At 51.7% G+C, this 69,824-nt stretch overlaps 2 protein-coding genes across 2 annotated transcripts in view; one reads left to right on the top strand and one right to left on the bottom strand.

Annotated features, from left to right (window-relative positions):
• Nucleotides 1–5,775, bottom strand: part of PIF1 (PIF1 5'-to-3' DNA helicase) — a 7,217-nt gene extending 1,442 nt beyond the window's left edge. The window contains exons 1-10 of the mRNA XM_087814456.1: nucleotides 5,126–5,775; nucleotides 4,099–4,231; nucleotides 3,893–4,018; nucleotides 3,617–3,770; nucleotides 3,411–3,525; nucleotides 3,220–3,326; nucleotides 1,886–2,025; nucleotides 1,463–1,569; nucleotides 372–459; nucleotides 72–217 (exon numbers count right to left, since the gene is read on the bottom strand). Of these exons, the coding sequence (XP_087670582.1) occupies nucleotides 72–217; nucleotides 372–459; nucleotides 1,463–1,569; nucleotides 1,886–2,025; nucleotides 3,220–3,326; nucleotides 3,411–3,525; nucleotides 3,617–3,770; nucleotides 3,893–4,018; nucleotides 4,099–4,231; nucleotides 5,126–5,746 (1,737 nt within the window). The 5' untranslated portion in view covers nucleotides 5,747–5,775. The remainder of the gene's footprint in view (nucleotides 1–71; nucleotides 218–371; nucleotides 460–1,462; nucleotides 1,570–1,885; nucleotides 2,026–3,219; nucleotides 3,327–3,410; nucleotides 3,526–3,616; nucleotides 3,771–3,892; nucleotides 4,019–4,098; nucleotides 4,232–5,125) is intronic.
• A 10,477-nt stretch (nucleotides 5,776–16,252) lies between these two features.
• On the top strand, nucleotides 16,253–39,830 carry PLEKHO2 (pleckstrin homology domain containing O2). The gene is made up of 6 exons (XM_016208603.2): nucleotides 16,253–16,280; nucleotides 22,319–22,465; nucleotides 27,239–27,355; nucleotides 31,724–31,828; nucleotides 33,825–33,923; nucleotides 36,205–39,830. Exons 1-6 carry the CDS (start codon nucleotides 16,272–16,274, stop codon nucleotides 37,216–37,218), a joined length of 1,491 nt encoding a protein of 496 aa, XP_016064089.1. The 5' UTR covers nucleotides 16,253–16,271; the 3' UTR covers nucleotides 37,219–39,830.
• Nucleotides 39,831–69,824: the final 29,994 nt, after the last annotated feature.

Here is a 69,824-nt window from a genome sequence, read left to right as displayed (position 1 = left end):
TCAACAGTCCCCAGGCCTATTTTGTACCCCCCTGCCCTGTCCTGTCCCCATCCCCCACACTGGCTGCTCACCTGGCTCTTGTGGATGGATATGGCCCAGGCCAGCTGGAGGGGCAGCTGCTGCCGGCTGAGGAGCTGGCCCCCAGTGGTCTGCACCGTCCAGCGGTCAGCACGGATGACATCAGTGACTCCACACAGGAACCGTACCTGGGGCAGCCCTGAGGGAGGCACGGAGAAGTCCAATTTTTCAGCCCTGTTTCAAGGCTCAGAGGTGAGAAGCAGACCTCACCTTTCCATCCTAGATTCCTCCTCCTCACACTTACCCTGGGGCCCTATTGCCCCAAGCAGTAGGTCTGCACCCCCATCACTTACCTCTCCCCTCAGTTTCGAACCCGACTACCACCCCTCGGGCGCCGTTCACCAGGCCCCGGGACACCGCTAGGTTCTTCACCAGCATCACCTGCAAGGGAAAGACAGCTGTTGATTTGGAGAGCTGCCCCTTTCTATGCCTGGCTCAGGCCCAGCAGTCCCTGCTGTGGTTCTAGGAGGCTGGGGCCTGTCATGGAGGGGCACTGAGTCCTAACCCTTAGCTTAGCCACTGGCTGTGTCCCCTGCAGCGAGACGCTTTATTTTCCCAGGTCTCAGTTTCCCTTGTGTCAAGGGGAATGACATTGCTCGGGAGGGGAGATGTAGATAAACATCAGTAAGTTAACAGATGTCACAGGGCTTTGAAAACTTCCTCGTGTATTGTGAGGTGTGTGTAAGGGCCACAATCTTTTTTCTTTCCTTTTTTAATTCTCACCTGAGGATATTTTTTCTATTGCTTTTCATAGAGAGTGGAAGGGGGGGAGAGAGAGAGAGAAAGAGGAGACAGAGAAACATTGATGTGAGAAAGAGACATCAATTGGTTGCCTCCTGCACATGCCCCCAACAGACCAAGCCTGCAACTGAGGTACATGCCCTTGGCCAGAATCGAACCCAGGACCCTTTAGTTTGTGGGCTGATGCTCTAAGCACTGAGCCAAACCGGCTAGGGCAAGGGCCACAATCTTGAGGGATAGCCCCAGGTCCTGCCATCCCTCTTCTAACCACATGGTGCCTGCATTTTCCCCTTGGGTGCCCCTTGGAACCTGAGAAAAGGCTCCCATTTGGCCCACTGCCAACATAGTGGAAGAAAGGAGGACTTTCACAGTACAGGGTACACTATGAAGGCAACTGTGTGAGGTAGATATTTCACTCTCTGATTTAGAGATGAGGAAAACAAGCAGCAGAAAGGGCAAGGGACTTATCCAAAGCAACACTGCTTGGAGCTGGCAGGCAGTGGAAAGCTGAAGACAGGAAGGTGGGTAGGAATAGGAGGAAGGGAGTTCTCTGTGGTCCCTTTGGCTATGGAGCAGCTTGGGCAGAGGGGCAAAGGTTGCAGAGGTCCAAGCTTCCAGGATCTAGGCCCTGCTTCCCACTTACCTGGGCCCCCAGCTTTAGCTGAAGGAGCTTGCTAACAGGACACTGGGCATCCAGAGTCCGGGCTTGCTCAGGGTCACTGTCCATGGCCTCAAAGCTGTGTACCTCACCTGGGGAAAGAGGGGAGCAAACAGATTACTGGTTACTTATGGCACAGTTTCTAAAAACACATCTCAGACCAGGGCATGGTGGGAGATAGTAGGGAGTATCGGGGACAGCTCAGGCCTACCTGGGGCTTTAGAATTAGAGACCTGGATGTAAGACTCACTTAAATCCTCTCAAAATCAAGTTACCTCTGCAAATGTAAGGGCCTTATGGCCACAGAGGTTGGGGCCTAGATATTTATCCCAAGGGCCCAGGGTGGGGGGCATACCTGCCTGATAGCCCCTCCCAGCTGCTATTTCCTAACATTGGCTCCCTGCTCACCTGGCAGGTCCCGCAGCCGCCTCTCGTTGGTAAGGGCCACATCATCCTGGTGGGTGCAGAGCCTCGTGGCCACAATCCCATCTCGACCCACCTTGTGGGTGGCCGTAGCCTGGAGCTGGCGGGTCACCTCATCTGAGCACCTGTGGGGGCTGGGCTATGAGGGCAGAGCTCATCTGAACATCAGGGAAGGTGGGGCACGTGGGTGGTATGGCCCAAGCAGCAGGCCATGGATTAGGCCTGGGACTGGAAAGGGGCACCAGAGCAAGACTTGCTGGCCCCAGGCTGGCCAACTTGTCCTTTCTCCACTTGGACCCTGTACATGGGGACTGAGCATGGTGTATGTGTTTTGTGTGTGTGTGTGAGTATGTGTAGAGTAGGGGGGTTGGGTGCTTGGCTGTGATCATGGGTGGGTACCCTTTCCTTTGCCTGCCTCCAGGAAGGAGCTAGCCACCCTCCCATCCCCAGTACTCCCCAGGAAGTTTGATATGCTGAGTGAGCGCAGTCCAGAGGTATAGAGGACCTAGACCAGGCACTGATGGTGATATCTGTAATACTCGTAGCCTATAATCTAGAGGATAATCTTCTAGCCTCTGGCCTCCTTCCACCTGGGGAGGCCTGAGTGCAGCAGCAACTACCATGGGAGGAGGGGGGACAGCTTGGGTCCCTCTCCCTGCTCTGCCACTGAGCATTCCTCTTGTGCCCCATGCATGCTGGTGCATGCTGTGTACCTTCCTACCTGCCTCCTGGCCCCAGGCATATAGAGCGGCTCACCACCACCACCCTCCCCCACCATGCTCCCCTAAGTCCATCCCAATCTGACCTGGCTTTCAAGGCCCAGCTCTGGCCCATGTCACCTGCCCTCCTGGCCTGTCCACTCCCATGTTAGAGTAGTTGTAGCATTTCAACCTTTTGTCCTGGGTGGGCAGGATCATATCTGCAACCTCCCTCCCCTACCAAGTGACTCCATAGACTTTAAGAGTGGAAGGAACTTAGGTTTTAGTCACACCTAGGTTTAAATCCCAGCCATGACTTTGGGCCAAGTCATTTCATCTCTTTGAGCTCCAGTTTCTCTATCTGTGAAATGGGAGTGTTGACATCTCTGAATTCCTCTTGTGTGTCCATCTGATCATAGTTCCCTGACACCTACTCTGTGCCAGGCCTTGTGCTGGGTGATGGGGACCCAACCCTGGGGGAGGCAGGATCTCAGCATTCACAAAGTGACCATCTCCTATGGGCCCAGAAAGCATTTCTTCCCCTTCTCTGGGTCCCTGTGCTCCTCTGTGGCCCACACTTGGATCTTTATCCGTGGTTCCTTCTCTTTTCATAGAGCCCACCTGCCCAGTCTCACAGCCTGCAGCAGAGAGATGAAGGTCTGGTCTGCCTGCCTCCACACCTTGGTCAGCTCCAGGGTCACTGGGACACACCTTCTCCAGCTCTTGGCCTGGTGGGGGAAGGTGGGGGTGTCAGAGAGCAGAGCAGACCCCTGGGTGGGGTGGGGGGGACAAGACAGGAGGATGAGTGGTACCTGAAAGCAGAACTGTGGGGGCTGGAGGCCCTTGGTTACAGGTGGCAGCTGCAGGAAGTCCCCACAGATGATGAGCTGGATCCCTCCGAATGGCTTATTCTGCTGCCGGACAGCTCTGGAGAGGAGTGAGCAGTGCTTTAGCAGTGAGGGTGGCCAGGTTCCTCACGGAAAACCACCAGAACCCAGACCTCACTGCATATACTGACCTGGCCACAGCCTCTAGCTTGTCAAATAAGTCCGCCTCCACCATGGAGATCTCATCAATGATCAGCCGCTGGCAGTTCAGCCAGCCCTGCCGCACACCTGGCCGCTGGGCCAGGGCCACACATTGGGCCAGGGGAGCCTGACCCGAGCCAATGCCTGTGAGTGATATTATTCAGCCTGGGCTGAGACCCCAGCCCTGTCTCAACCCTGACTTCCCCTTCCTCCCTTCCCACAGGCCTGGCTTGCTCCCAGCTCTAGCCCCAGAGGCTCTCATTTACCTGCAAAGGCATGGAGGGTGGTACCCCCAATGTGGCAGGCTGCCACCCCAGTGCTAGCAGTGGCCACCGTGCCTGTGGGAGGCAGTGAGCCCAGGATCCGCTTCAGCAGATAAGACTTCCCAGTCCCTGGGCAGAGGGCAAAGTTAAGACCACGTCTCTTCCATCCCACCCTACCACCTTCTTCCCCTGACTCTGCCCCCCATTACCTGCACTCCCAGTGAAGAAAATGCTCTGGCCTTTCAGGACAACCCTCAGCACCTCAGCCTGTTCCTCAGAAAGCTGTGGTTTGCTGGGGGGCAAGCTCAGCCTCTTCACAGGCAGGGGCCACCTTGGGGCTTCCTGAGGGAACAGTGTTGTCTCAGAGCCTCCCTCCATACTCTAGGCATTGCCACCACACCCTTCTTGGCCCAGGTGAAATGCTAGGCCTGGTAGCCCTTGTATCTCTGCTGGCTTCATCCCTTGGAGCCTTTGGGCAGCCTTGTTTCACCCAGAGATGTTGCCAGTAACTACTGGGGTACAGGTCTCTCCTTGAGGAAGGGCCCAAGGCTGGGTCTTCACTGACTCCTGGTGCCCTGAAGACCCCATTGTGTGGATCTGGGTCCTCAGCTTCTTCTCCTGGGTTCCCTAACTCTCCTGGTGCTCTCACCCATCATTCCTTCTCACTTCTCTTCCTGCCACAAACCTGTTTCTCACCTCAAAACCCCCAGGCAAAATCCTGCCTAGCCAGGGCACCTCCTCGCCCCATCTCCATCTCCTCACCCTCCTGGTCTCACATCCCTGTGGTCTGAGATCCATCTGCCTGAGTTTAAAAACTGTCAAAACCACCAGACTTTGTCCCTACCCCCACCTGATCGGACCTGTTGGCTGTCCCTGCTGCTGCTGACTACTTCGTTTTCTCCAAAAGCTCCTCTTTTTCTCCAGGGCGACTACATTGTTACTTTTTCTTTTGAAATCTCCTTTCCAGGCCTCCGTCTCTCCTTTCTCTTTTAATGTGACCTGGGGCACCTTTTCTTCTTCTTGCTTACCCAGTCTCAGGGATTGCACTGTGAGAAACACACGCACAACTCCCGCATCTGTTATACTCAGATGTCCGATGGGCATTCCCTCTGAGATAACCAGCAACCCCCTCAAATACCAGCACCATCTTTCCCCCAAACTTGGGTCTCCTTGGTCTCTTCCAACTCAGTGGCACACCCAGTCCCCAAGGCACCCCCCCCCCTTTCCTGTTCTCACGGTGTTGGGCTCGGCCCCCACTCGGGACTCCGTGGGCCGCTTCACCAGCGTCGTGTCGGGGATCCTGGTGGCCGCTGCGCGCCTCCTCTCTTCGGGCTGCACCGGGCTGATGGTGAAGAAGTCGCGGGGCCGCGGGCCAAGCAGCTGCGTGCGGGCGGAGGACGGCCCGGGACCCGGGGCCGCCGCCAGTTTGAGGCTCAGCATGCGCAGGAAGCGGCGCAGGCGGTCCGGGGCGCAGTCCGAGAGCAGCAGCTGCACCGCGCCCGCCCCGGGAGGGCCGTGGGCCGGGAGCCGCAGGGCGCTGCGCCCCGAGGCGGCGAAGCGCGTGAAGAGACGCGCCGCGCGCAGCGGGAAGCAGCGCGGCCGTTCCGCTGGCCCCGGCGCCTGCAGCCGCAGCATCAGCTCGCGGCGCTCGTTCCGGCCCAGGCTCAGCTCCGCCGCGCGGAGGACCTTGCGCCTTCGTGGCTGCCCGCCCGGGCTCAGCTCCTCCACAGCCACGCGGCACCGCAGCTCCGCGTCCTCGCGTTCCGCTGCCGCTGCCAGGGTACCCGGCTGCATCGCCACCGCCTCTGCAGGTCTGCAAAGGGATCGGAGCACAGGGGTCACAGGACTCAAGGACATAACAGGTGGTATAGAGGCGGTGACGGGGAGCCCGGTCAAGGCCACATAGGATCACGGAGGCTGTCACTGGAAACACAAGGAGGCCACAGTGATGGTAAAAGGACCCTGGGGCCAATTTAGGAAATTCACTTAGAAATTACTTTCCCACACAATAATTTCCAGAGCGGCGGGTGGGCAGCGTCAAATGTCCTGGATCTGGGGAGCCTCGGCTGTCCAGCAAGTGCCGCAGAAGAAGGGAGACAGAAAAAAAGACAGCTTCAAAGAGACCCAGGGACGGTTGGGGAATCCTCCGAGTCCTCTCCGCAGGAAGCAGAGGAATCTCACGTGGGGAGATGAGAAAGGGGGCGGACATGTAATCATCGCCTTCCAGGTGCGTTCACTGGTTTCTACGCAGCAAGTCAGGTCTCGCTATTCCCCGTGTACAAAAGTGGAAACAGGCTGGGAGCGGCCACACGCCTGGTAGAAGTCCAGGCTAGTGTGATTCCGAAGCCCTGGCACTACCCATCTCCAAGGTGCGGAAGGGGTAGAGTATTTGGCTAGGGGAATCTCAGGGGCCCCTGGAATGTGTCTTCCCTCCGTCTGACCCTCTCGTTTGCACCCTACCTGCAGGGACCCCTTTAAAGAAGCAGGTTCTCTTCCTCCCAACTCTGAGATCGGGTGGACGCTCACTTGCGCCGGAGCTCGGACGAACATGCAGAACTGAGCCGACCTGCCATGGAAACTCGGGCTCCAGGCACTTTCAAATACTAGCAGCAGAGAATCACCCTATCACTGGCCGGATCTTTAAATTCTGCAGCCAGTCAGAGACAGGGGCGTGTCTCTCGTCCCCGCCCCCTTCCTTAGCTGGAGCTGAACCAATCGCCCGCTGGAGGGAGGAGGCTCATTGCGGCGGCGGAGCGCGCGCGAGTGGGCGTGGCGGGGGACGGCGCGCGGCCGCCACTGCGCCGTCCGTCGTGTGGTGTCACCCAAGCCTGCCCGGAAGATTTATTTTCAGAACCGTCCCTTTGTCACACTCCTCCTCCTTTCTAGCTCTTACATAGCGGCTGAACTTGGCTTTGGGAAGAGCTGCCACTGATCCCTCCCGCCTCTGCTTCCACTCGCAGGATCATTGTCCACTCCCGGGCACGCCGCTCCAAGGCCTGCCCCGCCTCTCACCTCTTCGCACCCCTCTCTGCCTTTGTAAAGGTCCTTTTACGCATGTCTTTCCCACCCAGCGGAGGCCCATCAGTGAGGAACTCTTGAGACCTGTGCCATGAAAGCGTGTGGGTTCGTCTTCAGGGAATACTTATCCCTCTCGTTGCTCTGGATGCTTGCGGAATTTATTTTTAATTACCTTCTCCCCACCTCATTGAAGTTTGGAATTACATCGCTGGAAGGGATCTTACAGGCGAGTCCCAATCCCCCTCCCCCATTATTTTTATTGTCCTTATTTTGCAAATAAGGAAACCAAGGCTTACCAAAGATCACATAGCTTGTAGATAGCAGAAACAAAGACTTGAACGCAAACCTAACCTGGCCTAAGCATCTGCGTGTCTCACTACTACACCACGCTGCTCCCAGGTGATTGGTCTTCATGAAGGGAGTCAGTTCTGAACTAGAGTCTCAGCTCCTGACAGCCACTGCAATGCCCCAGCCCTGCCGTTAGATGTTACCCTAAGCAAGTTTCCTAATGTCTTAAGCCTTTATTTCCACAAATGTAAAAATGGGAGAAAGATGAAAATGTGATGATTGCACAACTCTGTGACTACTAAAAACAATTTGAATTATTTGCTTTAAATGGGAAAATTGTATGGTATGTGGATTATATCTCAATAAAACTATTAGGAAAAAATCATAAGAAATATGTTTCCTCTTCAGTTTAGTCTTTTTTTTTTTTTTAATATATCTTTATCGATTTCAGAGAGAGGAAGGGAGAGGGAGAGAGAGAGAAATACCAATGATGAGAGTCATTGGTTGGCTGCCTCCTGCACGCCCCCTACTGAGGATTGAGCCTGAAACCCAGGCATGTGCCTTGACCGGGAATTGAACTGTGCTCTCCTAGTTCATGGGTTGACATTCAACCACTGAACCATGCCGGCAGCGCCAGTGTAGTCTTTTTTTTAATAGTTCATTGATTTTTAGAGAGAATGGAAGGGAGAGGAATAGAGAGAGAAACATCAGTGTGGGAGAGCAACATCCATCAGTTGCCTCCTGCAAAGCCATTAATGGGGAATCAAACCAGCGACCTCCTGGTGCACAAGAGGACACCCAACGAACTGAGCCACACCCACCAGGGCTTCAGTGTAGCCTTGATATATGAATAGGAGTAGCATAAAATTTCAAAGTCACAGTAGTAGGCAGAAAAATGCCCCCTCCCACCCCTGTGTCCACGTCTTAATCCCCAGAATTTGTGAATATGTTACCTTACATGGCAAAAGGGACACTGCAGATGTAATAAATTAAGGATCTTGAGCTGGGGAGATTATCTTGAATTGTCTGGGTGGGCCCAATGGAATCACAAGGGTTTTTATAAGGAAAAGAGGGAGATGGGAGAGTCAGAAAAGGAGATGTGATGAAGGAAGCAGGGGGAGGGGGACATGAAAGAAAGATTGGAAAATGTTACTGCTGGCTTTGAAGATGGAGGAAAAGGTCATGAGCTAAGCCAAATAATACAGGAGGTTTCTAGAAGCTGGAAAAGACAAGGAATTGGGCCCTCCCCCACCCTGCAGAATTTCCAGAAGGATGAATGCAGTTCTTAATGTTAGCCCAGTAAGACATTTCAAATTTCCAGAACTATCAGATAATAAGTCTGTGTTGTTCTAAGCTACTAAATTTGTTGTAATTTGTTACAGTAGCGATAGCAATAAGAAACAGATATATATTTTTAAATAGTAAACATTTAATTGATTCCATCAGCAACTCCAGCACAAGTTTTCCTGAAAGGAAGGCAGAATCAAGCTACCCAGAGGTTTATGAGGTGTGGGTGGGGCGAAGGGGGGTCAAAACAAATACATTCAACTAGAAAGCAAAAGATCTGGGATTATGAACTCAGGTCTGTCTGTTTCCAAAGACTGTGTTCTCTTTCCACTACCTTCTACTCCAAACAGGACTAGCACACTCACACAGCCTGCTCCTTTCACCCTTCTCTGTGCAGTACCCCAGGCTGCCTCTAGAGGAGGCACAGAAATTTTCACATGGATTTTCCCCCAACATATATATATGTTTTTATTGATTTCAGAGAGGAAGGGAGAGGGAGAAATAGAAACATCAATAATGAGAGAGAGCCATTGACCAGCTGCCTCCTGCACACCCGCTATTGGGGATCAAGCCTGCAACCCAGGCATGTGCCCTGACTGGAAATTGAACCATGATCTCCTGGTTCATGGGTCAACACTCAACCACTGCACCACGCCAGCTGGGCCCCCAACATATTTTTTCTTTTGGCTTTCAAACTTTTTAAAAAATTTTAAAAGATATATGACATAATATTTACCATTTTGACTATTTTAAGTGTACAATTAATTGCCATTAAATAACCACCACCATCTATTTCCAGAAAATTTTCATCATTTCAAACAGAAACTTTGTATCAAATTAGACAATAACTTTCCAATCCTTTCTCCTCTCAGCCCTGATACCCCCAACATTTTATTCTGAAAATATTCCAACATACACAGAAAGATTGGAAGACCTTTACAGTGAACACCCATTAACCTACCACCAAGATTCTACAATTAATATTTTGCTGTATTTGTTCTATCATATGTCTAACAATTTATCCATCCCTCCAGTTATCAATACATTTTTTGTTATGCATTTCAAAGGTGTAAACAACAGTACATTTCACATATAAACACTTCAACACACAGCATTAATTAGAGTTTATGCTTATCTTTTAATGTAAGCTTTACATACAGTGAAATGCATAAATCTTAGGCGAATTGTGAGAGGGGTTTTGGCAGATGAATATATCTGAGTCCCAAACCCTTATCAGGATATAGAACTGTGCTGTTCAATAGGGTAGCCACATGCGGCTAATTTTAAATTTAAGGTAATTAAGATTGAATGAAGTTAAAAATGCAGTTTTTATTTACATTGGCCGCACTTCAAGAGCTCGACAGCCGCACGTGGCTAGTGGCTACCCTGTTGAACAGCACAGACACAGGACGTTTCCTCCACTGCACAAAGTTGTAAGAACATTACCATCATCTAGAAAGTTCCTTCATGCCCCTTTGCAGTCAATTTCTACCCTCAGTCCTCAGGCAAACCCTGCTCTGATTTTGTTTTAGATTATTTTAGCTTTTCTAGATCTTCTTATAAATGGAATGAATACAATATCTATTCTTGTGTGTATAGTTTTCTTTCACTCAGCATAATAACTTTGAGATCCACGCATGTTGCTGCGCGGGTCACTTGGTGGTTCCTTTTTGATGCTGCATAGTATTCCATTGTGTGGATATAGTAGTTTACCCAATTTCCCGTTGATGGATATTTGGGTTTTCTGTGGATTTGTGCTTTCTTTTGAATAAATACCTAGGTAAGAAATTGCTGGGTCATAGAATAGTTTATACTTAGTTTCATATGAAACTGCCAGAGCTTTTCAAAAGTGGTTACATGCCCACTCAGGTTTTTTTTTTTAGGAGCAGCGGCAGTGAGTCCTTGTAGGGGAAGGAATCGAACGAGTAACTGGAAGCTGACTCGCGGTGAAGTAACGGTCCTCGGGCTCCGAGCTCCTCCCCGCCCCGCGCGCAGCCGGTGGAGTCCTGATTGGCCGGCGGAGGAGGGGGCGGGGCCAGAGGGACTGCTCAGGCCGGGGCCGGACTTCCTCCTGGGCTTCGGCAGCCTCGGCATCCGCGCGGTTCTCCGCTCGCCGCTGCCTTTGTAGGGTCAGCGGCGAGCGAGGCGCGGCGCTGTCCCCGGATCCCCTCGCCGGGCCGGAAACCTGGCTGTGACGCAAGCTTTCAGGAGCAACGGGGTTTTCTTCGTGACGACATTTCCTTTTCTAGAACTCTTTCCTGATGTCTCTTTTGCGCTCTTTCACCTGGAGTCTCAGTCCAACCTCCAGGTCGTTAATAAAAACAATTTATTTACAAAATGCATTTTCGGAGTTACCTCATTTGATACTTAAAAGAGCCCTTCCCCGCCATCGTATGGTCCTTTCCAGGCTTTTGCCCTCCCGGCTTTACAGCCCTAAGCTCACAAGGACAGCCTGCAGGGTAGAGAAGCTGGAAGGGCGGTGTTCCCCCTTCCAGAGCACGCATCATTGGGCAGCAGATACTTATTTTTCTTAAAGACATGCTTTTTATTTTTAATTGATTTTTAGAGAGAGAGAGGAAGGGAGGGGTGGAATATCGATATGAGAGAGAAACATGAATCAATTGCCTGCCTCTGTATGCACCCCTATCGGGAGGAACCCGCAACCTGGGTATGCGCCCTGACGCGGAATCGAACCCGCGACCTTTCCGTGTACAGGATGACTCTCCAACCAACTGAGCCACACTGGCCAGGGCTGCTGACACTTATTTTATGGAAACTCTGGTACAGTTGATCTTCCTTCCTTAAAATCTCCTCTCCTGGCAGGTGTGGCTCAGTGGTTAAGCACTGACCTAGGATCCAGGAGATTGAGGTTCGATTCCCCGTCAGGGCACACGCCCAGGTTTTGGGCTCAGTCCCCAATGAGGGGCGTGAAGGAGGCAGCCGATCGATGACTCATCATTGATGTTTCTACCCCTCTCCCTCTCCCTCTCCCTTCCTCTCTCTGAAATCAATAAAGATATATTTGAAAAAAATAAAAATAAAAAAATAAAATCTTAACTTCCACAACACACTCCCCTTGTTTCTCCCTACATATTGGCTGCTTCCTTTAGGTCTCCTTTGCTAACTAACCCTTTCCTCAACCAGACCTCTCAATGTAGGAGGACTTTTTTTTCTTCTATCTGTCCAATCTCATTGTTTAATTATCAGCTACATGATGATTCCCAATGTTATGTCTCCAGCCTGCTCCTCTCCCCTGAACTCCAGATTATACCTCCATTTGTCCTTGTGATATCTCCACAAGGATGCCTAATAGGCATGTTAAACTTTCTCCAGAACAGAGCTCTTAATCTTTCTCCAATACCAAATAAACCTGATTTTCTCCTGTCTTCATTATCTCAGTAAATGGTATCACCGATTTTGGTTCAAGTTAAAAATCTGCATCATATCTTTGATTTCTCCTTCATCTACCACATCCAATCCACAATCAAAACCTGTTTCTGCCTCCAAAATGTATTTTGAACCTATTCACTTTCCTCCATCCCCACCTCACTCCTTAGAGGTAGCAGCCTCTCATCTCTCCCCTGGATTAGAGCAGTAGCCTCCTAATCTCACTGGATTAGGGGCTTCCACTCTGGCCCCATTACAATCCTTTTTCCAAACAGCAGCAGGTGGAATCTTTTCAAATATATAAATCAGATTTTGCTACTGCTCTCATTAAAAGCCCTCTATGCCTCCCTAGGCTATTCCTCTTAGAATAAAATCCAGTCCTTACCATAGCCTGAGGCCAACCCCCTCCCTTCCTTTCACTGTGACCTTAAGTTTACCACTCTCTCCATTACCATGCTTCTGTCACATTGGCTTTCTTGATGTTCCTTAAACACCAAAGCCCTTTCCTATGCCAGGATTTTGCACTTGCTCTCCCCTCGGCATGAACTACCTCTCCCTTTCACCCTACCTCTTTTTGTGACTCTCATCTTTTAGGTCTCAGCTGAAATATCTACTCTGCCGAAAGGCTTCCCCCTACTACACATGTTGTAGCTAAAATGGGCTCCCCAGTTGCTATTTTATTGCCTTGTGTATTTCCCTTAGAGAACTTACCACATTCTGTTGCTGTCATGTTCACTTGTTTACTGGCCTATATCATCTCTCTCTTCCAGTTCCATGAGGGCAGAGACCACGCCTGTCAGGTTTACGACTTTGTGCTGTGTGTTTAGAACAACACCTGAGACACCATAGACTCAACAGAGATTGAATGGATGAATCAGTGAATAATGAAACCATTTTCTCTGAGTCCTGGTCCCTCTGTCTCTTTACTCTCGAATCTGTCCCTACCACCCTCATAACCCATGGCCTGGTTCAGGCTCCCTGACTTCCAACCTGGATTTCTGTAACAATTTCCTACCCAGTGGGCCTGTCTTGCCCTGTCGCCATTCTTCACAGAGTCATGAAAACAGTGTCATACCCTGCTTCAGTGCTTCGGTGGCCCCTGCTACTTGCAGGAGGAATTTTTCCTTTTTTTTTAAAATATGTCTTTATTGACTTCAGAGAGAGGAAGGGAAAGCAAGTGAGAGAGATAGAAACATCAATGATGAGAAAGTCATCATTGGAGACCCCCAGCTGGGGATCGAGCCTGCAACCTGGGCATGTGCCTTGACCGAGAATAGAACTGCAATCTCCTGGATCCTAGGTCAATGCTCAACCGCTGAGCCACGCCTGGCCAGGCTGCAGGAGGAATTTCAAATCCCTTCAGTGAGCACTCAAAGCCCTAAGTGCTCTAGCTCCTGCTGCCTCCTTGATGGCATCTTTCCAAACTCACTCCCACCACCACCACACGCACGTGAGTACACAAATCTGCCTGTATTTCCCCTGACAAATCGAGATGTTTTACAAGTTCTCATTTTTGTGAGATGTTCCCCCTTCCTGAACTCTGTTTCCCCTCCGTCTGTCTAACTAACCCCAGTAGAATACAAGTCAGTCACTCCAGCCCCTCCCCCTGAGAACCAGCTCTCAGCACACACTGTGTGTGTACTCTGTTCATCAGAGCTCTTCTCAGGACTCTCCTACTGGTTCATCAGCTCTCCAAGACTGGGCCCAGATGTTGTGTGGCCTGGTCACACAATGCTGCCCAAACAGGTCATTTAGTAGAAAGCACAGACTCTGGAGTCAGGAAAGGTTTGAATCCTTGCACCACCACTTACCAGTTAAGTGACTTTAAACGGGTCCAAGCCTTGGATTCTTGTTCTATAAAGTGAGGTTAACAGTTGTATTTATTTCATGGATGGGTACCTACCTACCTGTGTGAGGATTAAAGGAGATACACGTGAAAAGTTTAGTACAGTGAGCAGATAAGAGGCTCCCTTAATTCTTTTGAGTTAATAGATAAATTCCAGGATGAAGTATTGGAAAGCACCCCACTTAGAGCACTCAATAAACTTTGTTGATTACATGGTGCACATGCAAAGCAGACTCCATCACTTTCACAGCCCAAAGCTTTCAATGACTTCCCATTGCCCTGATGTTAAAAGGTAGTCTCCTCAACACAGCTTTCAAGGTCTTCTCTGCACTGAGCTTTGTCTGCTTCTCCAGCCTGGCCTCCCTACACACTCACTCTCTCTCTCTCTCTCTCTCTCTCTCCTTACTATTTCAAACCTCTGTGCCATTGCTCACACTGTCTCCTCTGCCTAGAATACCTGTCCTGCCCCTCTGTGCTGGTTTTGGTGTTCCTCTCCTCATTTACCCTCACATTTAACACATAGTTTTCTTATCTGTTTACATGCCTTTCTCTCCTGATGGAGGACAGGGACCTTGGGTCCTGCCATTATAATCCAGTTATTAGTGTAGGGCCTGACAAGCAATCAAGGCAAATAAAATATTTGTGTTGAATGAGTGCCTGTGGTGTAGAGGCAACAACTGGAGGGCCAGCCTGGGAAGGATGGGGAAACTGAGGCTAAAGTGGTTATCAGTGGCTTATTCCTCATAGTGGCAGAGCTGGAGGGATATCAAAACCCACCTCATGCCCTGGCCGGTGTGGCTCAGTTGGCCGAGTGTTGTCTTATGCATTGAGAGGTCGGCAGTTCGATGCTCTGTCAGGGCACATGCCAGGGTTGCCGCTGGATCCCCAGTAGGGGGCATGTAGGAAGCAGCCGATCTCCATGTTTCTCTCTCCCTTTCTCTCTCTCTAAAAAAATCAATAGAAACATATTAAAAAGAAAAAAAATCCACCTCACCCCACCCCCACCATGAGCTGCTTCTGTGCAGCAACATGAATTCCCCAGGGTATCTGTTTTCCTGTAGGTGGAATCTGAGTTTCCAGACACAGGATCTTCTGAGCCCTCGAGCATGGGATGCAACAGCTGCACAACTCTGCAGATTGAGGGAATATAACCGTGTGGTGGCTGCAAGAGATTGCCACATACACTGATTTTCTCAGATCTCTGAGCTGAAGCTTCTTCATCTCTTTAGATAAAGAGACCCAGACCCAGGCATGAGGGTCTTCTCCCTTGGCCCTGGGTGCCCAGGCTGCCCTTTTCCATGTGGGGTTGGAAATGGTTGGGAGCCTGAGGGCCAGCAGAAGGCAGTGAAAGAAGAGCTCAATCAACTGGTGCAGCTGCTCCTATGGCAGCCAGAGCCAAAGGAGGTCACCATTGATCTCACAGGCACTTAATTCTTCCTGCTGAGACATGGGGGCAGGGTTGACCTGAGAGCTAAGGGGAAAGAGGTGGGGTGGGAGTGGGGGTGGGGCTGGGGGGAGGTGGGGCTGGACGATAGGATGTAGCCAGTCCCTTTCTCTCCCTGGGTCTCTGTTTCTCTCTAAGTGTAAAATGAGGGTGCAAGGTATAACTAACACCATTCTCTGCTGATCCCTACATTTCACTCCCCTAGCAAGGTTGTTAACGATGCAAGATTACCGCTGAATGGGGGCGGGGGATGGGCGCGGCCCTCAGGTATTGGAACCAGAGAGGGGTACAGTTCTGAGCAATGCCTAACGAAGGCTGGGGAACCCTGAGAGCCAGGGGCAGAACCCCTCCCCCCCCAAAGGGACCCTGGAGCGCAGCTCCCCAGCCCAGGTCTTCCGGTTATATTACTCTCCGGATGGGACTCAAGTTCCAGGCCCTGACCTGCCAGGAGGTTCCAGGGAGAAGAGAACCAGGTCGTCGCCACGGCCCTGGCGTCGGGGAGGAAAGAAGAGGAGCCTCCTGTGGCCTCCCCTCTGGGCCGCCCAGGGCGGCTGGGCCCAGCCTGGCAACCCCGGCCCACTCCGTCAGGAGACCTCACGGGCACGAACCGCCGGCGCGCCCGGAGCCCGCGGGGTCCCGCCCCGCGCGGCCCCGCCCTCGGCCCCGCCCGCGCCCCTCTCCCCCGCCTCTAGCCGGAAGCCCCCTCCCCCGCTCCTCGGGTCCCCCGCACCCTAGAAACCCACCCAGTCCCTCTCCCTCCGCGGGTCGCCGAGCCTCCCCCCGCCCGGTCCCTCCCTCTTCCTCCCGCTCGGGTTCCCGGTCCCCAGACCCCGGCCCCGCCCAGGCTCCTCCCTCGGCCCCGCCCCGCGGCTTCCAGCCCCAGCCCGGGCCTCCGGGCCCCGCGAGTCCGCTCGTCAGGCCCCGCCCCCAGGCCCCCGGAAGCCTCTCCCCGCCCCCGGCCCCGGCCCCGCCCCCCCGAAGTTTCTTGGGCCCGGGGCGGCGGGCGGGACAGAGCGCCGAGAACCGCCGCCCGGCCGGCCGCGGATGGAGGGGCCGGAGCCCGCGCGGCGCCGGGGGTGAGCGGCGGAGCGGCCGGACCTCCGCGACTCGCCATGGAGGAGGTGAGGGCGGCCGCGCGGGGCCTGCGCTGGGGTCTTCGAGCCGCTGACGGCGGTTGGGGTCCCGGGCTCGGGCCCTTGTTCCAGCCAGCCCCTCTCCCGGGGGTCTCGGGACACCGGCCCACCTCCCCCATCCCCCACCGGGCAGACCCTCGGCTGGGGGGCGGGGGCGGGGATCGCGTCCGGCACTTCGGCGACCCATCCGTCTTCATTCTCTCTCTGGTTTTTCTCACCCACTGTGGGCATGTTATTGTTCCCATTGGATTGACGCGGAGACTGAGGCTCTGCTGACAGTGGCCTGGGGTGCCGGGCTCGAGCGCGGGGTACCGCGGACTCTCCTTGCCCGCCGGGTCGGACCGTACACTAGTGTTGGGTCTCTGCGTGTGGTGGGGCGGGGTCTGTGGGTCCCCGAGTGCCTGTCTGAAGGAACCTGCAGGCTGTGACCCCGTCTGGTCGCCGGAGAACTGGAGAAGTTGCTTTTCTCCTCCCCTGTATAAGTCCCTGTGAGTCCCCTTTACCCTGCCCTCTCGCCTCCCCTGGAGTTGGCCCAGGAGGGGCTGATGCGGCCCCTGCCTTCCCCACTCCCCTGGGAGGCTAGCCCTGGGGAGGAGATGGGCGCTGGACCAGCAGTGCCCTCGGAGCTTCTCTCTTCCCCCTCAGGACCCTCTTGGTCTGGGGTGGGGTCAGGCACTCTGCGACTCTTGCCCTTTACTTGTAAACACAGTTCTCCCAGCAGCCCCATCATCGAAGCGCACTGCAAGCACTTAATGTGTGCCTGTGGAATGAATAAATTAGAGGGGGGCCTGCTGAGTCTAGAGGACTTTGCTGCCTGTCCTCTGAGGGGGGTCAGCTTCTGTCCCTCCCAGCCAAAGGGAAGGGTATATATGTCTGTGCCTGGGTGGGTGGGGAGGAAAGATGAAGCCTTCACTCGTGGGGCCACTCTGGCCACCTGGGGTCCCAGGCTGCCTGGGTCCCCATCAGTGCCCATTTCCTTACTGTCACTGCCCAGGGGCAACTGGGGTATCAGGGTTCCCTCCAGGCCAGCGCTGCATTTCTGTGGGATGGTAGATAAGTCACTTCCCCTCTCAGCTTGTGTTTCCTCTTCTATAAAATACAGGGCCTGAGGGCCTCCTCCCCAGACCCTGACAGTATGATTATGGCCCCTTCTCTCAGAGTGGGTGGAAGTAGGGGGCAAAGTTAGTCCACTGTGATTTTGCTTTGGTTTCTTGCTTACAGAGGTGGGGCTGCCCTCTCCTGCCCCAGGTCCCTGTTGTGAGGGCTGGGCTGTCTGGCGGTGGCCCCTCCCCTTCTCCCAGAGGATGTGGGACAGGATTACTCCATCTTCTGATCTGCTCTGGCCCCCAATTAAGGGAAGTTCTCCTGGGGCCTCCTGGGCCCATGGTTTGTCTCGTGGCCAGCCCAGCCCAGCCCTGCACTCCCTCTGGTTCTGAGTTTCTAACTTTGCCATTTACTGACTGTGCCAAAAAACTACTGGCGTAGTCGGGCTATCTAAGGTCTTGCTTACCTCTTCCCCACACAATCAGGGGCTCCCTCTCCCCCAACTCTTTAGCATCCCTAACTCTTTTCCTCCCATTTCTTCTCTGTCACTTACCCTTGTTTCTTTAGGCCTCAGTGCCCCATCTTTGTTTCTCTGAAACCCCTCTTAGGTCATTGTCACCTGCTCTCCTTCATGACCCAGGCTGGCCTCATCATCTCACTCCCACATGGTTGCTTTCAGACCTCCCCCTAGTTTTGAGCTTCCTCCCCATTCCCCATGCCAAGCCCCTCAGCTTCAGTGACCCCCTCTGTGCAATGGGTTGGTAAACCCTGTCAGGCTGAGGCTTGGTGAAGTGCAGGTCTGGGCACTGGGCATCTGTCCACTTGTGTTCTCAGGACATCATTCCCCCATCTATAAAACAAGGGAGGTGGGTGATCCAGAAATGCAATGATATGTACAGAAGCTTTGAAAACTGCAAATATCAATGTGAGGCATTCTTGACCCTGGAATAAGTTGAAAACCCTGGACTCAGGCTTTCCCGTCTCTGCCTTGGGGTTCTACGCCTTGTCCTCTTAGTCATGCCTTTTCCTGGTCTGGCCTCCAGGCTGCTCAGTTGCCCTTTCCTATCTAGAGAGAGGCAGGGCAGTGTCCAGTCCCAGGACTGGTTTTGTTACCTCGAGCTAATCTCTGGTCTTCTCTGGCCTGTACTTTCTCATTCTATAGTGAAGGAGTTAAGAGTGTAGGGTCTTTGATACCCTTTGTATCTCTCCTTTTCCTTCAGGCCAAGGTGTGTGTCTCTTTCCCTCTTCACAGTCCTATCAAAACCCTGCCTTCTGCAAGGGCTTCCCAAACTAACCCCAAGCCCTTCCTTATTCCATTAGAGATCTAGGACTGAGGTATCCCTCCAGATAGGTGCCATGTCCCTCACAACAGGCTGGGGCCCCTCAAGCAGCATCTGTGTTGCCTCCATCAGACTGGAAGTTCCTCGCAGGACTCTGACATGGTGGTTCTTAGCAGAGCTTAGTCAGAGCATCACTGGGTTTAGTCCAAGGGCAAAGATCATCATCACAAGTTCTCTGTGATGTGAGGTGCCAACAGGTTTTCTTCTGCTGGTCTCTGTCTCTCTGTCATGGCCTGTGTTGTGGCTTTTCACCTGCTCCCTTCTGTGCATAGGGTCAGGGTGACCTGGCATTGTTTTCTTTTTCTTTTTAATGAATGACCCAGAGACCTTCCCACCTCAGGCAAAGGGGAGCCAGGCTTGTGCCTACGGGTGGCCTCAGAAGCTGCCCACAGTAGGCAGGGGAGGGCCTGAGTGAGGATAGTTGGGAGAGGAGAGGACGAAACATGTAAGAACAGTGGTCAGCTGGTCAATAAGAGGAGAGGAGGCTGAGAAACTGGGCTGAGCAGGACAAAACCTCCCCTGTGAGCCCTGCCAAGGGGTGGGGCCACTTATTAAAATGTATTGGGGCATAGCCAGGCCCCCTGATGGGAGAATGTCTGAGGGGCAGGGAGAGGAGCTGGGTGAAGGGTGGCAGGCAAGTAGGACCTCCAGCCAGACCTTCCTTTGGGTAGTTGTTGCTGTTGCTGATTCATGATAAGGAGACCCTTCTCTGGGCTTTGGTTCATGCCTCCAGCCCCTCACTTGTCACTCCCCCATCCCAAAGTGCCTTCATGCCTCAGTCCCATCCTGGCCCCACCCATCTCTAAGGCCCTGGACTGGCTTCTCTACTTAACCCAGCCATAGTATTCATTGGGCACTGCTCTGCTACAACCAGAGAAGACAGTGGTCAAGGCACAAGTTCCTAGCTTTGCACCCTGGGAGCTTCCAGCTGGCAGGAAGTTTTTACGTATTAGTGGGTGAGGCAGGCAGGGGAGGTCACAAGGGGAGGGGGTTTAGAAAGAGGTGTGAGATTCCATGGGGTGGTAGTGGGCCCCTGAAAAGCAGGAGGGGAGCTTGGAGCTCAGAGATGGGACACCCAGGCAGCAGCTTCATGCCCCACCATCCCTATTGCCTTGTTTAAGAGAGACCTATAGCCTGCCGGAGTGTCTTAGTTGGATGAGCATCATCTTGTGCATTGAAAGGTTGCCAGTTCGATTGCCTGTCAGGTAGGTGCCTAGGTTGCAGGTTTGATCCCCAGTAGGGGTACGTGCGGGAGGTGACTGATCCCTATTTCTCTCTCACACATGGGTGTTTCTCTCTCCCTCTCCCTTCCTCTCTCTGTAAAATGAGTAAAAATACATTAAAAAGAAAGAAAAAAGAAAAACTTGTAGCTGCAGGCCTAGGAAGTAGCCAACAGTGCTGCAGTTGATGATGGAGAGGTGTGATGTTTGAAATGTGGGGGTGGGGTTTCCCATTCCCCCCCCCTTCATCCCTTCTAGCCCTGGGGGGATGAGGCCTCTGTGGGTCACACAGCCCAATGGGGCTGAACACAGCATCTCTGGTGATGGGGGGAGAGGGAGGAGGAGTTGAGTGGATGATAGGATACAAGAGCCTCCCTCTCTTGTAAAGGGCCTGAAGTCCCCTCTTCTCCAGGTCAGGGTGGCTCATACTGGCCTGTAGGCAAGCCTTCCGCTTCCTCATTCCTCTATGGTGGAAAACCATTCGGGACCATCTCACTTCCCCATTTTCCTTGTCATTTACAAGTTAGAGAGAGACCCTGGGGGGCTCCTTACATTCCAAGGAGCTGCAGGGGCATTAATGCCCAGGAGCTAAGGCCAGAAAGGGCCTTGTTCTAAATTCTGAACCAGGCCCAGGGATAGGAGTCCCTGAGAGTCAGAGGGAGTGGCAGTGACAATAATAATAATAGCAGCTACCATTTACTAACTTTAGGTATCCTAGGCACTGCTTTATATGCCGTATCTTTATTCAGCAACAAACATTTATTGAGCACCTACTGTGTATCAGACATTGTCTTGTCACCAAGGATACAGCAGTAAACAAAACAAAAATCCCTGCTCTTGTGGAGTTACAATCTTTGCCACTGTTGTTTATATCTCCATTTCACAGATGAAGAAACTGAGGCTTAGAGAGATCAAGTGACTTGTTTCTGGTCTGTGTGACTTGGGTTTCAAAGCTCAGATCCCCAACTCCCAGAGTATATAGTTCAGAAGGGTAAGGGGCACAGTGAGAACCAGGTTGGGGCTCCCCTGCCATGATAGAAAGCAGGGAGGCCCTGCCCTGCCCAGCCCCTGGCAACTCACCACACTTCCATTTGCCTGGGCTTGTCCTTCCAAAGGCAGCTGTGGCCACAGGGTATCCCCTGGGGAGAGGTGTGCTTCTTTTAACTGGGGCCACTTTTTTGAGCTTTATGTAAATTACAAAGTAGTCAAAATTAGTGCTAATTTCCTTCTAGCATCCTCTAGATTCTGACAAGCTCTTGGCCCCCTCTCCTCCACCCTCCCCTTCACACTTACTACTGTGTGTAGCAGTCACTGAAGCAAAGTGGTTAGCAAATTGGATGTATTTTTACTTTCATTTTACAGATATTTCTTGAGCACCCGTTATGTGTAAAGGAACAGTGCTGGGTGCTGGGGACCAGAGGTGAATCTGACCTCATCTGGTAGCATACACCTGGCACCCAGCTACCCAAGCAGGTAGTCGAGGGGCACAGTAGCTGGCCTGGAGGCCCCAGGGTGGCTGCCATGTCTTAGAGAAGGACTCTGGTCGAAGGCAAGTCCCTTGGGACCCTCACCAGATGGGGTGGTTGCCCCAAAGTCCTGGACTTGGGTGGGGAGGAGGGCAGAGGAGCCTCCTGTTTTGGGGCAGAAGCAGGGGCTTCCAGGGGTGCTCTTTAGAAGAGCAGGGGTTGACAGGGAGATTACCACTCTGCCTACTTCCCTCCTCTCGTCCTTCTGATTCTGCTTGAATGTCCTCTCCTTTGGGAGGCCTTCCTGGGCCACCTTACCTGAAGCAGGTCCCGCACTGTCCTCTCACCCTCCAACCCCACCCTTCATTATTTCCTTTGTAGTGTTTCACACTTGTTAATGTGTTTCTGTCTAGTGTTTATCTGCTCAGCTCCTCCTTCCCCAGCTCCATGAGGGCAGAGATCCATTATTTTTATCCCTCTCTGCCTGCTCCAGCATGCGGGAGGTTGTAGGTGCTTGTACAGCATTTGTTGGCTGGTTGAATGAACACATGGGGGGCAGTGTGATAGGGGAAGAACTAGAGTCAGAGCCCCAGTTTGAATCCTGGCTCTGTCCTTCCAGCTGTGCTACTCTGGCAAGTTACCCTCTCTGAGGTTGCTGTGACATGTAGATAATGGTGCCACCACCTCAGAGGGTAGTTGTATGGGCCAAATGAGACAGTGTGTGAAAGTGGAACATGGTGGCTCAATGCAAGGTGGCTGCTGCTAATGTTGTTGCTGCTGGAATTACTGTTATTTCTAATACTGGATTAATAATATTTGCCTTGGGGGTTGTGGGGAAGCTCACATGGGAAGATATCAGTAGGTACCCAGCACAGGGACATGCCCCTAGCTTGGCCTGTGGACTGTGTGGCCCCATGGCGGCAACCCTCAAGGTATGTTCTGGTACTATCTTACAGGGTGTGAAGGAGGGCGAGAAGCCTCAGCGAGCACGGACGGTGGACAAGGCTGGCTGGATCAAGAAGAGCAGCGGGGGCTTCTTAGGGCTCTGGAAAGACCGCTATCTGCTCCTCTGCCAGGCCCAGCTGCTGGTGTACGAGAATGAGGTGAGGACCTTCCTGACCCTGAGGTTAGGGGTGCTGGGGCGGGGGGCAAAGTGGGGGCAGCCCAGGCCAGCAGGGGGATTTCAGAACTGGGACTGGAAGATCTGTTTCATTTTTGCCATGCTGTGCAACCTTGGACGAGCACCTGATCTTCTCTGGGTCTCTGCGGCATGGGACCATACCTCTATATGCTAGTCTAGGGCTCCTGGATGAGGGGCCCTTTGAAGCATATGTGCATAAGGTTGTGTGTGTCTTCTCAGTTGCACACCAACACTGCAACTCCCTGGCCCTGCGCTAGGTTCCACATATGTGAGTGTGCCAGAAAACTAAAGCTTGCTCCACTTATCAATGATAGTAGAAATAATACTTATCGCTCATGCATGTTTGGAGCTCTCATATAATGCTCACGACAGTCCCAAGAGCATGGTGATCATGTCACATTCTGCAGAGATGGATCCTGAGGCCAAGATGGCCAAATGACTGTTCAGCGTCTCAGTGAATGAAGGAGCCAGGTCTAGAACCAAACCTAGTGCTATTTCCACTCACTAATGCCAGCAAGTAAACTCTACAACTTATTTTTGGTGCAAGTTCTCTAAAATGTATTGAATATTCTCTGCCTTCTTCAAAGGAAGGCACCAGCCTAAACTAAGTCTTTCCTCGGTGGCTCAGAGGCACTGACAGTTGGACTGTTCTGTACTGGCAGACTGTACCTTTCAGCTTTTCTCTCTCCTTTAACATCAAGCTACCAGTTGCCACTGCTGCTGTCCTTGTGCCTCTCACAGTCCTCACATCTTCCCACTTCAGGCTTGTGTCCCTTCTCATTTCAGCAGGCTTTGGAACCTGGACAACCAAGGATGCTAAAATTGTGTGTTAAGAGTTGACAAAGCTCTGGGTGAAGACCTGAGGAGGAAAGGTGGCTTTTACTTATAAATGATGTTTGTGTTCTGGGGTTGAGGCTCTCAGAGGGCCCACCCACTGCAAATGGGCTACCACTGCATGCCTTCGACAGATGGAGTACATGGGGAAGAACTGGCCTGGTGGCAGAAAGAGCATCCTGCCTGTTCCTCACCAGCCTCTCTCAGCATGCCTCAGGGTATCTTGGCAAGTTCATAATTGTCCCAGGCCAAGAAAGACTGGGCACTCAGGTCTCCGTGATTAAAGGAGCTACCCCTGAGAAGCACTTTGCCTTTCCTGCCCGAGGCTCAGGCATGGAGTTGGGGTGTCAAAGAAGCAGCTGGGTGTGCAGACAGCCCCCCAGATGTTCTATACTGTTGCTCTCACCAAATGAGGATGTGCTGTGGTGGCAGCAGGGGATGTTTTTATAAATAAAGGGCGTTGTCAAAGCTTCCTCCAGTCCCAGCTGCCGGGGTTGAGTGACAGGCCCCCAGCTGTTAGCCTGTCTGGCGCTGCCAGACTTGTCTTGAGCTGCCTCTTCACATCTGGCCACAGCTGGGAAGCAGGAAGGATTTCACAGCCCCTAAACATGAAAAACCTAAATCACGCATTAAAAAATCACTATTGAAAACCTCAATGAAGCTTCAAGGACTTAGCCCTCTCATGGGTGGGGAGCTTGACCCAGGAGTAGGAATTGAGAAATGCTTATTAGTTCAATTCCTCTTTCTTGATGTAAGGAACTAGGCTAGTGTGAATGGCTCTTGGCTGTCTCTTTGCTGTCAGTGAGGCTGACATTCCAGAAATGCTGCCCCCGCCCAGCACCCGCTGGGTTATCTGTTTTTTCTGAGCTGCAGAAGGGCCGGATGATTCAGCGTTTTGGGTGGAGAGACCCAGGTCAGGCAGCTGTGGGGAGCTGGGTGGTGGAGGTGAACTGACTTTTTGTTTGGGTTAGTAGTTGTCCAGTTGGGGGAAGCATGTCCACATGGGGCCATTGAGCTGCACTCTCTGCAACTGGGGGTCCTTTTCCAAACATCTCCCTTCCTCTAGGTGCCCAGTAGGTGAGGACTTCCTGGGGTCTCACTATGGGTCAGGTATTTGGTCCAGCAAACTGTCCCTGTATATGTCGCCCTTGAGGGCTGTCCCTTTGCAGGGCACTGTAGGGGGAACAGAAAGGAGAGCAGACATAGGCAGCATAAGGTAGAGAGATGGCCCAGCAGGGAGCTAGGATTGTTCTTCCTCACAGCAGGGTGTTCCTAGCACCTAGTCTAGTGCTTGCACCTGGCAGGTGCTTTGTGGATGGGGGGCCTCAAAGGAGGGAGAGAGCACCAAGGCTTGGGCTCATGGGGGAGGGGGGCAGTGGAGCTTCCTGGACCAGGTAGATTTTACTCTCTCTTGTCTTGATGGAGAAATGTGGAAGGGATTGGAGACTAGGGGTTGGAAAGAGATATATAGAGGCAAAAATAGGAGAGATACCTGATTGACCCTGCATAGGAGAAACCAGGCTGCCCTGGCCATATGTTCCTCTTTTCCTGAGGGCTGAAGAGATGGCAGATCAGTGGTTATCCACCTTAGCTGTACAGTCATCTGCTTTGAAAAATACTTTTATGTCTGGGCTCCACCCCCCAGGGATCCTGATGTAGTTTATCAGGATTTTGGGGAGGATTTTAAAAAATTTTTAATCCTTACCCAAAGATATATTCCCATTAACTTTAGAGAGAGAGGAAGGGGGTGGGGCGAGAGAGAGAAACATAAATGTGGATGTGAGAGAGAAACATTGATCAGTCGCCTCCTGTATGTGCCCTGACTGGGAATTGAACCCACAGCCCAGGCATGTGCCCTGACCAGAAATAGAACCCACAGCCTTTTTTTGGTTTACGAGATGATGCTCCAACCAACCAAGCCACCTGGCCAGGGTGGACACTGGGATTTTTAAAGGTCTCAGTGCCACCAAGTTTGAGAACCTCTGGTGTAGAACAGAGGTTCTCAGACTTTTGTATACATCAGTATCAGCTGGAGGGCTGTTAAAACTCAGATTTCCAGCCCCATTCCACTAAGATTATGATTCAGTAGGTATAGAGCCAGAGAATTTGCATTTCTAACAAGTTCTCAGGTTATGCTGCTGCTTCTGGACCAGGTACCACACTTGGAGGATCACTGGTGCAGAGCAGCCTGTTGCTAAGGCACTGACCAAGCCTTTGCCCCTGGCTGGGAGGAGTGTGCCATGCCTGGAGGAGCTCTGGCCTGGAGTCAGAGGATGTGGGGTTGAGTTTGGCTCTGCCCCTTATATTTGGGTCTGTGCTACCAGGGCAAATCAGTTGGCCTCTAAGCCTCAGTCTCTTCCTCTATAAAATGAGGCAAACACTGGGACTCTAGGCTTTCCGGGTGATTGAGAGGCTCGGGAGAATCAGGGATGCAAAAATGATCACTAAGTGTCAGGGTTTCATAGTATAGCTGTCCCTTGGTATTCACAGGGGATTGGTTCTAGGACCCACTAAAATCTATGGATGCTCAAGTTCTTTATATAAGATGGCATAGTATTTGCATATAACCTATATACATCCTCTCATATACTTTAAATTATCTCTAGTTTACTTCTAATAACTAATACAATGTAAATGCTACATAAATAGTTGTTTAGGAAGTAATGGCAAGAAAGAAATGTCTGTGCATGTTGAGTAAAGAAGTAATCATGGTAGGCCCAATATGTCAGCAACAACGTAATGTTTTTCCCCCAAATATTTTTGATTTGAGGTTGATGAAATCTGTGGATGTGGAACCCTCGGATAGAGGGCCAACTGCATATGCAGATTCATGGAGGGAAGTTAGGGCATTTCCACTGCAAATAAATTTGAGTCACTGCTTCCCAGATATTACACCCCAACTGCAGAGCACTGAGGGGGTCCCTGATGGGTGCTCTTGCTGGCTGACTGTGTGACATCCAATAGTAGCTTCACTTGTTGGCCAGTTTCCAGGGCAGTGCCTCTCCTGCCCGTGCCAACCTAGGACCTATTTCTATTTCCCTGGAGTGTCCAGGGTGAGACTGTGCCACATCCAGGAAGTTGTCCCAGCTAGGTCTTCCTAGAATAGGAACCAATGGATCACCATTGAGGGGGGAGCTTATCTCAGGCAGCTTGCTAGAGAGGCTCCTGGTGGAGAAAACACTCAGGTGCCAGGGCTGGTGGGCAAGAAGGGAGTCTAGCCAGTGCCCAGGGGTGGCCTAGGAGAGGCTGAACACTGTCCTGGCCACTGGCCCTTCTATTGATGAGGCCTTAGGATGACAACCTGGGAGTGGGGTGCTTTTAAAGGAACCATTGCTCAGGCCATGGAGAGTGCCCTCTCCCCAAGCCAAGGGTCAGCGGAGGAAGATGCCAGTGGAGAAGGCAACTCAGGGTCACTGTGGTGAAGGTGGGACATGTAGCCCCAAGCATGCCTTGTTTACACTTCTCTCTATGGCTCTGCCTGGAAGCGTGTTTTTTTTCTCATTTTGTGACAATTTGCTGCCTTTTCCAGGCTTCCTTTTTCAAACATCTCTGCCTGGTCTCTGGGCCTGCATGGACCCCCAGGCACCTTTTCTAAGCCTCTCCAGCTCCCCTGGTTTCTTCCTACTGCCTTAGGCGCACTTGAGTCAGCCCTGCTCCCCACTTGGGACTGTGAGCCCCATATCTCATGTGCACAGTTAGCCTTGAGGGTGTCCCTTCAGCCAGCACGGACTTGCCAGGGTCTGAATACCTCATCTTGGTGATTGATTGGCAGCCTGGGGTCCCCCTGACCAAGTGATGCCCTCACTAAGTGGGACCAGGGTCTGAGGCGGGTCCTGGGTGTCTGAGGGTCTGGGTGTGTCCAGCTCTCACTATTTCATGTCCCCTCTGTTTCTCTCCCCAGGACGAGCAGAAGTGTGTGGAGACAGTGGAGCTGGGCAGCTATGAGAAGTGCCAGGACCTCCGTGCCCTCCTCAAACGGAAGCACCGATTTATCCTACTGCGATCCCCAGGGAACAAGGTAGGGCTGTGTCTGCTGTGGCCTGACCTTCCTCTAGGCTGGGATCTGCTTGGGAGATCATCCCTGGAGGCCCTAAGACAGGCTGGGCCCCTGGATGCAGCCTGTACACTCTCTAAGGCTCTAAGGCTCAGCTCTGGCGCCGCCACAGGCTAGACCTTTTGCTCATTTTGCCTTGGAGTCTTCCCAGCCCCTGGTTGATAGGAGATGCTTTTAGGGCTCTGCTGAGAGCTCTGATCCTCTCTCCCCTCTCCCCTTCCAGGCTCTGGGGCCTTCTTCCCAGGCTGGAGTTGGAAAGTAGCCTTTGGGAGGTGGGGCACTTGGCCTTCTCCCACACCCTGGACACAGGAGGCCCAGAGCTGAGGCAGGAAAGCTGGGGATGAGGTCTTCATCCCACCAGGCCTCTGACACCATAACATAGTCTGGGCCAGTGGGGAAGGAGTGGCCTCCCCTTACCCCAGGCCTTCCTGGGTGGGCTCTCTATCCTGCGCTCAGTGCTTGAGACATGCAGCCTCCCAGCTTTCCTCCTCTTGCACTTTCCTTTCTTGGCTAATAATGCTGGAGAAAGTCTCCTGCCTAAGAGGTTATTTCCCTGGGACATGCTGTGTGTGCAGATGAGGTTTTCTGTTTGTACCGCATATCTCTGGCAGGGAGTCTGGGTGAGTGTTGATGCATGGCGTAGTTTCACAGATGTCAGGAGGGAGTCAGATTTGAGGCTGGCGTGTACAGCACCTCGAGCCAGATCTCGCCCATCTGCAGCTGGGTCACGCCTCTCCCCGGACCTCTGCACGTCATGTGGAGCCTCCCAGAGTGGGGCTGAGTCACAGAGGCTGGGGGTTGGAGTGGGTCTGGTCTGGGCCTGCTAGAGGCCATTGTGTTTCTTCCTCAGTTTTCAGAGCCAGGAGCCTAGTCCTTGGTGGCTCTAGGCCTTGGAGGAGACCATGCTGTTTTACTTACTAACCCTTTGTCCTGCTCTGCCCGTAGTGGGTGCAAAGAAGCAACTGCAGGGCTCTGACCCTGGGATTGGGGGTGTGCCCTTGGGCGGGTTTATAGTGTCATGACGGTTCATGGGGCTGGGCATAGGTTTCACGTGACATCTGCTGCTTAGGGCTCTTTGAGGAAGAGGAGAGCCGTATTTTGGTCTGTTAGGCCAGAAGCCCCTACCGTGTCGTGGAGGCCTGCTTTCTCTCTAGTGGGAGATATATTTGTGTATGTGTGTTTGAGAGACATGCAGAGTTCTTTATGTGTGAAGATCTGCACACTTGTGGCCAGTGCATATGTGTGTACCTTTATGTGCAGGTGTGTGTTCACCTGGCCACGGTCTGTCTGGGTCTTTGTGTGTCTCTTAGTGAGCTTATGTGGACATGGAGTGGAGAGGGCCTTGCCTCTGTCCTTTGCCAGTGCTGTTCTGTGGCCCACCTCCTTTGTCCGGTTGTGAGGATCAGCTGGTGGTAGGACAGGTGGGTCAGGCCCAGTGCAGGGTGGGTCATCACCTTTGGAAAGGCCTGTTTGTGCAGCTACATTCTCACCTGCTTTGGCCAGCACCCTCCCTTCCATTCCCCAATTCTTCAGAGTTCTGGTGGGCTCAGGGTGACTCTGGGAACAGGATGATCAGTCGGGAGTGGTCTATAGAACAATTGGTGGGGGCTGCAGAGCAGTGGGAGGACAGTCTACCCTGATTCCAACTCAAGAGCCCCCTAACCCTCGCCACCCCAGGAGCTCACACAGAGTGGAAGCTCTCCGGAGGGCACACGGGGGACTGCCTAGAGTACTTATCCCCCGCATCCTCTCACCCTCCTTTCCTATCGCCCTGGGTGTTCCCTATCCTCAGTGAGACTGCCCGCTGGCTGGGAGGTCACATGACCCCGGCTGTCTGGTCCTGGGGCCGCCTGTTTTTTCCTTCTAATCAAATAAACAAAGACTCCAGTGTCTTGCATGCCCCTCTCCCCCTTGTCTCCCCATCCCCACACCCCTGCCATGAGGTCACAGGCAGCCGCTGCCAGGAAGCAGGGTGGCCTCTGCTGGGCCTTGCTGCCTGCTGGTCGCAGCCAGCTTGGCCTTGCCTTTTTCCTGCCTCCTCTCCCCCTCCCACTTTTTTCCTCTCTGCCATTTTGTTCTCCCCCTTTCCCAGACCGCGTTGGCCTATTTGGTGGCCAGACCTGTTAGCTCCTAAAATCCTCAGGTTCTTTGATCCTGGGGCTCCTTGGAAGGACTTGGGCAGAGACCTGTGTAGCCTGTGGCTCTTCAAGACATGGGAGTGGGGGTGGGGCAGGAGGAGCAACTTCTTGGTATTCTGCTTATCCCTGTTCTGATCACCCTGTGGGATGCCTGGCTCAGTCGGCCAGAATCACAAGGTTCCTGAGGGTGGGGCTGGGTCTCATTTCACCTTGTATTCCTTCTCCTAGGGGAGCCCTTTGGCTAACACCCCCCTCCCCTACAGCCTGCCTCGGGTGGGCTGGCCAATGGGAAGGCCGCAGTTTGGGTTGGGTTCAGTGGTTCTGTACTTGTCCCATCGAGGCCCCGAGAGAAAAGACCTGAGCAGGGTGCCGCCATTGCAGGTTGGTGAGACTAGAACTCTGATCTTGACTTCCAGGCCAGTGCTCTTTTTCTGCCCCACTCTTGCTGCATCTATTGCTGAGTTCAAGTACATGCCTCCCAAGCTCTCTGGGATGCTAAGTTCTGCATCAGGCAGGGGCCCCACCAACTCAGGGCCTGTGAGCAGAAGCAGCTGGGCTCAGAGGGGCTGGCCCTGGTTCTACCTTTTCACAACCCCATCACAGGGTTGGGTGGGCCCTTGCAGAGCCTAGATGCAATGCTGTTCCTCCCTGAGCTCCCAGAAGCCCTGATGGCTGGGCTAAGAAGCAGTTGCCAAGGTACCCTGGGGTTTCTGACTTAACTGCAGATCTGCTGCCAGTATCAAATTTACCCTGGTCATGCAAATGAGCATTTGGCTGTGCCTGGCATGGGGAGGTGGGTGGGACCCAGAGCCCTGCATGAGGAGAAGCAGGAGGCAGCCAGGAGGAAGTTATATAACTAGGATGCTGAGGGGCCAGGCGGCCTTCGGTGTTACATAACTGGAAGAGTGGCGGGAGGGAAGGCGAGCATCAGGTGGGGGATGGGCAGGTTGGCGACCTGCCAGGCAAAGAACTAGGGCATCTTGAGGACAGAGAGTGGGCAATGGCCCAAAAATGGGTCAAGGGGAGGAACCTTGGGCTAGTTCATTCATTTATTGGCTCATTCATTCAGTAACTATTTACTGAGTACCTACTATGTCCTGGACCCTGGCTTTGCTCAGGCTGAATTCCCTCAGCATTTTTGCAGATGAGGAAACTGGGACTGTTTTGTCCAGAAGGAAGGCCATGGTGATAATTTCTACTCCTGAGCACTCTGTGCCTGACTCCAGATTTAACACTTTAAATACATCAGTGACCTTCACAGCTCCACGAGGCAGGTCATGGTGGTGGTCTTGTTTTACAGATGAGGAAACTGAGGCTCAAGGTCTGCCAGCTATAAGTGGTGGTCTGTCTAGCTCAGAGGCCCCATTGCTATGTCCACCATGCAAAGCAGCCTCTGGGTTTGCATGGCCTCACTCCTTCCATCATTTCCTGTCTGACCTTGGGGCCTGGCAAGCCAGGGGCAAGGAACTGTCTGAGCTGCCCTCTGATTCTAACATAGGAGCTTGGAGCTCCTGCCCAAGATGGGAAGCAACCTGTGGGGTGGGTGGCATGGGATATGGAGTCAGGAGTCATGGGATTAGTTTAGGCCTCCTTGGTCAAATGCCATCTCATCTGGTGAGCCTCTGTTTCCTCATCTGTATGAGGAGGTGGGATTGACCCCCAATGCCCTTTCTCTCTTATAGTCTATGATTCAAGACCAGAAAGGAGATTCTGGAACTTTTTCATTTGGGGCCAGGGCTGGGTATGGGGACCACTAGGGACCTGAAGGTGTTCCTGGTTCCAGTGGGCCTTCACCAGTGGACACCCCCATGTCTGTCACCTCTGTCACCTCAGTCCCAGGAGACTGGAACTACCCCTACTTCAGAGAAAACTGGAGCCCAGAGGTCAGGGGGCTAGCCTGGGGCAGGCAGTCATATGCAGCAGGACCAGATCTGAGTTCTCTCCACAGGGCATGGCTGATTCTAATCTAAGTCTCCGACAGCTGTATGCAGGGAGGGAGCCCCTTCTCTGCTGGACCTGTCCCCTCCCTTCCCCTGAAGCCCCAGAGTCAGACCTGTTGTGGAGGTCACTTTGGTTTGCTTCTAGCCAGCTATGCCACAGCCAACTTTGGGATCTGGGGTGGGAAGCTTCCTTAAGACCACAAATGTGAGCCCGTTTAAACATCTGCCATCTACCACACCCATGTCCCCTGCAGGTCAGCGATATCAAATTCCAAGCACCCAGTGGAGAGGAGAAGGAATCCTGGATCAAAGCCCTCAATGAAGGGATCAGCCGAGGCAAGAACAAGGCTTTCGATGAGGTGCGATGAAGTCCTGTGGACAGACAGTTCTGTGTCCCCTTTCCCACTGTGCGTGAGCTCAGAGAGGACCCTGCCCACCTCACCTCAGATAACCCCTTGATTATACCCCTGCTACAAACACTGGGGCATGCTATTGTTACCTCATTTAATCCTCACAACACCCCTCAAAGAGGTGGTAGCATTCCTACTTTATAGAGGAAGAAACTGAGGTGTGAGGAAATTAAGCAGCTTGTTTGAAATGAACACATGGGCCCTGGCTGATTTGACTCAGTGGTTGGAGTGTCAGCCCCCGGACTGAAGGGTCCCGGGTTTGATTCCAGCCAAGGACATGTACCTCGGTTGCAGGCTCGATCCCAAGTGCGGGAGGCAACCAATCGATGTGTCTCTCTCACATCGATGTTTCTCTCTCTGTCTCTCCTTTCCACTCTCTCTAAAAAAGCAATGGAAAAAATGTCCTTGGATAAAGATTAAAAAATAATAATAATAAAGAAAATGAACACATGGGTAAGTGGTAGGGTATAATTTAATGGCTTGCAGCCAAACAGCAGGTGGGCCCAGGCCAGAGAGGTTTGGAGGTTGAGCTGAGAGCCAGAAAGCTCACTTTTCAGTTTGGCCATGAAGTGAGCCAGGCTGGCTCTAGCTCTGGTCCTCCCTACCTGTTCTGCAGTGGCCGCCCATCCCCCTGTGCTGTAGTGGTGACGTGGCAACAATGGCCACAGTCAGGCTTGAGACAGGCAAGGTGTCCCTTGGGGCCAGATCTAGGGAGGGTTATCTTTTACATCATGTTAATCCTCACCTGAGGATATTTTTTCCATTGCTTTTTAGAGAGAGGGGAAGGGAGTAGGGGAAGAGGGAGAGAAAGAAACATTGATGAGAGAGAGACAGACACATCAACTGGTTGTCAACTGCAAGTGCCCTAACCGGGGGTGAGGAGTGAACCGCAACCCAGGTACATGCCCTTGACCAGGAATCAAACCCAAGACCCTTTGGTGTGTGGGCTGGTGCTGTTTAACTACTGAGCCATACGGGCCAGGGCGACATCATGGATTTTTAGCTATTTGGGCTAAAATGGACCTGGAGGCTGCCTGGGGTGACCCTTGGATTGTGAAGTCTGAGACCCAAGGGGAGCAAATCTTCCCAAGGCCCCTGACTTTGAGCCATGGCTTGTATATCATTTCTTAATGTGACTGTGTCATGCTTAGTGCTTCACCAGCTGGGGAAAATATTCCTATTTTGTGGGACAGGGGTGATGGGACATATTGTGGGTACAGGAGCATGGGCTGGGCCTCAGCCCATAGTGTTGGCAGAGCAGGGTCAGCTCCTCCTCTGAAGAACAGACAGTTGGACCCCCAGGTGGCCTGAGCCCTGAGCCTCACCTATGGGCTGGACAGTCTTGGCTCCACCCCCAATCATAGGGACAGGCTGCTCTGGGGTTCAGAGTCTGGATTTCCTGTGTGAATCTTACTCAGTGGCTGCCTGGACTACTACTCACCCTTCTTCCTTACCCTCAGGGAGGAGATGCTGCCCTCCAGATAGTCTGACCCAAGGGGCAGAGGCCCTGCTCTTTCTGGGCCTATCCCCAGGGGCCCTGACAGAGTTGCTGGGGCCAGGGCAAGGCCTCTTCTGGAAGCAGGTACCAGAGGATCGTGGGCTGTCCTCGCTGCCCTCCCCAGCTAAGCCCAAAAGCAGCCTCGGGGCTACTTATATATTTGCAGTTGACTGAGGAGCAAGGACTGACAACCCATATTCGGGCAGGAAGACTGAGGCAAGGAGGGCAGCCACAAAGAGGGAGAACCTCAGACTGCAGAGAGATGACAAAGGCAGTGTAGAAACAGGGAGAAAAGCAGAGGACATGGGGAGATGTTTCAGAGAGAGGGGCAGCAGTGGGCCTCTTGACCCTGTGAGTGAGGATGTGGGTACAGACTCTGACTTTAAGTCAATTTCCTTCTCTCCCCAAGGCCCATTGGGGACTGACCTGGTTCCTTCTCCTTCCCAGATAAAGGTGGACAAGAGCTGTGCTCTGGAGCATGTGACTCGGGACCGAGTGCGCGGGGGCCAGCGGCGCCGGCCACCTACGAGAATCCACCTGAAGGAGGTGAGACTTTGCCTCTCTGCTTGGACAGATGGGAGGTCAGCTGAGCCTGGGACCCCATCTCCTTAGATGGCAGCCAGGCTCGGGCCCCTTTTTTCCTGAGGCTCCTGGAGCTGGGGCTTCCTGAGCGGTGCGCAGGGGCCTGAGTAGAGGCATGTGTGTTAGACGTACTCAGGGTGTAGACGTGCCTGCTGCACTTGTGAGTCCACACACCGACCTCAGCCAGAGTTGGTGTCTGTGCCTCTCAGAGCTCAGCGTCCAGCTGGAGAAAAGAAATGCTCCAACCAGGGCTGTGTCTAATTTTTGTACGGAAGACAGCTCTGGGAGTCCTGGCAGGAGGGACCACAGAGGACCCCAGCACATGAGTGACCCTTGAAGGACTGGAAGAGTTTCAAATGGCAGATGTGTGAGGGAGATGCCCGGTGGGTGGTGTGAGCTGAGGCATGAGGCAGGAGAGTTCAAGGTGTGCCGAGCCCCTTTGACTGGGAGACCTGTCAGGGAAGGTGGGGACCGGGTGTGTGGGGGGGCTATGGAGACCTTGAATGCCCGAACTGAGGACAGGATGGATGGGAGGGTGTGTTCTGTTCTAGACGTCAGTTTGAGACCCAGGGTAGGGGGTTGGGTTAGGGAGGGAAAGGGGGACCAGGAGGAAGAGAAACAGGGCCTCCAGGCTCCTAGAGGGGTTGAAAAGGGAGGGGCCTGTGGGAGAGAGACTGGGAAGCCAGAGGCACCTGGGCTTGTGATTGACTACAGGGTGGGGAAGCGGACTGAATAGAGAGGAAGGGTTGTCAGAGGAGCCCCAAGCCTGGAGGCTAGGCAATTTAGAAGCCCTGGGCACAGGGAATTTGGGAGAAGGTATTGGCAAGGGGAGAGGTAAGGAGCCCCTTTCAGACCATTGTTGCTGATGGGGGTGAATGGGGGGGAGTAGAGACCTTGGAGGCCAGGAAAGAACTTCAGCAAATGCTACACTTGGGGAATGAGGGGCAGTAGAGCACCAAGGAAGAGGAGGCCACAGAAGTGAGTGGCACATCTAGGGAGAGAAGGGCACAGGACCGAGGGGTCATCAGTCAGGTTGGCCACCACGAGGCACAAGGGCAGGACTGAGGGACAGGCAGGTGGTAATGTTTACAGCATATTTTCTCAGAGGAGTCAGCTTGGTGCTGTCATGGGTACAGAGCTGGCAGTGCTGGAGGGGTGCCATAGGAAAAGAGGGAGAAGGGAAGGGGCCAAGGTCATTGGAGAGTTTGTTTTGAGGTGAGGCAGCCTGTTCACATCTGTCAGCTGAGGGGAAAAAGCCTGCGGAGAGAATGACTGAAATAGCCAGAGAGGAAAGGGATGCCTGAGGTGGGAGGTCTGGGAGGTGTTGGGGGAGGCCAGCCTTGGAGGGGAGACCCTTGAAGAAGAATTCAAGGAGGGACTGTCACCCCAGTGACTGAGCATGTGTGTCGGCCTGATCATCTGTGTGCGTGTAAAAGGGAGTGAGGGTCCGAGCTTGGACCCCCACCATCTGAGGGACCTTGAGACAGGCCTAGTGCCTGGCCCTGCTCCAGGGCCTCTGAGGCTCCCTGAGTAGGTCCCCATGACTGTGTGTGACTGCTGGGTGTCCCTGTGGAGCCCTGGGGCCAGGTTGGTGGCAGCTGTCTGCTTGGTGCAGCTGTTCCCCTCTGGCAGTCAGCTGTGGTCTGGGCTGCCTGTGTCTGGGGTCATATCTGACCATGTGAGGAGAGTGGGCACAAGCTGCTGAGCAGCTGGGCAGGCAAAGGCTGGAGAAATCTGGGCCGGAGGGCTGAGTGTGGGGACTGGCAGACTGGACAGAGGTCTCCAGGGAAGGCAAGCAGAAGTTAGTGAGCACAAGACAATTCTGGAGAGCTATATTATTGAGTCCTGGTCCTTGTTCCTACTGGCTGTGGGACCCTGGGTGGATGGTTGCAGAGAAGGGACACTCTCAAGGCCATACAGCTAGGGAGGGTCAGAAATGGCTGGAACCATGTCCCCTGCTGACTGGGCCAGTACAGTTGCCACTAAAAAGAGCAGCCTCTTTCCTTTGCTGGAAGAAGCCAGGCTGGGGCACCAAGAGGACAGCCTGGTTCTGACTTCCTGGCCTGTGATTCTAAAACAGGGAATTCTTTGAGTGAGAGAGGATTCGTCAGAGGGTGTGTGTGTGTGGGGGGGGGACTGGGTCCTGGGCAGCCTGGATGGGAGGGCTTTAGTACCACTGTAGGTGAGCACATCAGACCCAAAGGCCAGTGATACAAGATGATGCCCATTTGCTGCCCCCCACCAGGTAGCCAACGCAGCTTCTGATGGACTTTCACGTCTGGACCTCGATGTTCTGGACAGCGGGCTCCCAGTGTCTGTCCCCAGCAATGATGTCAATGAAGCCCAGCCCCGGGAGGCACTCCGGCCCCTCATGCCTCCTACCAAGCCTTCCCCAGCACCCGAAATGGCCATCGTTGGTGACAGAGTGGAAACTCCTGTGGGAGAAAGAGCCCCAACCCCTGTCTCAGCAAGCCCTGAGGCCCACCCTGAGAGCCGAGAGGACTCAGAGACCCCAGTGAGGAAGGACAGTTCCTCTAAGCAGCTCCCCAACAGGGTCCTGTCAGACAAACTGAAGGTGAGCTGGGAGAACTCCAGCTCTGAGGCACTCCCTGACCCTGAAAGTGCAGAACCGCCCCAGGTACCCTCTTCTGAGACTTCTGAGGCTTCGACCAAGGAGGGTGGGAAGCCCCCTACACCCCCACCCAAGATCTTATCGGAGAAACTGAGAGCCTCCATGAGCGGGGTGGAGGCTTCAGGGCCAGTCCAGAGTCCTGGGGCCACTGAGACCTCTGCCCCAGGCTCAGCACAGGTTTCAGTGAATGGCGTGGATGACAGTCCTGAGCCTCACAAACCATCCCAGGCCGTGAGCACCCCAGGAATTCCCCCAAAGAATGCAACAACATCTACACTGTTCCCCTTGGACCTGCCACCTCAGCCCCATCCCCGCTGCTCCTCCATGGGGGACCTGATTGGGGAAGGCCCCCGGCGTTCACAGAAACCTGTGGAACGGCTATACCGGGCCCAGTTAGAGGTGCAGGTGGCCTCAAAACAGACGGAGAAACTGTTGAACAAGGTGCTGACCAGTGAGCCGGCCCCCGTGAGTGCTGAGACATTACTCAGCGAGGCTGTGGAGCAGCTGAGGCAGGCCACCCAGGTCCTGCAGGAAATCCAAGATCGGGGAGATCTAAGCCAGGAAGCACCTGGGCTACGGGAGAAGCGGAAGGAGCTGGTGACCCTCTATAGGAGAAGTGCACCCTAGGGCCTGCCAGGCCAGGACACGGTCCCTCCTGGCTGGCCCAGTTCATCAAAACCCAGCCCTGCTGAGAAATGTGCTTCTGCTCAGGCTGTTGAAGGGCCATCGGACATGTCAGGGGTTGGCCAGGACCTGCAGAGGCTCCTGGTATCTTTCCTGCCCTGCCTTGGCCAGTGGTGCCAGGTGCCAACCAGGGCCACTGCCTGGCTATCTGGCCTGGCCTCTGCGCCCTGGCTTGGGCTGGAAGCACACACTCAGGACCTCTGTGCTTGCATGGTTGTTCCAACCTGCCCCAGGGCTTTGGCACAGCACTGCGGGTTCTGGGGGTGGCATCATCTCTGCTTCTCACTCCCAGTAGTTTACATTCCTGACTTCTAAATAGAGCACACCTGAGCCCCCCCACCCCACCCCAGCCTCTATGTCCAGATACCCCAGGCAGACAGCCTCATGGCAAAGGCAGCTTCAGGTCGTAACCAACCCTCCCACCCACCTGTTCTCAGTAGCTGCTGAGGCCTTGGGTCTAGGCTGTAGGTTCACCCCTCAGCTGATGGCCTCTGACGGCAGGGTGGAGGCAGCTGTGTGAGAGCCATTTGCTGTGTGGCTCTCTCTGGGCCTTCCTGTTCTGCAGGCCTTCCCCTCTGGCGAGATGTGACAGGAGGACTCCAGGGTGGAGGAGGAAATTGAAAGGTCTCCTAGTCTCGTCCCTGCCCCTGAACCAGCTTGTGTCCAGCCTTGCACGTTCCTATACAGGTGAACTTCAGAAGGAGCGGACGTCAAATCAGAAAATCCTGTATGCAATTCATTATAAATCAACCTTTAGAAGAGAAGCCGCCCCAACTCCTGTGCCTCCCAGATGGGATTTATATCTGGGTCTCTGTGGTTCCTCCACAACCCAAACAGGTCCAATATCCCAGTCACTCCTAATGCTGAGGGGTATGTTGGGCCTGAAACCACATCCCTCTCCCCACTTCCCCTCACCCCTCTGGCTCAGACCCTAGATGGACTGCTCCTCCTGAGCTTCCTAGTGGCCGGAGCATTTTCTCCTGGCCCCTGCCTGCACCCTGGGCCTCTCCCTAGCCCCTCCCTGGCTCCGGGAACACATCCCGTCTCCATCTTGCTGTAGCAGCTGGACTGAGGGCAAAGCCTATAGGTGCAGAGGCCCTGAGGGCTGCAGCCACTCTCTCTGGGGCCTTGGGAGTGGGAGCAGCTCCTGACAGGCTCTCTCAGGGGGTTTCTGCATGTGCACTTTTGTTTACTGAAAGAGAGGGAGGGTCACAGCTGCGTGCTCTGGCCTTTCTGCCCGCTACCCCTCCCCCACCACCAGTTGTGCCCTCAGACCTGCCAGAGCAGGTTGATGCCTTCTTTACTGTACTTCTACTTTGTTCTTGAAGGTAGTAGCCAAGGATCCAGAGGGGTGGATAGATGTCCACTCTGCGGCCTGTACTGGGCAGGCGTGGGTGTGAGCAGCAATGGGTCTCATGAGCCCCAATGGGTCTCCCCAAACCACACTCCTTGGCTCCCACGCCCCAGTCTGCCTGTCCCTCTATCTCCAGTATGAGAGCAAGAATGTCATCAAGTACCCACAGTCATGTGGCCCCTGAAGTCTTGCTTTGGGGAACAGCCTTCTGTGAGGGCTGCTGGGCTTTAGCTGTCACCAGCTTTCAGGGACTAGAGCCTCCATTTCCCCTCTGATAAGTGACCAGGCTGAGGGAGTAGCTCTGGGGCAACCTCAGTGGCCTGAGGCTATTGGTTCCTATGGGGTCCACATACCTGGGCAGCCTGGGCCCCAGCGGGGAAGCCAGCTTCCAGGGGAGGGAGAAGAATGGGAAATACGCAGGGGCTGCCTTGCCTGCCTCCTGGAGGATGGCATTCCATGTCTTCCGCTTATGAAGCGCCTTTTTTGAAATTTGGCAATAAATCCCTTTTTATGGAACTTGTCTGCCACAAGCCTGTTTGTTGGTGTGGGACCAGCTCCCGGCTGACCTCAAGGAAGCAGGGGGTAGGCAGTTGATCAGTGGCCTCACTGGTTCTCCAAACCCCGTTCTAGGGCACCCTTCCCATAGGCTGGGCTGGGGCGTTGCCCTCCGCAGTGCTCCATCTTTGCTAAACTCAGCCAGGCCCCCAGTGTCATCTACACACGTTTATACAGGCTGGGGGCTGTCATAGGAACAGTGCTTTTCCATTTTTAAAAGCTTATTTGGAAATTTCAGAAAAGTTGCAAGAATAAGAATCGCAGAGGACACACACTCTACCCAGATTGACCCGTTGTTTTATCTTTTGAGTGCTTTCTCTAACATGTGAACACAGTTCTTTTCTGAATCATTGGAGGATTATCATGGCCCCTTATCCCTGAATACTTGTGTGTATTTCCTAAAAATAAGTATATTCTCTTGTGTAACCACAATACAGATACCAACTTCAGAAAATTTAACACCAATATAATAGTTACTGTTCAGATTACAATTTTGTCATTTGACCCAATAATATCCTTTATCATATTTGTCCTCTAGTGTAGGGTTGGGTACTGCATACATGTCCCTTTAGTCTCCTTTAATCTGAAATGTTTCCACAGCCTTTATCTTTCATAACATGGACATTTTTGAGTAATACAGTCCTCCTACCCCCACCCCACCTCCCTTTTTTTTTTTTTTTCTCACCCGAGGGTATGCTTTTTATGATTTTAGAGAGAGGAAGGGAGAGAGAAAACATCGGTTGCCTCATGTAGGCTCCCTGACCAGGGATCGAACCCTCAACCTTTTAGTGCACAGGATGACACTCCAACCAACTGAACCACCAGGCCAGGGTCCCTCCTCCCATTTTAATAGAACATTCCTCACTTTGGGTTTGTCTGAGGTTTCCTCATAATTAGATTGAGGTTATGGGTTCTCAGCCAAAAAACTTCACAGATGCTCCTAGGTCCTTCTCAGGGCATCGCATCTGAAGACATGCATCCATCTGCTCCTCATTAATGATGTTAATTTTGATCACCTGGTCAAGGTGTCCGATTTCTCTACTGGAGAGTTATAACTTTTCTCTTTCCAACTAATAATCTGGGAGACATTTTTAGACCATATACAAATAGGTTGCATCTCATCAAATATCCCCCTAGATTTAGCCTCCATTGAGAATTCTTGCCTGCACAGGTGTTTCCTATGATGGTTCAAAGTGATTCCAACTGTTATTTTAACCCTGGAGCCTCGTCCCAGTTAGGGGTGAGCCTGGGCTCTGGCTCATGCCCATGGCACCCCTAATACATCTCAGCAGGACCCCAGGACTTCACTGGGTGTCCTTTGGCAGCCCCTTGGCCAGTGGACAGAGTTCCAAGTCTAGCTGCCAAAGTTCAAGTTCAACAAACCTCAGGAGGCCTCAGTTTCCTACCCACGAAAGGGGAATTGCAGTGCTCCCCACTCCCCTATGTGGGAGACCTCCGCTGTGCTCCCCACAGGATGCCTCCCTTCCTCCTCTGAGTGCTGCTGGACAGTCCCGGTGGCCAACATAACAGGAAGCACCTGATCCGGGGCCTAGCGACTATGGCTATGACCCTCATGGCCCTCCTGAATTCCCCTGCCACGGGCCTGACATGTGACAGCTATACTGAGTGAGTGTCCTGTAGAAGCTGGGGGGCCCCCAGGCAAATCAACTTTGTGGTCCCCTTACCTGTGAGGAGGAACCAAGTTGAGGAAGAGGAATCTCTCTATTGATGGGATGTTCCCCCCCTCCCCGGCCCAGAAACAAGGTCTTCTCTGGAGAACTGCCTTAAAGGGGGTAGCTGCTGGGAAGGTGACAGTGGCCAGCCACAGGGCCGAGAAAGGATGTGGTGAGAGCTTGCTTTCCCTCTGGTCCTGGGGGCAGGAGGCCTGCTGCAGGGGAGAAGTTCTTCCTTTTGAACATGTGCTGTAATATCTCGGTAGCCTGAAGTCCTGTGGGTAGTTACAGTGCACAGTTCTGCAAATTACATGGTGGCCACCTTCAGACGACCCAGGACAGAGCAGGATCTGGTGGGGGAGGGGGCATCCAGATTGCCCCTCTCTTTGCTCCTACTTGAGCTTGGGACTTGGAAGCTCCCTGTGTCTTTCTGGAGCCACCATGTTTTGTGCCCTCCTCCAAGTCCTGTCTTCCCGCCTCTCCCCTCACTCCATGAGACATGTCAGGAGACATGAGACAGGGCTGTCAGAAAAGGCCATGTAAACTCACTGAAGTGGATGGAGGTTTCTCTATGCTATGAGGAGGGTCTGTGGGGGAACATAGAGGATAGAGAGGTAATGGTGGGAATTCCTCCCTGTTCTCACAATTTTATTAAAGCAACAAAATTTCTGGAGGAAATAGCTGGGTATAAGTAGAAAAACCATGACTTTAGATTTGGAGGCAGACACATCTAGATTTAAACCCCAGCCATGAATGAGTTACCATAGGAAAACTGCCTCAGTTTTTCCTGTCTGTAAAATGGGATAAATTCTCTTTTCTTCACAGGGTCATTCTTAGCTCATGGCCTGCCTCAGAAAATGTTAAACCCCAGGGGCCTGGCCTCACAGAGCACCTACTGTTTGGCAGGCCTGTGTTGGTCTCATTGTCACCACATGGCCTCATGAGGAAGATGTATTTATTTTCACTCCATTTACAGGTTAGGACCGAGGCTTAAACACTTTGCCTAGGAGACCACAAGTTAGTATTAGGACCTGGGACTTGACCCCCTAGGGTCCTGGCCTGGGGCCACAATCAACTGCTTCCTGCTTTTTCTCTGGAGAGTCTGTGACTTCAGATGAACACCCAGCTCAGGTGACTTCTGGCAGGGTTGGGGTAGCCCCACCTTTCCTGGGGCCTGAAGGATACCCTGAGACTAGCCTGGCTCTCTACCAACCAGCTGTGGCCCAAGAGAGAGGCTCTGGAGGCCCTTCCCTTATAAGGACAACAACTGAGCTGTGACGAAATTTATCTGCAGCCCAGCTGGGTGGGCGGGGGAAGGGAAATGACAGGCTCCAAAGGCTACAGCTGAGAGCTTGGGCCTCTGCAGGAACTCGCCCATGGGCCTCCCTCTCCCTTTCCTGTGTCTATGCTGTGCCGAGCGGGGCTTTCCAGAGGGTCCCACTAACAGGAGGGGAGGAGGGGCAGAGCCTGGGAGGCCAGAGCGAGTGATCCGAAAAAGGGAAGATGCATAAACTGAGGCCTAGAGAGGGGAAAGGACCCTTGTAGGCCCAGCAGGAAACACAGTCTGGACCCCAAGCTGTAGGCCTATGTAGCTCCAGCTCTATCCTCAGTCTGGCCAAGGCCATCTGAGGGCCTGGTGAGGAGGCAGGAGGAGGCTCTCGGACAAGTCCCCTCTCTCCCTTTGGACCTCTAGGGTCAAGTCATAAAGGGATGGGGGTGTAGGTGGGCTGGCCCTATAACCCTTTCCTCCTCCCATTGCTCAGTCCCTAGGACACTGCCACCACCACCAAAATTCACCAGCCCACTCTCCACCTGAGAAACTAACCACGGAATCACAGGGTATCAGCACAGATAAGGATCTATAAGCCCATCCAGTCCCTCCAGGTTTTAGAGAGGAGGAAGTAAATTTGTGGGGCTTTTCTTTGGTTTCCTATTAAAAGTTCCTTTTTAAGAAAGCCCAACTTGTTAGCCGAATAACAGGACAAAGGGCTGTTCCACACCAAGGTCAGGTTAGCTGGTTCTCTGGAGACCACATCTGGGGAGTGAGGTGAGGCCAGTTCCCAAAGGAGAACCAAGTGTGGGGGATGGGAGATCAGTTCCCGACGCTGCTGTGCGCAAGCTGTGTGAGCAGAAGCAGCGGTTCGGCCTCTCTGAATCTCTATCTCGTGTCTCCTGCAGGGTGATTTTGAGAAAGAAGTGAGATAATTTAGATAAAGCATCTAGTTCAGGGCCTGGCACATAGTAGAGGCTTAGTAAATGGGTAACAATATTGTGAGCTGGGCACCTACTCTGTGCCAACGTTACCTTAGGTGCTGTTGGTTTCAAGTACAATAAAATGGGATCCCTTCCCAACAGGCAGTTGTCCACTGCCAATTGGGGAGACAGACCCCTGAACTTGAGAATGCAGTGGGGTGAGCCCTGAGTTAGGTTCCACAGTAGCACAGAGCAGGGATCAGCAGGCTGCTTTTGCTGGGAATCAGGCAAGGCCTCGTGGAGAAGGTCACCTTTGCCTGGGCCTTGAAGGAGGAGTAAGAGTTTTCCAAGCAGAGGATTTGGGGAGGGCACTTGGGACAGAGGGAACAGCATGTGCCAGAACAGAATCCCAGCTTGTTATTGGGGCTGTGACAAATTCTTCGTGTCATATCCTGTAGGAGGAGATGCTGAGTGAGGCAGGGGGTTGCAGTGTTCACCCAGAAAGCTTGGACTTTGTCCTAGAGACCAAGGTTATTCATGAAAGGCCTGTAAAGAGGAGACAGTCTGTGGGGTCGGAGACTGGAGGCAGCGAGACCAGTTAGGAAGCGGTTGCAATGGGCCGGGTGTAGAGTGGTGAGGGCCTGAGCTGGGACAGTGACTTTGGAGGTGGAGTAGAGGAGCAGATTTTTTTGTTGTTTAGGAAGCAGAATGGGGGATTTCAGGTCTTGCTGATGTAAGAGAGATGGAGTGGGAGGAAGGGAAATCAGAGATGACTTACAGGATGCTGGGGGTGTGGAGTTGCCCTTTCCTGAGATAGGGAGCACAAGGAGAGAGGCAGATTAGGAGACGATAGCAACTGTGTGTGGGGTTCTGGTGAGTTGCCAGAACTTGGCTTGGGAAAATCTGAAGGTCACAGGCATCTAGATGGTGGGTGATTGAAACCACAAGCATGGCAGAGTTATATTTTATATGTTACTTAGGGTTACATTTACTGTGATTGACTAGAGACCATGGTGTCAGGAGAGTTCATCAGGAGCTAAAATCTGGGCTCTGGGGAGACAGGCCAAGAGACTAGGGGCACAAGTTCATTTCCCTGTCATGTGAGTTAATTCCAGCAGTAGATTTCATCTACCATGGCAGCTCCATGGTCATCCGGGACACTGCCTCTCTCTTACTGTTCTGGCATCCAGCACTTGACACCCACTTCAAGACCCATGAGTGACTTGGCTCCAGTCACCAACCACACTTGTATTCTAACCAGTGAGAAGGGGTCGTGAGGACACACATACAGCCACACCTCACTACAAGGGTGATCTTGCAACTACTCCATCTTTTATTCTGGTGATTACATGCCAGCTGAAAATAAAAAATCTTATTACCAAAGAAGAAGGGAAGAATGGACCAGAGCAGTGGTTCTCAACCAGGGGCCATGTTGCCCTCCAGGGACATTTGGTAATGTTGAGATATTTTTGTTTATCACAACTGGGAGGGGTGCTACTGGCTGGAGGCCAGGGATCTGCTACACATCCTACAACGCACAGGACAGCCCCCCACACAACTGGCCCAAAATATCAGTGGGGCTGAGACTGAGAAACCCTGGCCTAGATGAACAATTTATAACCCCATTACTGCAACCAGGAGAGTGTTCAGAGTGAGTGGACAAGTCATGTGTCGGCATGTAAGACACCTGTCCCTAGCAGGCCACAATGACAGGGGAGATCAGCAGCTTAGACCCAGATACTGAGGTTTTGTCAGATTTGCACCAGTTTGGAGGGGCCCGTGGCCTCATACAAAAGCAAAGAGCCTTTGTTTGTTTCTCTGTTTCATTCATTTTTGGGGGTTGGTTTCAGAAGTTCAGATTCCTAGGCTGGACTCCCAGGGAAGGAGCTTGTTTAAGATGTGGGCATTTCTTTGCCCACCAGCCACGCCCCTTGGCTGCTGGGAGGGAAGAAGCCCATAGTCTGGGCAGCCAGGGCAAGGCCCTGGTTCAGTTCCTCACAGTGTGACCCAATCAGAACCCTACCTCCAGCCTCCTGGCCATAAGCCGAGGCTGGGTGACCAAGGTGAGGCCCTGTGGCCCTGAATCCACAGAGACGCTAGGGTGGCTTTGCCGGCTTCGCCCACAGCCTTGGACCAGGCCTTTCTGCGCTTCCTTCCTCCCAGGCAGCCTTTCAGCCGAGTCAGCGTTTGTGGGCCCCTCCCACCTTCATTTCCTTTCCTGCTCGTGGCCTTGAGTCTGAAGGGAAGCTGGCTTGCCCCAGCTGTGGCCAGTGCCAGGCCATGCTGAGGATAAGGCCTGTGGGTCCCCAGAGTCCCCAGGACGTGATGTGGCCAAGAGTGTGCCTGTCAGTGGGATGGGGAATGTGTAAACAGTGCTGCCTCCGGGGAGGGCTTGGCAGAGGAATAGCCCCTGAACCCTGCTGAAATGTCTGGGGTCCCTGCTGTGGGTGAGCAAAGGTCTCCCCAGGCCGAGCAGCCCTCTGCTCTTCTCTGACTATGAAAAGGCCCCCTGAAAGGTACTGTTTCCAGAATCACCCGCTGGGCCTGCGCCTGGGGCCTGGGCTAGGGTCAGTGCATGCCGTGGCTCCGGGAAGTGGGGTCTCCATGAGCTCAGGGAGTTCGAACTCCTGCCTTCTAACTTGTTTCTAAAGGCCCTGGAGTTTTTCAGCATTCTCAAATGCCCAAGTTCTTCATCAGCACTAAGAGGTAGGTTGGATTGGTGGCACAGACCTTCTGGTCCTGTGATCTCAGATGAGTTGCCTAACTTCTCAGAGCCTCAGTTTTTTTATCTGTTAAATGAGGAGAATAATGCCCACCTGAGAGGTGTGAGCATTAAAGGGTCACACATGTGAAAGGTCTGGACAGCACCTGGCCCGTGAGAAGCACTCAGGAAGCAGCAGCTGTTCATATTGTCATTGTATTAACATTTTCTACTCTTATCAGAAAGCGCTCCCCAGAGCTGCCACTCTAAATCTTACCACAGAAAGTCTATGGGGGGAGGAGCCTCAGTGACAGGCATTTTACAGATGAAAAGATCAGGGAAAGAACTTGCCCAAGGTCACACAGGAACCTACAGTAGGGCATCAGCTGTGTGGAATCCATTCCTCACCGCCCCCTCCCCCCAGGCTCCACCCTTACTTGGAAACTGGTCTCAGGCCTTTTATTTGCACTGTTGTTAGGAAGAGCCCTAGACACCCAAAGGCTATTTTTCTTCTGTCCAGCTCTACGTTGATGCCTGGAATCAGGAAAAGGTGTGATGGGGAATGTCCTGACGTAGGAGGAAGGGGGGCAGGCAGCAACCTCACAGGCCTAGACTTCCTGAAATACATCCGTGGCAGCAGCAGTATGAGTTGGTATAATATTTAACATTCATTAAAAAAACAAAAATCAAACAACAAACAACAAGCAAGCCCTGGCATGGCTCAGCTATTGGAGCATTGCCTGGGTTCAGTTCCTGGTCAAGGGCATGTACCGGGGTTGCAGGTTCGATCCCCGCCCTGGTCGGGGTCAGGGTGCCTGCAGGAGGCAACCAATCCATGTGTCTCTCCCACATCGATGTTTCTCTCTCTCCCTCCCTCTCTTCCGCTCTTTAAAAATCAATGGAAAAAATAGCCTTGAGTGAAGATTAACAACAATAAAACAAAAAAATCAAATATTGGAAATGGGTGAGAAGGGAGGAGAGATAGGGCAGATGTAAGGAAACAAACTTTTCCAGCAGAGAATAACTAGTTATTCTAAGATTGATAAATCAAGAAATAGGGTCATTAAGCATAACATTTGCAGTTAGGGAGAGAATTCAGAAGAACTAAAAGTCATTCACTACTACAGCAATTACCTCCTCACAGTGGTTCTAGAGGTAGAAGAATTTAACTTTTCATTTGATACTTTTTAGTACTATTTGAATTTTCATTATTATTTGCGATACATGTATGTTAGATCTATTAAAAAAGTAGTTAATGCTGAGCTCAGATGCAGGCAGAGGCTGCTTGGGCAATGCTGCCGTGTGGATTCTTTCATCTCTAGACTCCTTGGATATGACCCCCTCGGGAAGTCAGCGGTCAGGAATAGAGGGGGTTCTGTGTCAGTTAGACTTCAGCTAGGCCCTCCCCCCCTGCACCCTCAAGATCAGTTAAGATTGACTACAGGAAACAACAAAAAGGTTGTCTCTAGGACTGTTCAACAAATGGAGATAGAAAGCTTAGTTATTCATATGGAAATTTTAAAACCCCCTACATCACACCATAAACAAAAAATCAACTTTAGATGGATTAAGAACTTAAAAGTTAAATATTAAAACCTTTAGAAAAATATTTGGTGAATGTCTTTTTGATATCCTACTTCATTAAAATTAATGATTTGGTCATCAAAGGATACCTTGAATAAAGTCAAAGGACAAGGCTGCCATCTGGGAGAAGATAATTATTTTATATAACCAACAAAGGATTAGTATTAAGAATATACAGTTGCCCTGGACAGTTTTGCTCAGTGGTTAGAGTGTCGGCTGGCAGATTGAAGGGTCCTGGGTTCAGTTCCAGCCATGGGCATGGACCTCGGCTGCAGGCTCCGCCTCTGTCGGGGTGCGTGTGGGAGACAACCATTGATATGTTTCTCTCATATTGATGTTTCTCTCTTTCCTCTCTCTCTCTCTCCCCCCCTCACTCTCTCTGAAAAGCAATGGAAAAAATATCCTCAGGTAAGGATTAAAAAAAAGAAGAAGAATATACAGTAAACCCTTGATTTTGCAGACCTTGATTTAATGGACTTTGGATTTAACAGACAAAATTTCCAGTCAGTATGTCATATGTGAAAATTCACAGCCTATTAATTTTAAAATGCTTTTAAGCAAGAGTTGCTTATAATTAACAGGTTATTTTTTGTTTTTCATTCACTGTTATTTTAAACAAAATTTAGCAAATAGGCCACATGTTGAAAAAAACACTAGTAATTTCGCTGACATAAATAAATATTACGTATCTACAACTATAGCCTACAAATTTAAATCTAAGAGTCACCACTTGTAAACAATGCTGGGGAATGATTAGTGGAGATCACACCGCATCAAGCGCAGCAATTGGTGCTGTTTCTGCAGCAGTTACAAACAGGAGCCAGCGATCGTGCCGCAGCGTGTGCTTTTGCTTACTCCCTGTGACTGGTGAATTACTGGACTAGATATAGAAAACTTTTCTGTGAAATTAAGTTTTTCATACACAATTTTAATTACACAAACATGTCTATATAAGTAAAAACAGGTAAACTAACTAATTTGTCGATTTTTTAACATATGCATTTGGAAAAGCTGCTTTATTATATGATGCACTTTCGGCTGTTTTTTTGTTTCTTAATCTTCACCTGAGGATACTTTTTCCATTGCTTTTCAGAGAGAGTGGAAGGGAGGGAGGGGAAGAGAGAGAGGGAGAACCATGGATGTGAGAGAGAGAGAGACATTCACTGGTTGCCTTCTGTATGTGTCCTGACAGGGGGCAGGGAGCAAACCTGCAACCCTTCGGTCCTCTAACCACTAAGCCGCACCAGCCAGGGCTGGACTTTCAGTTTTAATGGACATCCCCTGGCTGGAATTAGTCCATTATATGGAGGTTTTACTGTATAGAAAAAAAAATAGAGAACCCCTATAAATCGATTGTCAAAAGATAGACAATACAATAGAAAAATGAACAAAAGATATAAACAACATTTCACTGAAGTGAAAATATGTATGGCTAATAAACATATGAGGACATACTCAATCTTGTTAGCATTCAGGGAAATGGAAATAAGCACAGTAAATGATTGCCATTTTGACACCCATTTGGCTGGCAAAAGTTTGACAATACAAAGGTGCTGTCATGAAGACCATGAGATCTCTTAAATAGAGCTACTGGGAATATAAAGTTATATATTCCCACAACTGCTTAAAAAAAGAATTTGACACTTTATTTTCTTGTCCTTTTTTTAAACCTTCACCCGAGGTATTTTCTCCATTGCTTTTCAGAGAGAGTGGAAGGAAGGGAGAGGGAGAGAGACATCGATGTGAGAGAGACTCATCGATTGGTTGCCTCTTGCATGTGTCCCGACCAGGGCTAGGGATTGAGCCTGCAACTGAGGTATGTGCCCTTGGCTGGAATCGAACCCAGGACCCTTCAGTCCGCATGCAGACTCTCTAATCACTGAGCCAAACCAGCTAGGGCATTGACACTTTCTTGTCAAGCTGAACATACATTTACCTAGCAGTAGGTTATTATTCCTATTTTACAAATGAGGAAACTGAGGCCCAGAGTGATACAGCCTTGCCCAAGGCTATAGCTAGTAAGTATCAGAGCCGGGATTTGAGCCAGACTGTCTAGCTCCAAAGAAAAGGGGAGGGCCCTGATGAGACACTCCCAGACATTGGAGCAACTGCTGGCTGGGGGAGGTTTTCTGAGAGGAGAAAGCTAAATGAACTATCTGAAAACAACACAAATGTAGACATGTGATCACAGCCTCACAGGGAGGAAGGGCCCATCCCGGGCTTCCGGCCCTGGTGCAAAATGAGTTCTGGGTAATAATCTCAGGTGCGCAGCCCTCCCTCCATTCAGCCAGTGTGCACAGCGACGGCCACAGGAGCCGAGCTGGGAGAATAAGGTGAGAAGGCGCTGCTCTCTCTTGCAGCTGTCGGCCCGGCGAGGAGACCGGCACACGGGAGGCCTAGGCAGGCGCCGGGCTGGGCGGCGGCACAGAGGTGGAGCACAACAGGAGGTGGGGTGGGTGGGCACTTCACCCTGTAACCCAACTGGAAGCACTTCTGTGTCTTGTGAACATGAATCCTCAGAAGACCCTGCTGAGTTAGGGATTATCACAGGCCTTTTATAGACAGAAAATGTGGGCCCAGAGATAGCCAATGACCTACCCACAGGCACATAGCTTGGGTGTGACAGAGCAGGGTCTGAGCCAGGCCTTCTGGTGCTAAACAATGCATCATCCCTAGGAGGTCACATTCCAGGCCCCTAAACTGGCAAGTGGTTTGACATGCCCTCCTGAGCCCCAGGCTCTGCTCCTGGAGCAGAGTGACTCTCCTGGTTTTCCTTCTCAGGAACAGGCTTTCCTCCTCCCATCGCCCTTTTGCTCAGCAGTGATTGAGACAAACTGGGTGACTCACATCTAAAGCAGAAGTGTATCTGTATCAAACCCAACAACTCTTGGCCAATTTCCTGTTTTGGGTTTGGGGGGAGGCGGGGGCCCATTCCTACCGAGTTTTCAAACTTCTACCCAGATTCACAACCACACTGCCTACAAGGGCATGTCTTCCTTGGGATATGATTTGGGGTGAGGAGGGGTTAGAAATATGTAACTGGGCCCTCTGGTTATATGAATCTTCCCACTGCCTGAAACACCACCACTAAACCCATTCCTTTGTGTCATTTCTCCAGAAGGTCCCTGATAAATTGAAACACATCAAACCACTTGTCAGCCATTTATCCCATATTATAGCTCTGAAAGTGCTTTATAGTTTATAAAGTGACTGCACGTCTAAAAATGTTTTTGGTTCTCATAACAGCTATGAAAGGTAGAGCAGCAATTTAAACTTGTCCTTGCAATAGATGGAGGTTGAAGAGGCTCAGAGAGGCAGAGGACTTCATAGCCTATCAGAGCCAATACTGGAATACAGGCCTTTAACTCCAAATTCCATGTACCTCAGAGAGTGGGCAGTTGCCTTAGAGAACAGAGGCTGATGGGACACAAAACAGGTGTTTTTTTTTGGTTTTGTTTTTTAATTCTTACCCGAGGATATTCTTTCCATTGCTTTTCAGAGAGTAGGAGAGGGAGAGAGAGAGAGAGACATTGATGTGAGAGAGACACATCGATTGGTTGCCTCTCACACGCACCCTGACTGAGGCCAGGGATCCAGCCTGCAACCAACGTACGTACGTGCCCTTAACTGGAATCAAACCTGAGATCCTTCAGTCTGCCGGCCGGCACTCTAACCACTGAGCCAAACCGCCTAGGGCCAGAACAGGTCGGTTTTGATAGGAAAGTGGGTGGGACGAGGGGGAAAGGTTCTGTCTGGAGCAGGGGAGTTGAATGGCAGACCTTGGCTAGAGGGGAGATCATGAATTCCTGAGGTGCTGACAGTTGGAGCAGGAGGAAGGGTAGCCTGGCAGTGGGGAGGAGGCCACAAAGGAGGAGTGGAGGGTGAGCTCTGGGGAGTTTTGGTTGGGCCTGTCCCAAAGCCCAAGGAGCTGGAGTGGCCCTTTCCTCTAGGCTTGCGTGTGCTCTCTGGCCTCTGAGGGCCTCCCAGCTCTCTGCCAATGTCGGCTGCCCGATCGCTGGCCAAGTGTCCTGTGAGCCTGTCAACACTGACCGAGTCATGCTGGCTTGTGACTGTGCTCCTTGTGTGACCACAAATGAGTCAAGAGAGGAAGCAGGCACCCAAGGGCTTCCGGGGATTCCCGGGATATGGGCTGCTTCTGGAGGGAGGCCTTGGGGTGCCTTGGAGCTGGGGCTCCCTAGAGCTGAGCTGTGAAGTTGTCTTTCTCCCAGGAATGAGGGCCAGTCAAGATATCCTCAGACCTAATTCGATTGCTCTCCTGCCAAGAAAGAACACAGAGGACACTCTGGCAGAGGAAGGCCTGGCTCAGGGCTTTCATACAGCCCAGGGTGCCCCACTTTCCGGATGAGCAAACAGAGGCTCCATTTCCCCTAGAAGAACACCTAGCAGAGTAACCACAGCAGGAGACCCAGGAGGCCCCCACTTACTGAGACCTACTAGCTGCCAGGCACTTATAATTTGTAAATGTAAGTAAAATTTGAAAACTATATTTAATACAATTACATATATGTACTAGAAAATAAAAGAACTAGTCCAGGAGTTCTCAATCTGGGGTCCATGGAACCCTCAAAGATCTAAGGATAGATTTCAAGTGGTCTAAAAATTTGGAAGAGAAAATATCACATTTTTATTTTCACTGACCTCTACCTGAATTTTTTCTTTTCACTGATGTGGCTACAAATCACAGCATATTAGCAGGACCATGTAATGGTGTCACTGATAGAATTATAGATATTTTCAAATCACATTACAGTTTTTGCAGATGTTTCAAAATATAGTTTACACTCATCCCTACTTCAAAATTATAATTGCTATTAGGCCTATTGCCAGATCTTAGTATTGCATGTGTTAATTAGTCACTATTACTACATCAAAAAATTATTTTAAAAAAATGTTTGATAACATTTTAATAGAGTCAGTTTCCTTTATAAGCCTATGTCATTTTATTTTGTGTATTTAGGAACATCATTCTAAGAAGGGGTCCATGGGCTTCAGCAGATGGCAGAAGGGGCTCTGGCACACACACAAGTGAGCCCCTGAGGTAGGCCCGCCCTGCCAGATTTAGCAAGATACCCATATTTTAAAATGCATCCTGCCTTTTTAAAAAAATATATTTTTATTGATTTCAGAGAGAGGAAGGGAGATGGAGAGAGAGAGATGGAAACATCAATGATGAGAGAGTCATTGATCGGCTGCCTCCTGCACGCCCCTACTAGGGATTGAGCCTGCAACCTGGGCATGTGCCCTGAGTGGGGATCGAACCCTGACCTCCTGGATCCTAGGTAGACACTCAACCACTGAGCCACGCCGGCTGGGCTAGATCCTGTTTTTTTAAAGGACTGTTTTCTAGTTACATCAGAAAGGTGAATGCTGATCTGGTTATTTTACTTAATCAAGTGAAATTCAACTCCCCGCCATCACCGGACAGTGAGCAATCTGCCACTCTCCAGTTGAACACGTCAGTCTATTAGCAGAAAAATCCTTTTCCCCAACAGGCATTTGCACTGTTTAACTTAACTGAAAAACAACCCTGAGCCCTCCGCATGTTTTCCTTCGTACCTATGCACACTCTCCATGACTCGGCAATGTCCTGAGAGCCATGGTTAAGGAATGGAGTTCTTTTGGCTAGAAAAGAAGCCGGCGGTGGAGGGCTGTGGAGAAGACGCTGCAGGACAACTGTCTTGTTTTAACGAAGGGTGGCCCTTCCATTTCTGCGTGCAGCTCTGGGAGCCCAACAGAGACAGAAAGTGGTTCGAAATCAGGATGGCCGGGGAATGACCAGATAGATAGTCTCTGTTCTCTCCTTGAAGCCCACTTCTTTCCCTCATCCCCTTCCCTCTCTGGGGTCCTGGTTCCTCACACTGGCTCCCCTCTCTCCTGCCAAAATGTGCTCTGAGAGAGAGGGGATGGTGGTGTGGATGGAGTGGCAGTCCCAACAGAGGGCTGGCCCTAGAGCTGCTTAGGGCATTGTGGGTCCCATTCTGATACTTCCCAGAGTCTTGGTTCCTTAGCTGCAAAATGGGCATAATTCTATCTGTTCTTGGCATAGACTAAATGAGACGGTAGTGGGAACACATTTATAGTTCAAAGTCACAATGATCATCAACTTGCTCACACCAAGGTTGAAGCAATGATAAAGCTTCAGGGAGGCTTTTCCCAGTGGGCTTTGTATTTAAATTGGGGATCGAGTCTTGCTTTTTTCCAGTGGTGAGCTCTTCCTTCACTGGGAGGGGAAGAACAGCATCAGACTGAATCCTGGCTCTTCCCTGCCTATGTTTGGCCTTGGGCAAGGTGGTTCACTTCTCTGGGATTCAGTTTATCTCTGTTAAGCGGGAATAATAACAGGATCCACCCCCAACATTGCTGTGAAGGTTCAATAAAATCCTGTGTGAAGGGCATTCAGGCCGGAGCTTTGGGGAGAAATATCCTAAAAATGTTTATTGATGGTCATTCAGGATACAAATCTTGAGCGAGTGAACAGGCCATGAGTAATGAAGGCAGGCTGGGCAGACCCAAGGGTTAGTATGATAAACGGGCTGAAGGAAAGCAGAACACCTCCTTCCACCCCCTTCCCCCCACTCCCATCACAGGCACGATGACAGGGCTTCCTACTGACAGGGGGAGGTTTCTCTGTGTCTGGCCTGGGATTGAGCACACTCGTCCTCCTGATGGCCTGCCCCTGTGGGGCTGACCCCCAGGCTGCAGGGTCAGCCGGCCAAGCCCTTGCTGGGCTCTGCGTCCCCCCTCAGTCCCCTGGGTTCAGGAGGCTGGCTGGCTTCCAGGCCTGATGCTCAGCTGCATGGCTCCCTCGGCCACGCCCGGGTGAGGGAGGGCCCAGGCATGGAGCTGCCTCCTCAGGGAGGTCCAGAGACTCCCTCCTGCCTGGATAGCTCCTCAGAAAATGAGCAAGGTTGAAACTGATAGGGACAGAGGGGAGCAGGAACCAGGGCCCAAAATGAGAAGCTAAAACTGAGAGGGGAAGGGGAACCCAGGCAGGGCAGGCCAAGCGGGGAGCTTCAGCTCCTCGGAGCTGACTCTAGGGGCCTAGGTGCTTGGCTACACACTTCTGAGCCCCTGCAGGCCTGCCCTTCCTCTTGCCCTCCCCCTCCCCCTCACCTCCCCCTCCCCCTCACCTCACCCTCACCAGCTTTCCTCCTTCTCATATCTCTCCAGGGCTGGCGTTACCCAGAATGAACTTCCCCTCCACACACGCCAGAGCCAGAGCTGCACACATGAACGACTGGACTCGTGTGTGTGTGTGTGTGTGTGTGTGTGTGTGTGTGTGTGTGTGAGACACTCAGGAGTCACCCCTGTGTTTGCCAAAGAGGCCCATATTCACTGCTTTTGCCCAGGAGGTTTCAAGCATTGTTTCTAAAGTGTCAATCATTCACAAATAACTTTTCAGACTTTTGCGACCTAAACTACTATCCATTTGATATTTTTCTTTAAATCAACCCCTTTCAAAACTTAGCCTAGTCCCAAGCAATAATAGCTGTGAAATCACGTTTTGATGAGCTGGTTTATTTTTCCCTGATATACATTTGGATCAATATATTGTTTAAAAAAAACAGAGACACTTCACCCCCATATCATCTAAATTCACCTTATGGACCATGTTTTTAATTTTTATTTTTTAATCCTCACCTGAGGACATGCTTTTATTGGTTTGAGAAAGAGAGACAGACATCAATGTGAGAGTGAAACGTCAGTCGGTTGCTTCCTGAACATGCCCTGACTGGGGATTGAACCAGCAACCTAGGAATGTGTCCTGACCAGGGATCGAACCCAAGACCTTTCTGTGTATGGATGACACTCCAACCAACTGAGCCATTCCAGCCAAGGCACAGACCATGTTTTTAAGTTCATCATGTAGTCCATGTTTTGGGAAACTATTTAGTGGAAAAACAAAGATTTGGGAGTCATACCACATAGGTCCTACTACTTCCTGGCTGTGTGACCTTGGGAAAGTCACTTAACTTCTCTGGCTTTCAGTTTCTTCATCTGTAAATTCCTCCTTCCTGTAGCTCTCTGGGCATGGGTGTAAGTGCAGAGCACAGGAGCCTGGCCATTGTAGCTTTCCTCCTTCTCCTGGAATCCCACCCACTTTCTTGCAGGATAACTTAGGCAGGAAGCCTGGCCTCTCCACTGTCTTCCTAACCACAAGGACCCACTGCATTTCAGGGCATCCTATACCAAAGGTTTGCCTGGGAAGAGATGTGCTCCTTTGACACCTGTCTTGGAGTCTACCAATGCCAGGGAAGCGCTTCCTGGCATCCACCCCAGGTCCCCGTGCTGCAATGTCAACTCCTATACTTGTGTTTCACCCCTCAGTAGAAATAAGAATTCCTTAGGGACCCTTCCTCACAGGGTGGGGGGGCGCCTGAGGATGCGGGAAGGCTCTTGGGAAGCAGGGTTCAATCCTGGGGCTGCCATGGTCTCACTGTGCCTTAAGCAAGTCAGTGGCTCTCTCTGAACATGGGTTTTCTCATCTGTAGAATGAGGGGCCACCTTTGACCATGAACCCAGTCTCTCCATCACTTCCTCTCCCCCACTGCGGATGGGGAGGATAAAAGAGGCAGGGACTCTTGCCTTGTCCTATTGAGTAACTAATTTGTTTCTCTTCTGGTTTGAGGATGTGGGAACTGTGAGGGAGCATGGCAGGGTGGGGTTGGGGTTGGAGAGGAAGTTGTTGATGAGGATGGGAGACTGGCTGCCACTAAACCTTCTCCACTGGACACTTCCTCCCTGTCCCATCCCCCATACACCAGCAAGGAAGAGTCTGTGGGTTTCTGAGGATGGTCTGGGAAGGGTTGGATTAACGTGGGGGTGGGGGGCGTGCTTGGTGGGAAACCTGGACAGTGCCTGGTGCCTCCCTCTGATGAGTCAACTCCAGATACTAATCTCCGTCTCCAAATAGGAGGGGTGGGAGGGTTTGGAGATCACCAACTCTAATCCTCCATCCTACTTTCACAGAAAGGGAAACTGAGGTCCTAACTTGTTTAGGGTTATGCAATGACTTGGAAGCAGAGTGAGACAAGAACCTACGAGTCCTGTCCTCTGTTCCCTTCTTCCCTGCCCTACCTTTCCACCTCTCTTCCCCCAGCTCTGATGATGCTCCTGGGGAGGTTTGGGGCTTCTATAAAATATGTTCTAATTGATTCTTAACAGGAAGTGTGGGCACTTTTGCTCTGACTTGACAACCACAGCAGCTATACACATACACACAGATAAGCACATGTGTCCCAACATACACACACACCCTCCCCAAATTTGTATACACCTGTGTGTTCACACGAAGAGCCACCTGCTTGTACTGGTCAGCATTTAGGCACACAGATGGGAGGGACACACCTGTGTACTTCTCCATTTGCCAGATGTCCAATCAGAGACTCCCACCTTGTGCCCTCTGACCTGCCTCTACTTCCATGGTGGAGAGTGCATTTGAAGGGGAGGAGCTCAGACAAAGGTACCAGGCAGGGCTTCTACGGGTAGTAAAGGCCCATGCCCCAGGCTGGGCCCCATGGCGGATGCCCATCAGTCCTGGCCTAGAGGGGCTGCTCATAGTTCACGGGTCAGGCTGACAGGAAACCACCAATTAGTCATGGGCCCCAGTGAGGCTGAAGAAATGGGGCCTTGGAGAGGTTAACTGACTTGCCCACAATGGCCCAGCATGTAAAGGGCAAAGTCTAGATTTGAACTTGGGTCTGTATGACCAAGAACCTAGGTTCACAGTCCCACACGCCTTTCTTCACGCCAAAGTAACTGATCCAAGCAGCAGCACCTTGCACATCCATAAAATGCCACCGAAATTCTCATGGACAATATAAAGGAAATGTTGTATTACTGGAAGCTTCATGGACAAGCTGGCATTTGAAACTGCTTTAAGAATGAATTTATTAGAGAGAAGAGAGGAGGAGACTAGGAAGGGCTTTCCTAGCAAAGGGAAGAGCATGAGCAAAGGTAGTGCAAGAAGGCACAGGTTTAGGGAAGGGCATGGTGGCAATGGAGCAGGGGGCAACTAAGGAGAGGGGCGTGTGGTCAGAGATCTGGGCTGGGGTGTGGGGTCTGGGGGATTGACATGTAGGCCAGAGAGGTTGGACGGCCTTGAGTATTTGGCAAAGGTATTTGGATTCCAGGAAGTCCTGGAAGGTGCTTAAGGAGGGGTGTGAATCCATTAGTACTGTGGTTCAGAGGTTCACTCTGGTTCCAGGGTGAAGGATGGCAGTGATTGGATTCAAGGAGGTGAGGCTGAAGCAGAGGGACCAAGGAAGAGCTGTTAGCAGGGCTCATGGGACTAGAACCAGGCCAGGAGCAGTGGGATGGAGAGGAGGGTGGGTAGGAGAAGCGAGACAGCCTGAGAAGAGATAGGGGCAAGGACAATTATGCAGCCACTAGGTGCAGGTTTTTGAGTCCACCCAGTGCCCACCTCCACCCTAGCCCAGGCCACTGGGTTCAGGCTGAAAGGTCTCAGGGAAAGCCTAACCCCCCAGACTCCCTATCATTTCCGGGTGCCGCCCACTCCAACTACTTTCTCTGGGGGAAGCAACAGCACCCCCCACACATGTTTTAAACTAGCTATGGAGAAATACTCAATCTCTGCAGAGCTGGAGGGACAACACTAGCTGCCACCATTGGGCACAGACACTGGTTCCACCAACAGTGAATGAGGGCCCAGCCGGGCGTGGCTCAGCGGGTGAGCGTCGACCTAGGATCCGGGCGATCAGGGTTTGATTCCCGGTCGGGGGCGTGGAGGAGGCAGCCGATCAATGACTCTCTCATCATGGGTGTCTCTATCTCTCTCTCCCTCTCCCTTCCTCTCTCTGAAATCAATAAAGATATATTTAAAAACAAAAAACAGTGAATAAGGGACCCTGTCCCTATGAATGGCTGCTGGTGTCCCTGGAAGCCACATGAGGCTCCTGTTGTGACTGCCTTAACTGACTCCCATGATGGATCTGTACAGTCACTGCTTTAGCACCAGGTCTGGAGTGGTCATGCTGACTGACCAAGTCTGGTCACATATCCATCCCTAGCTGCAAGGGAGGCTGGGAAAGAGAGTATCTGGCATACCTAGCCTCAGTAATGGAAGCTGGGCTCTCCCTCATGAGTGGAGAATTACTGCACACATAGGAAAGGGTTTCAAATGCTGGGTGGCTGACAAAAATGACAAATGTCCAATATGCTACCTTATGGGAATGCTGGTAAGAGTTAAATAAGTTCCATGTAAAGTATCTGGTATAAAGAACATGCTCAATAAATGCTAGCTCTCACTTCATTAAACTATAAGCTCTACAGAGACAGGGAGTGGACCCCTTATTTGCTCCCTGCTATATCTCTAGTGCCTAGCATGGTGCCTGGCACATAGTAGGAGCTTGGCAAATGTTTGTTGCATGAATGTCTTACTCATCAAATTTGTGCTCTGTCTAGCCTTTCTCTCCTCCCGTTTTTCTCTTTGCCCTGGTTGTGGCCACATCCAAGGAGGAGGCATACTCTGGAGCAGAAACAACTGTGGCAGGACTCAGGTTCTATCACCAGCTTACCATGTGATCTTGGGCAACTCCCCTCCCTTCCCTTGGTCTGGTTTCCTCACCTGCAAAATGGGTACAGTAACCTTAGCCGCTCAGTCTTACATCTCTGGTGTGAGGGACAAATGAGAAAATGTGAGAAGCTGATTGCAAAGCAGCAAAAAGCCATGCGCCCCAAAGCTAGGGAGGAAGCAGCTGCTGAAGCCATCCACTGAGAAGTGTTAAGACCCCACCCCAGAGGATCCGTTTTTGAAATGAGGCCGTGGGGATGCGAGTGGGGAAATGGCCTTCCTCTTCTCTCAATGAAAAGGCCTGGTGTTCATGTATCTGTGAACTGAAGCTATTTTTATGTAGCACAACTGCGATTATAACAGGGCTTCTTCCTGAAGAGGAAGGGTGGGGAGTAGACCTGAGTCATTGTGTGACGGTCAGGCCACCCACACAGGCTACCCGTGGAAATCAGATCTGTCCCCCAAAATGACTCCAGGCCTCTGCCTTTCACAGGTAAAGGCCCAAAGAGGGCTGGGGGGGGGGGGGGGATGATAGGGGGCGACAACCTGCTCCAGGAAGGACTGGGTCAGTCATTGGGCTCAGCCTGCCAATCATTGTTGATGTTCCAATGAGCTGTGGGCTGGCAGTGTCCCTGGGTGGGAACCTGAGGACCGACTGAGAAGAGCTGGAATAGATGGATGGAGGGGGTGCCTCACACACCCTCCCTGCTCCCTGCAGGGTTGGCCCGCTAGAATTGAAGTTTCCACCAGGGATTATCGGGCACGAACTGTGCGCCCACACTGTGTTTGGGGACTTTAAGTGCCCCCCCTTACTGAATTCTTCCATCACTGGCCTCTTAGGTACAGGTGACTTGCCTCCATTTTATAGATAAAGGCACTGAGGCTCCGTGGGGATTTGACTGACTCAGCTGCACAGGGCTCCTGACTGTGAGTCCTGGGCTGCCCGAGCCAACAGGAAGGGTGATTATTTTCTTTACTGGAAGGACAAGGAAAACCTTCCCAGAGAAGGTGACATTTGAGCTGGGCCCTAAACAATGAGCAGGATTTAGCTGTCTTGGGGGAAGGGAGAGGGGAGAAGGAAGGGCATGTGACCAGAAGGGCTATAGCATGGGCAAAGGCATGGACCTGTGACCATACACGGTTTGTTTGGGGGTGTCCAGTAACTCAAGGTGACTGGGTAACAGCAGGGGCGGTGGGGGCACGCGGGGAAGGCCGTGTATGCCAGGCTGAGGGATTTGGGCTCTTTGGGGTTCCCACAGAGCTCTGCAGGCCCTAGGCGTCCTCCTGAGTGTGGTCACCCAGAGAGAGGGGAGGGGAGCCCACAGGGGGAGGAAAGACAGGGGGTGGTTTGTCAGCCCAGAGGAAACGAGGTAGGTTTCCTGCCCTGGAACATGAGCTCAGGCAGTGTGGGTCACAGGGCTGCTGTGCTCCACGCAGGCTCCCCTGAGGTCCACAGGCCCCTCCCTCGGCCTGTCTCTGAGCGCCTCCTCTGTGCCAGCCTTTGCACACAGCATCCCTTTAACCCTCACGGCCACCTCCAGGGTATCGTCACCCCAGTTCATGGGGGAGGAAACAAACCGAGAGTGGGTAAGGGACCTGCTCAGGTCACAGCAAGCCCTCTGGGGACCTCATGGGATCCCCACCACCATCCTTCAACAAAAGAATGCCCTCCGAGTCCTGGTTTTAGTCAGAGGACTGATACCCTCTTCCCTTCAGAGTAAGGAGGTCCCTGAGGCCAAACCCAACTGTAACTTGTCTGGGGCCCCTCAGCACAGACTCAGATGGAAATCTGGAGAGCCCCTTAAAGATCAGTTTGTCCACATATTACAGATAGGGAAACTGAGGCCCACAAAGAAAGACTTGCTCGGGGTCTCACAAATGGCCCTAAAGGTGACTGGCCAGCCTCTTTTGAACCAGAGTCTCTCACTGGGGCTCTAGCCCAGCTGGGAAGTTGAGCAATGAGGTTGGTTAGAGGGCAAGGCCTGGGGGGAAGGTGGCCTGTGGGACACCAGCTGGCTTGGGGCTTTTGGAGGATCAGAGCCAAAATGCACTCAGCTCCTTCAGCCCACTTAGAGCACTTCGGACAGTTTAGGAAAAGATGCCCCTCTCGGGACACTTGACTGCCATCTGCCTGTAAAGTGTGTCAAAAACTATGCAAATTTTGGTGACATCATTGTGACTGCATCACACAATTTGCAGAACTGTGAGTGGCCACCTAGCCCTGAAAATGAAGTGAGGTCTCGAGCAACTCTCCCCGCATCTTTCCCTTCCCCCTTCTCCTTTCCCTTCCCCACTTCCACAGAGCAGGGACCAGGGTGCCATTTCCCACCAGGGTGGGAGAGGGAAGGAAGGACAAAGACAAGGGAGGAGGAAGGAGAGTGCGGAGGGCAGCAGAGGAAACGGGTAGGACTAATTTCTGCTTTCAGAAACAGAAACCAAAAGTCCTGGCAGGAGTCATTGTGAAAGGCAGGTCTGCAGCAAAATGCGAAGGTTGCAAAGCAGCTCTGGGGGAGCGAGCTGAGACACCCAGGCTGCAACCTCGGGTCACCTAGACCAGGCCTTGCCCTCCGTGCTGACAAGTGTGCAAGGCAAGAGCCTCTTTTCTAATCTCCGAGGATTCAAAAGACCTCTCCAGATGTTACAGTACTCAGTACCGGGGTTAGGACCATTGCTGGAAACGGTGAGGGTGCTCACTCGAGCCAGAGTCACTAATGACCTGAGAGAGGGTGACCTAAGCCTGGGCTGTGTCAGTGTCTGCGTGAACGTGCACACAACCATGAAATGGGGCAGCTGGCATAATGGGCCCCGCGTAACGGAGACCCTACTTCCCCAAGTCAAGCTCAGAACATGGGAAGTAATATGGATTTTTGTGGCCCATCTGCTATGAGAGTTCATTTAGGTGCCACAATATTGGGTTCTTTGGTAGCTCTTGATGCTTTATTCCAAAAATGGGACAGAATGTTTGAAACTGGTCTTTAAAAATTCAGATTGTGAGGTCATCATTTCTTGTATGATTCAACAAATCAGTCATGTACCAGGAACCCAGGTATTACCCCCCATGGAGGTTTCCTGGATCCTCTATATAGGGAGGGATGCTGAACTTCATGGCTCCCTCCTTTGAAGGCTAAGACTGTGTTTATTTATTTATTTATTTTTAAATGTATCTTTATTGATTTCAGAGAGAGGAAGGGAGAGGGAGAGAGAGATAGAAACATCAATGATGAGAGTCATTGATCAGCTGCCTCCTGCATGCCCCCCACTGGGGATCGAGCCCCCAACCTCGGTGAGACTGTGTTTAATTCATCTTTGTATCTCCCATAATGACAGGAGCCTCCCTTCCCTCTGGGGTTCCAAGAGTGTAAGCTTCTGGCTTCTTCTGTGGGCTGACCCCTACCCTGTGCTGGCCTCACAGAGGCAGGGAAGAAGAGGGTAGACTGATGGGCCAGGGCACAGGGGAGCCTGTCCTCACCATTTTCCAGCTCTGTGACCTTGGACAAGTTCCATTCCTCTCTGAGCCTCAGTTTCTCCATCTGGAGATGGTGATGATTTAAATAGCTGGCTTTTATTGAGCACATAATATGGGGTCAAGCACTGTGCTAAATGTATTGCATGTAGTGACTTATTCAGAAAGTACTTACAAGGGCCTCCAGCGTGTGAGGGACACCATGAGATCAGCTGAGGAAATGGAGGCTTGGAGAAGTTAGGTGACTGCCTAAGGTCACATGCAAGCAAGTGGCAAAGCTTGTACTCCAGAACCCACTCTTATAACCAGCTTTCTGTACTTGACAGACCCAGCAGGCCTGTGGAAAGCTCAGCACAGAGCTGGCTCAGGGAAAGTGCTCAATGGTGGTGTTGTTATCAATGGAGGCCAGGCCTGGCTGGCCCAGAAGGTACTTGAAGCCGGAATTCAGGGACCGGGGCAGTGAGAGTCCAGCCAAGTGATCCCACAGGATGCTGTGGGAGGAGGCCCCTGCAAGCTGAGATTCTAAAAGACCACATCCAGCCTGTGGGGCAAAGGCTGCTGAGGGTCATGAGGAAGGGGGTTGGGCCACCCCTGAGCAGGCCCCGCAAAGGGCAGGAACCTGAGAGGAAGCCAGCTGAGCAAATGACAGAAGAGGAAGCAGGTCACATGCAGATCTGGCTAACCCACAGAACCCAGGCTGAAGAAAGCATGGATCTGGGAGTGTCCCAGAAAGCAGGTCACCGATAAGGTAACAGTCAACTCACTGGGCAGCCTCTGGGGATCTGGCTTAGCCTCCCTTCTCTGTACCCTAGGGCTGAGTCTGCTCCTGACCCAGGGACCAGCAGATAGATGGTCCCAAGCAGAGGGGACTGCGACTTGCTTGAGGACCCTCCTGGCAGAGGCTGGCAGACCTCTAAGCCTGCTGGAGAAGAGATGGGTCTCTGCAGTGTACAACCCAGGGACTGGGGACATGGGGAGATGGGGACACACACACACACATACACACCACCCAGAGGGCCAGGATATGAGGGCCAGGCTGGTTATCACCTGGGATACTGAAGTAGCCTCCTCTCTGGCCTCCCTCTTTCCACCCTTGGCCCCACAGTCTGTTCTCACCCTTGGCCCCACAGTCTGTTCTCTCTAATCTCAGTTAAAGATTATGTCACTCCTCAGACAGAAGCCCTCCAGGGGCCCCCACCTCATTCACAGCAAAAGCCAAGCCCGCACCTCTCAGCACACCCCTCCTTGATAACAGTTTCTACTCCTCTCCCCAACCCTCCCTCTGCTCCAGCCACTAGGCTTTCTTGCTTTCCTTCAAACAGGTCAGGCCTGCCCTCCCATCTTCAGGCGTTTGCACTGGCAGTTCCCTCTGCCCAGAACACTATTCCTTGGACATCTGCAGGGCCTGATAGTCCTGCTCAGATGTCACTGTATTTCTCAGCATTCCAGCAGAATATAGCACTCAAACCAGGATTATTCAAGGACTCTTTGCAAAGGTGTGAATGGGGTGTAAGGAAACCCCAAAGGACAGCGCAGTGCCTGCCCAGGGAGCTCAGGCCCTGTTACTCCCAGGCTGAGTGGGCGGGAAAGAGTGGCTGCTGGGACCAGGAAGGAGAGAATTGTGAGAAAGGCCACCAGACAGGAGCCGGGACCAGCAGGGAGGGAGCCAGGGATATAAACACCTCCCTCTCCTTCCTGGCTTTCCTGAATGGGCTTCAAATTGGTGAACCAGGCTGGAGGGCCAATGAAGTCTCCCCTACCATTAGCGGCCTCCACCCCCAATTCCCAAGTCCTCTTTCCTTGCCCATTTTCCCCCATGGCACTTATCTCCTAACATATTTACCTACTCACTATGGTTATTTTTATTGTCTGTAAGATCCAGAAGACAGGAGTTTTAGTTTCCTTTATTCTCTACTGTATCCTAAGAACACTGACTGGAACATAGCAGGCACTCAATAAATAATCCCTGAACAAATGAGTGCCCACTTGGTCTCCGTAGGCCCCTCTGCGCCCTTGCCTGGAGAAGGAGTGGGTGGCTGCTCCAGGATTGGGCAGAAGCCAGCAGAGCCTGGCTGGGGAGGGAAGGAAAGCCTGCACCCAGAGCAGGCCCCCAAACCTGTGGCTCCTGGACCAGATTCCTGCCCTTCCCCAAGGCTGTGATGTTGAGACCAGTAGGATTGTCTTTGGCAAAGGCCTTGCTGCCTTTGGTCTTCTGAACAAGGCGCTGCTCTGTGAAATCTTCTACCTCATGAATCAGCTCTTTGAGGGCATGTCTGGCCCCTCTCCTGGGCCTCCAAGGAATGTTTCCTTCAAGGAGGCCTGAACTCAGCTTGCAGTGGAGGTCCCAGAGTTGCAGGCCAGGGGCCGTGTTCTAGGCCTCCCTTAGCCAGGCCTTGGGTTCCCAGGGACAGGGCTGTGTCGGGCCTGCCCGATCACAGGGCTTCCCTTGCTGGGCTTTTGGGCTCCCTCCCCTACAAGTGCCTGGGGTTTCTGGGGGCTTCCTGAGATGACACTGCCATCCCTCAATAAGCCTCAGCGTCCTACAAAAGAGAAGACTCAAAAGGTGACATCCAACCCAGCCCTCCAATTGTAAGGTTGTGCATTTTCTCTAAGGGGTCTAACTACTGAAAGCTATTTCAATCCAAACACTAACAGGACTGGGGAAGGAACCTCAGAAAATGATATTAATCTTCCTTTGGAAAAATAAACATTTGAAACCAGCAGGAAAATTCTGAAAAAGGAAAGGAACATACCACACAAAACCTAGAGGTCTTAAAGTAAAACATGGGTAATGTGAACATAAAAACTAAAAACCTGAATGAAGAAAATTATCAAAAAGCAAAGTCAAAAGGCCACACACAGGGCCCGGCCAGGGGTGGCTCAGCAGTTGAGCATTGACTTAGGATCCAGGAGATCGTGGTTGATTCCCGGTCAGGGCACATGCCCCGGTTGTGGGCTCCATCCCCCATCAGGTGTGTGTAGGAGGCAGCCTATCAGTGATGACTCTCATCATTGATGTTTCTATCTTTTTCTCTCCCTCTCCCTTCCTCGCTCTGAAATCAATAAAAATATATTAAAAACAAAAAAGCCACACACTGGGAAAACTATTTGTAACATACTGTCACATAAAGGGCTAATCTCCTCAATATACACATTTTAGAAATTCATATTTAAAAAGGCAACCAAATTTAAACTGAGCAAAGACAATCACAAGAAAAAAATTTTAAATGAACAGTAAACACATGAAAAGATAACAATGAAATACTATTTCAACTGCCACATTGGTACCAGTTAGAATGCTTTATAGTGCACAGTCTTGGTAAGGACATGGGGAAAGACTCTTACATTGTTTGTGAGAATGTAAATGACCAACATTTTGGAGGGCAATTTGGAAATGGCTATTGTTTTGGAGTAAAGGTGGCCAAACATTCTCTGACACTTCTCAAATAGAGAGGTGGGGTCTACATTCCCTTCCCTTGAATTCGGGCTGGTTTGTGAGTTCTCTGACCAATAAAATATAGCAAAAGTGATAATGTCCTAGTTCCAAGTGTGTAGCCCTTAACTTGCCCAGCAGTTTCCACTTCTTACCTCTTGCAAGCCAACTGCCAGTTTACCTGAACTGCAGTTACCTGACATCATTGTGCTGAGAGAGAGGTCATACAGCAATGAGGCCCAGTCATGTGAGTGATGAAACCAGCCTGCAAGAGAACCAAGGACAACCATCCAGCTGAGCCCTTCCTGACTGCCTGACCCACAAAATCATGAGTAAAGTAAAATGGTGGTTTTTGACCACCAAGTTTTAGAGTAGTTTAATATACAGCCATAGGTATCTGAAATCGCTATGCAAATTTAAATTTACCCTTTGTCCCAGCAAGTGCATAGACTCTATGAATCTAACCTACTGAAATGCTTGCTCATGTGTACAAAAACACCTGAAAAAAGACATTCATTGCAGCATTGTTTGTGAGAGCACAAGACTGGAAACAATTTATCTGTCCATAATTAGGGGAAATGCTAAATTAATTCTAATATATCTAGTTAATGATATATACTGTGCCTGTTGAAAGCCTGCGACAAGAAAAAGTCCCATTCATTGTCCTGTGAGCCTAGGGTGGCATAACAGAGTAGTTAAGGGCATAGATTCTAGGGTCCTAGACTCTGGCTCTGTCATTTATGATCTGTGTGACTTTGAGAAAATTGTTTAACTTCTCTGTATATTATTATTTCCTCATCTGCAAAATGGTGATGACAATCACAGTACCTACTTCAGATGGCTGTTGTGAGAAATAAATGAGTTAAAATGACGAGCCTGGTGTGTATCTGTGCTATATGTATTTTGAAGATGCAAAGAGCTTGGAATTTAAATTGGATCAGACCAGACTTCTGATATCTTAAAGGATTGCATAGCAAAGGATCTGCCAGATTGACATCCTGGGTGGCACAGGGAAGGGAGCTGTGACAAATAAAGGGTTGAAGCAGTGGTGGGAGAATGTTTTTAAAGAAATGGACTCATACTGTACTCCGTGTTCTGCATCTTGCTATCTCGTAGAGATTCTTTCTACATCAGCACTTACAGACCCACTTAGTTCTTTTCAACCACTGATCGGCTTTGCATTGTATGGCTGCACCTCAATTTATTTCACCTTCCTCTCTTGATGGACTCTTGGGTTGATTCCAGTTCTTTGCTACAATTACAAACAATACTGCAGCAAACATCCTCCCATATTTATCTTTGCCTTATCACTGCTATTATTTCCGTGGTGTAGACTCTTAGGAATGGAGTTGTTGAGCATAAAGTATATGTACATTTTTCAAAAAGTCCGCACTTTTTTTTTTTTTAATCCTCACCTGAGGATATTTTTTCCATTGCTTTTTAGAGAGAGTAGAAGGGAGAGAGAGAGAGAAAAACATCAATGTGAGAGACACATTGATTGGTTGCCTCCTGCACACGCCTGACCAGGGCCAGGAATTGAGCCTACAACCAAGGTATGTGCCCTTGGGCATAACTGAACCCAGGGCCCTTCAGTCACAGGCCGACACTCTAACCACTGAGCCAAACCTGCTAGGGCTGCACTACTTTTTTTTTTTTTTTTTAAAGATGAACTTAGTATCATTTTGCCAAGTATTAATTATCAGGCCTTGTTTTGAATGAATGTAAGGATGAATCAGCCGCCATACCTGCCCTGAAATGTTTAGTCTGGCAGGGATTAGAGCGGGGATAGCAGTGTAGTGAGGGTGATAGATGCAGAACAAATAGTTACCTCCACTGAGGCCAGGGTTGGCACCAAAGGCTGGACCATGGGCTCTGGAAAGCCCTAGGGAAGAACAGCATTTTGGGTCTGGGGCAATCAGAGGGACATCAACAGAGGTTTCCTGTCTCGCCTTTGCACTGGTTGCAGAGCAACTTTTAGAACACTTGCTCGTTGAATTCTCACAGCAGCCCTTTGCATTAGGTAGTATTATTATCCCCACCTTCCAGATGAGGAAACTGAGGTCTGGAGAATGAAAGTCTTTCCCAGCTCCTCCTCTGCCCACCCCTCCCCCATTTCCTCCTCCCAACCATGCTGGCTGGGTTGGCACAACTCTGGGTGGTGGGCATTGCCCATGGACACTGCCCATGTCTAGACAACCTTCTCTCAGAGGCTTGGGACCCGGACCCCATGTGCCCACGTAGACTGGCCCCTGCCCCTGCTCCGGGGCTCAGACCACACGAAGCTGCTTTATTTCCCAGCCCAGGAATGCCAGGTCATCCCATCCCTTCTCCAGGCAAACACGTCTCAGAAATTAGGCCTTTATAAAGTCTTTTGGGTTAAGCAATTTGCCTTGTTCTGCAGGTTTTAAAAATGTACATTAACAGGAACCCATAGTCAATTCCCAAACTCTCTGTGTAAATATTCTGTCTTTTCCCTCTGGTTTAGAAAGGCCTGAGGCAGTTAACCCCACAACTCGTCCTCGCTCCCCGCCCTCAGGCACCAAGTCCTCAGCCTGGCATTCAGGGGCCTCCACCTCCACCATCGGTCTGGGAAACAGCCACAGGAAGCCCGGACGGAGGGCCCGGCTGGGAGAGAGTCGGAGCGGGCGGGCACCCGCTTCTCCGCGCTCTGCCTCCTCCTTCACCCGCGAACCCAGCCAGCCTCAGGTCAGACTACAGCCTGTACCCCCAGCCTCTCCCTCTTCGCGACCCTCTGGTTACATCGCGGTCATGACGGTGGTGGGGACGGATTAGTGGGCGCACACCGCGGAAATTACGGTATTTCGGGCAGCTCGCCGCCGCTCTGGCTCCCCCGCGCGTCCATGACAGGAACTGCAGCCGGGCCGAGCCGGCCCCGCCCACTCCCGCCAGGGTTCGGGTAGGAGGCTCCGCTCGGCGAAGCTGGGCGCCCCCCCCCCCCCCCCCCCCCGCCTCGTCTGGCTGCTCCACACTGGGGTACCTGCTTGAGCTGTTTTTGAGGCTTTCTCCCAAATCACTTTCCTTCCCTGCGGGAGAGTCGCCCCCTAGAGTCGTGTGGCCCCAGGGGACGCTGGTCTGAGAGACGTCCTCGATTCTCACCCGTGGGGGGTCCTGCCCTGGACGCAGAGGGGCGCAGCACCTTGGGGACCACTGAGGTCACTTTGGAGGGATGCACATCTGGATTCCACTTTTTAAAAAAAATGAAAGATTTTAAAAAATGAATTTTAGACAGAGCGGAAGGGAGAGGGAGAGAGCAAAACATTGATGTGAGAGTGAAACATTGATCTGTTGCCTTCCGTACGCACCCCTAGCACCCCTTCCAGGGATCAAGTCACCTGGGTTTGTGCCCTGACGGGGAATCAAACCCTCAGGCAAACTTTCAGTGCAGGGGAGGGAGGGAGGGATCCCCAAACAAGTGAGCCACACCAGCCAGGATGGGATTCCACTTTCAGCTCTCACCTGCTTGCAGCCTGGCCCTGGTCGGGTCAGTTACCTCTCTGGACTTCACTTGCCTCCTCTGTAAAATGGAGCTTAGGTTTACTGGCATTTGCCTCAGGGTGGTCAAGATGATTCAATGGGATAGTGCTGGTGGCAGGTGAAGAGCAGAAGGGTAATAATCACCACCATAATGGGGTGTTCACTGTGTGCCAGGGACGGCCTTAGACATTCTGAACCGACCCTGTAAAGATGTGTCATCTACAAATAAAGACAGTGAGGGAAGAAATTAAAATTTAGTGATTTGCCCAGAGTCACACAGCTGGAGTGGCAGAGCTGGGACTAGACTCAGGAAGACGTGGGCACACAGATGCTGGGAAGTGTGGGTGGGCCTCTGTGAATTTAGGGATTGTCCAGAGGCCTGAAAATAATCCAGCCCTGCCTTTCTGGGGGTCATTAATCAATGCTTTCTTCCTCTAATGGATTATCCACCCTGTCTTAGTATAATGCTTTCGCAGGAAGGGATCTAAAAGACTATAGGCCTATCTCCTTAGAAAAGAGGGAGAGACTTGTCCAGGGCCACACA

The sequence above is a fragment of the Miniopterus natalensis genome, chromosome 1 (genome assembly GCF_054644295.1).
Source record: "Miniopterus natalensis isolate mMinNat1 chromosome 1, mMinNat1.hap1, whole genome shotgun sequence".
Taxonomy (NCBI): domain Eukaryota; kingdom Metazoa; phylum Chordata; class Mammalia; order Chiroptera; family Miniopteridae; genus Miniopterus; species Miniopterus natalensis.
The sequence above is the reverse complement of the archived record's forward strand: the minus strand, read 5'-3'. Positions and strand labels throughout refer to the sequence as shown.

What these genes read in the sequence shown, in the direction of transcription:
- PLEKHO2 (XM_016208603.2), top strand. An exon ending in TGCTGGTGTACGAGAATGAG is followed by an intron (nt 22,466 to 27,238) that starts GTGAGGACCTTC and finishes TTCTCTCCCCAG; the next exon opens with GACGAGCAGAAGTGTGTGGA. An exon ending in TGCGATCCCCAGGGAACAAG is followed by an intron (nt 27,356 to 31,723) that starts GTAGGGCTGTGT and finishes TGTCCCCTGCAG; the next exon opens with GTCAGCGATATCAAATTCCA.